The following is a 72089-nucleotide window of genomic DNA, read 5'->3' on the forward strand; positions in this document are numbered from 1 at the left end:
GCTGTACCGAAGGGGGAACAAAAGGACGTGAGTTTAAACATAGGGATAGAGAACCAGTCTTTCAAACATGTACCTTTGATAAAGTAGAGCAGGCTGAGAACATTGTAAAGTCGTTAGTCCACTGCTATGTGCATTCTCCTTGCAGTAAACAAACTGCAAAAAGTACCAGTTACAGTATAGGCTGAAAGAAAATTGCCTGACACACTCTAGGGCTCTCTGGAACACAGGTGACAAAGCTAATGGACCAAACCCCCCTAAACAATACAATACCGTTTTATCAATGTCATCAAACAGGAGGACTTTCAGTTTTTACACTGCTTTAGAAGAGAAACAAGAATAACAGATTTGATTTGTAACAGGAAGACTGAAAAAGAAAACAAAACAAAAACCAGTATCAAGAATGAAATGCCATAAGAGGGATTTCATGATTCCTAGATTATACTCATTTAGGAAAATAGGCATAACTCTTTGAAATATTCCTGTGTAACAGTGATCCACCACCATACTGATTCTTCATGACCATTAGAGTAGATTAGCAGATTAGGGTTAAATAAAAGTTTATACAAAAAGGTTTTTGACCTTTGAAATGTAAGCATAGTTGCACAGTGCAATGACAGTAACTAAGTCACGTCTCCCCATAATCGCAAAAGAAGGAAGAGGTTCCTTATAGAATGTACTAACTCATTAATTCAGTGTTATTGAGAACCTTGTAGGCCCTCTTCTGGGAGCAGGGACTAAAATAGTGAACAAAACATACAGAACCCTGTACAAATGGAGCTTGCATTCTGGTGGATGGAGCTGACATTTTGGTGTTGGTTAATTCTTTTTTTAAATTTTAGAGTTTTATGGTAATATTACAGGTAGTCAACATTTTGGAGAAAGGATTTTCACATTATGTAAAAAGAAAGTAAACAGTAATAAATCATCTTTGGAGAATAAGAGAGAGAGAGACACTGAAAAATATTTAAAGTGCAACTGAATATTATTTTAATTATGTAATTTAACACAATAGTTAAGTTAATTCTGAAAATATGGGAGTCTGGGCTATGGTTAGCACCTTGTATAGTAAGCCATATACATCTGGCACTTGCATTCTCTTTCCATACCTAAAACTACAAAAAGCACCAATTATACAGCATAAGTTGAAGAAAAATGACCTCTCTCTCCATAGATAGATCGATAGATAGATAGATAGAGATATATCTATCATATATATAGGAGAATATTATATATGAGGGTATTAACTTTAAGATCTGAAGACTGAGCCTTAGACATCCTGCAGAGTGAGAAAGCGGAACTCAAGATTTTCATACTAAGCCAGGACCTTACAAGAGGATTAAAGTAGATCTAAATCAGTAGCATCCCCTGGCTTCTAGTAAAGGCAAAAGCTAAAACAAATCCTCTGTGAAGGAAAGTATCTTCAGTTTAGGTCCTTAAGATTTCCTCAGATTAAGTTCTACAGAATGTGAGCTCTCAATTAAAAATAAACAAACCATATGAAACAAAGTACAGTGAGTGAAAGTGAGCAAAAACAACATATAAAAGGTAACTGGCCATCCAAGACTTCAGATATTAGAATTATTAGGCAACAGATGTAAAACAATTATGATTAATATTTTTAAGTAATGGAAGTGGAATAAAAAATGAGCAAAGAAAAAGGAACTGTCCAAAACACCAGGTATTACTTGGAGAACTAAATGCAATATCTAGATGAAAATTATAAATAAAAACAAATATAAATGAGCTACACTTTTGATTAGACACGGCTCAAGAGAAAATGAGTTAACATAAATATAGATCTGTGGTGATTGCCCAGAATGCAGCACAGAGAAACAAAATGCTGGAAAATATAAAAGGGAAATTAAGAGACTCGGAGGATAGAATAAGAAGGTCTAACTTGCATCTATTTAGACTCCCAGACAGAGAGAACAGAGGTCACAGAACACAGGCAATATTTGAAGTGATAATGTTGGAGAAACTCCCAGATTTGATGAAAGACATGAGCCCAGAAAAAGAGAAGGCCATGATTGAAACAGAATAAATAAACAAACAAGTCCATACCTAGAAGCAATGTAGTGAAAGTGTAGAATAGTGTGATGGTTAATTTTATGTGTCAACTTGACTGGGCTACGAGATGCCCGGATAATTGGTAAAACATTACTTTTGACGGTGTCTATGAGGATGTTTCCTGAAGAGACTAACATTTAAATTCATGAACTGAATGAAGCAGGTGGCCCTCCCCAGTGTGGACGGGCATTATCCAATCCATTGAGGACCTTAATAGATCAAAAGGGTGGAGGAAGGGTGACTTACTCTCTCTGTTTGAGCTGGGATATGATTTTCTCCGGCCTTTGGACACTGATGCTCCTGGTTCTTGGGCCTTCAAATTTGGACCAGGTTTACATCATAGCCACCCTCTCATCCTGGTTCTCAGGCCTTTGGACTCGGACTGAATTAGACCACTGACTTTCCTAGTTCTCCAGCTTGCAGATGGCAGATCATAGGACTTCTTGGCTTCCGTAATCACCTGAGCCAATTCCTATAATTGCATTAGTTCTGTTATCTGGAGAACTCTGACTAATACAAATATCAAAGAAAAATAGAAAATCTTAAAAGTCACCTTCAAAGTAATCATTTAAAAGAGAATGACCACTAGACAAAGCATACTTCTCAACAGCAAATGGAAGCCAGTGTCAGTGGAATTTACCTTTAAAGTGAATAGTGTACTCAACTAGATTATCTTTCAAGAAAACTGTCTTTCAAAAATGAAAGCAAAGTAAACATATTTCCAGACAAACAAAAACTGAGAAAGTTTTCACAAGCAGACTTTCAATAAAGGAACAGTTAACTTCTAAACTACACCTAACACTTATATAACACTCATTATGTGCAAATTCCTTTTATTTATTAACCAATTGATCCTCAAGATAATCCTGTGCAGTATCCACTATCATTATCCACATTTTACAGGGATATTAAGGGCCAAGGTCATGCAGCAAGTAAATACCAATTCCAGGGCTTGAACTCAGGCATAGTACAAGTCTAAATGAAGGTGTATTTCAGGACAAAAGAAAATACTACATTATTAAAATAATAAGTAATGGACAAAGAAATCAGTAAATATATTAGTAAATATAAACTAATATTGTCTACATAAAATGATAATACCAATAATGATGCTTTCCAATCTGTGGGGTTAAAAATCATATAAAAATTGATAAAAATTGCATGTACAAAACTTCCAAACTCATTACGAGGCCACCATCACCCTGATACCAAAACCAGACAAAAATATCACACAAAAGAGAAAATTACCGGCCAATATCACTGACGAACATAGATGTGAAAATCCTCAGCAAAATACTAGCAAACTGAATCCAACAATACGTTAAAGGGATCATACACCATGATCAGGTGGGATTTAGCTCAGGAATGCAAGGATTTTTCAATATCTGCAAATCAATCAATGTGAAAAACACAGCAACAAATTGAAGGATAAAAACCATATGATCGTCTCAATAGATGCAGAAGAAGATTTTTGTAAAGTTCAACATCCATTTATAATAAAAACTTCCAGAAAGCAGGCATAGAGGGAACGTATCTCAACATAATAAAGGCCATATATGACAAACCGACAGCTAACATCATACTTAACAGTCAAAAGCTGAAAGCATTTCCTCTAAGATCAGGAACAAGACAAGGATGTCCACTCTTGCCACTATTATTCAACATAGCTTTGGAAGTCCAAGCCACAGCAATCAGAGAAAAAAAAGAAATAAAAGGAGTCCAATTTGGAAAGGAAGAAGTAAAACTGTTTGCAGATGACATGATACTATACATAGAAAATCCTAAAGATGCCACCAGAAAATTATTAGAGCTCATCAACGAATTCGGTAAAGTTGCAGGATATAAAATTAATATACAGAAATCTGTTACATTTCTATATACTAATAACAAAATATCAGAAAGAGCAATTAAGGAAACAGTCCCATCTACCATCACATCAAAAAGCAACCTAAATGTCCATTGATAGACGAATAAAGAAAATGTGGTATATACATAAAATGCAACATTATTCAGCCTTAAAAAAGAAGAAAATCCTGCCATATGTGACAACATAGATGAAACTTGAGGACATCGTGTAAGTGAAATAATCTAGCCATAGAAGGACAAATAGTGCATGATTCCACTTCGATAAAGTATCTAAAATAGTCAAACTCATGGAAGCAGAGAGTAGAATGGCGGTTGCCAAGGCCCGAGGGGAAGGGGAAATAAGGGGATTGCTAATCAAGAGGTATACAGTTTCAGTTATGTAAGATGATTAAGTTCTAGAGATCTGTTGTACAACATTGTGCCTAAGTTACAATACTGTATTGTGCACTGAAAAATCTGTTAAGAGGGTAGACCTCATGTTAAGTGTTCTTAGCACAATAAATTTTTTTTTTTAACTGAGAAACCTTAGGGAGAAATTGATATATCCATCATCACAGTGGAAAATTTCAGCACACTTCTCTCAATTATTAACAAAACAAGCTGACAAAAAATTAGTAAAGCTATGGAAAACTTGGACACCAAAATTAACAAGCTTGGTCTTTTGGACTTATATAGTACAATGTGCCCACTATTTACCACATTTACAAATGTTGACCATGTTCTCAGCCATAGAACAAGTCTCAATAAATTTCCAAGAATTTGTGTCATATAATCAGGTTATCTGACCACAAACAATGCAATTAAGTTAGACATTCATAACAAAAAGATCAATTTTTAAAACCCTCCATTATTGTATTTGGTAAGTAAACAATGTTCTAAAAATTCATAGTGCAAAGAGTAAATAAAAATGTAAATTTATTTTAAAACACATAGAAAATGAAAGCAACATATCAGTGCCTATGGGATACACTGAACATGTACTTTAAAGGAACTGTATAGCTTTAAAGTATTTATTAGAAAAAAAAAAAAAGACTGGAAAATTAAGAAGTTAAATATCCACCGTAAAGAAGTTGAAAAATTCAAAGAAAGTAGATAGGAAGAGCTAATACAGGTAAGAGTAGAAATTAATGAAATTATATAGGTAGACATAAAAATAAAGCTACAACTGCTAATAAGGAAAATCTCTACAATCTATTATTAAATAAAAAAGCATGGTGAAGAATCACATAAACAATAAGATCAAGATAGTGTAGGAAGTAAGATTATACATTTATATGCATAAAATGTCTTTAAAGATAGGAGACAACAAATGATCATTGTTTCTGGAGATTGGAACTAGGTTTGCGGCAAGGAGGAAGACTTCATTTCCATTCAACACTGTATTGGAAATCCTAGATGGTATGGCAATAGGAGAAAGAAATAAAAGCAGAATGACTGGAAATGAAAAAAAACAAATTCACCCTTACTTGCCTATGATATGATTGTCTACATAGAAAATCCAAAAGAAGCTACAGACAAATTACTAGGCTAAATAAGAAGGTTTAGCCAAGTGACGGGATATGCAATCAATATATAAAATTCATTGCATTTCTATAAATACACAGAAAAAGTAAGTTTTTGAAAAAAGAGACATTTATAGTAGCAATAAAATGTATAAAATACCCAGGAAGAAATTTACCTAAACTAATCATTCTATGTAATTCCTTCAAGATCTCAACAAGATATACAGAGAAAATTGACTAGCTAATTCTAAAATTTATATTGGAAAGCAAAGCATGAAGTATAGCCAAGACATTCCTATAGAAGGATGAAATTAGAATTTCTGTGTATTGAAAGACTGTAAAGAAAGTAAAAAGCCAAGATACAAAATGGGAGAAGATAGTTGCAACACATGTAACCAATACCACATTATTATCCAGAATAAATTTCTTTCTCACGCTCATTATCTCTCTTCCACAAATCAATAAGAAAACAACAAACTATGTCCTATATATACAATAAAAATGACCAAAAGACATGGACAGGAGTTTCACAAAAGGGGGAATAAATACGTGTATAAACATATGAAATATGTTCAACTTCAATGGTAATCAATAAAAGTCATATTAATATCAAAATGTATTGAAAAAGAATAGATACATGTAAAATGTATAACTGAATCACTCTGCTGTACACCTGAAACGAATGCAACATTGTTAACCAACTATACTCCAATATAAAATAAAAACTTTTTAAAAAGTGTAACTACTAAATTAGAAAAAAATAAAAAATCTGACAACACCAAGTTTTGATGGTGATGTGAAGCAAACAGAAGTATTCTACACTGAATATAGGAGAGTGAAGAGTACAGGCATTTGGGGAAAATAATTTGGCATTATAAACACAAGTCAAATATGTCCATACCCTGTAACCCAGCATTTCCATTCTTAGGTATATTTATCCATGAAAAACTCTTATATCTTACCTGGAGACGTGCACAAGAATGTTTATAGCAACAAGCATCCTTCAAAAGAAAACAGTTAAATTCACTGGGGTGTGTTCATACAAAGATATACTCTTCAGAAGTAAAAATAAATACAACTATTAAAAAAGTCAAGCTGGATAAATTTTGTCTACATAATACTGAGGGAAATATGCAATCTACAGTACCATATTTCTATAAAAACTGAACACAGTATTTTTGGTGATAAATATGTGATTAAAATTTATTTAAGAAGAAAAAAAGCAAGGCATGATAATACAAATGTCAGGATGTCATTTACTCTGATGGGGGAGACGGTGTATGGGACAGGAAAGGAGTTACAAATAGACATTTTAAAAAGTAAATTGGCTCTTAAGTTGGGTAGTTATGTTCATGAGCATTTATTTTATTAATATTTCATCATTTACTTATGTCACATATATTCTCTTTCTGTTACCAGGAAGTGAGGCAGCTGTATGAGGTCTGAACAAGAGGGGATTCTCTGAATGCGGTCCAGGAGAGAGGTGCCCTGGGCAGCTGGCAGGGCTGTTTCACTCCATCAGTAGGTTCTTGTAATGGACGTGGCGGTTTTAGGCTCCCTTAGCTTCATGACAGCTGCTGGTAAGGTCACCAAACCTCCTTCCTAGGTTCTCATGCCTACCAACTCCCTTCTGATAGCAATTGAACTTCCTGTGCTCTGAAAGAGACTGTGCTGATCAGAAGAATCACAAGTGTGCACTCTCATCATTCGTTGTCATTGTAGCTTACATACATCAGTCTCTTGTGAGTTTGGTTACCATAAGACAGCATCTCTTAGGGATCTAGATCAATTAAGGACCTAAGGACAAGCTGGTGTTCCTCATCACGCAGAGCTAAGGGTCAGACTACAGCCCATGGAGCCCGCATCAAGGTGCTGCCACCCTGACTATTCAGTCTCATTCCGCATCATGGTTTTTTAACTTTCTCAGATGGAATCATGACATTTCCGTACAATGTGAATTTTGTTCATGACCCCAAAAAAGTTTTGTCTTACATGAGATAAAAGAAATGTGTTTCATTAGGTTCCTATATAAGACATGCTGTGTCTTATTTTCGGGGGAATGGATGGATACATATTTTAATTCATTTACTTTTATTGAGTACCTACCTAGCAAGCTCTATTCTAGGCTTTGAGGTTACAAGTTTCCTACTCGCATATGACAGCTTATGTTCTAGTGGAGTGTAACAGATAAAAAGGAATTGTCTCTGCACTAAAAATGTGCTTTTAGGGAAATTAGAAGACAAACATGGATAAATATTTTTAGAAGTATCATAAGCATGAGATGAACTTTAAACAGCCATAAAGGAAAAGAGTAACACAGTAACACAGTAAGGTTAGTAGCATTAGCATATATAATTACATGAATATCCAGGATGTATTTTTAGGTGTTGTATCCCATTTAAAGTGAAATCAGATTGTATGATATTACTCATACTTGTAAAATACACACAAATAATTATGTATAGGGTTAGAGTAACCAGTTTAGACAAATATGCTCCAAATATTAATGATCATTTCTGGGTAATCAGATTATGAATTACTTTAAATTTTATTATTCATACTTTACATTTTTTACAATAAGCATTTATTACTTTTATAATGAGAAAAAAAAATCTATGGCACTATTTCCAATTGAAAATAATAACAATAGCAACAACAATTCTCTGCTTGCTTGTGAAGATTTTACTACCCACCTACTTCCAGTAGTGGAGAGAATTTTCACTGATCTATGCAGCCTCTCATTCCCTGGATGACCAGTGACACATGTTCTCTAGATACTGGGCAGGTCTCAGGGCAGTAAGCAAGCATCTTCATGTTATTACTCCTCTTCATATGCTCACGGTCACTAGGTTGGCCAGTTTGCTTTCTCCTAGAAACAGAGAGAAGCTCTTCTGCCCACAAATTGCACTGTCCCTCTGGAGAGCACTGGGCAGAACTGTCTTGGCTGGGCTGGTCCACTGGAGCTGCTGTGTAGGATTGGAGTAACTATCTTCCTGTGGGTTCAGGGGCCTGGAGGGTGAAGAAGGGATCCCAGAGCCTAAGCAAGCTCAGAAGCCAAATGGGCCAGCAGGTCCCTCTTGAACCGGGGAATGTGAATGTTCCCTGGCAAAGTGGGTTTCACACCTGGCAGACACAGTGACTCCTTTTATGACAAATATTTTGTAGTATAACCTTAAGGAAAGTGAAATAGAATTTATAGATAATATGATTTACTATACACATACTTTAAAAAGAAAACGAACATCACACCCTAAACACAATATAAAAGGAACCAAAAGGCAAGTAATTTATATAATAAACATATATATCATTATGTATAAGCTTGGGTATAGTGGTAGCATAGTCAGATTACAAATAGAATCACTGTGAACGCACTAGTTATAAATAGAGACCAATAAAAATATGTTGGTTTCGGACTTAAAATGCCACAGTGACGCAACTTTCCAAAACGTATAACTCTCTATTTACATCGTGGCTGTATTCCTGGAAAATTCAATGTATATTAAAAATATGACAAAGGGAAAAAAAACAACAAAAAACTGTGGATGAATTTATATGTAAAATGTAGCCAAGGCTCTGGGCGCAGGATAATAAAGATTCTTCACCGACATGAATGCCCACCAAAACATTTGTAGATTGTATGGGACACAGGACAATTGTTCATTCGGTGAGACTGCCCTATGCACTGCAGCATGTCTAATGTCCCAACCCCTTATTCCACCCTCCCAATCATTGTGACAACAGAATACCCTTTCTCCTACAGATTTCCAAAGCCCCTGCGGGGCAATACGCATCTACCATCTTTGAGCTGGTCCAGCGCTGTTGGAGAGATGGGGCCAGACTGAGTTCTCACTTCACTCTAGCTCTGCGTTTATATGGATTGATCATGTTCATTTAAAAGGCTTAGTATACAGTTGACATTTTCTTTCAACATTTGAAATATACAAAACTTTCACTCCAAAATTCCATTCCTAGGACTTTGTCTTTTCATTCACTCAAGCAATTCTATATACAAACAATGGATAGAAGGATATATATCACCCTTAACAGCAAATGCCTTTGAGTGAAGAGTTGGGAGACTGGGGTATGAGGTGCGGACTTTGACTTTGTACTTTCTATCACATAATTTTTCATTTTAATGAGCATGTTTCACTTTTATGAAAACAGTAGTTTTTTAAATGCCATTTTTACTCAAAAATAATAATAAAGGCTGAGAATGAAATGATCAGCTTGAGTAGTGACCCAACCCATTGAGCACATTAGACCCAACACATTACTGTGATGTCACTAAAAGGTGTCATCTTGACATTGTGTTGTCTTTGAATCATTTTCTTAATAAAATAAAATGAAACGTCCAACTTTATCTCAGTGTGCTCTCACTTTCAGAGTTATTGTTAGACCAGTTCGTTTCTCTGAGGTCTCTTAGAGCAGAAATGAATTAGTTAAGAGCTGCTTACACAGAATACGCCAGGAATTCTCCAAAGTCACCCTTGGGGCTGCCTGTAAAAGCTGAGGACTATTACCACTTCAGCTTCATATTAGCCAAAGTGTCAGATCACAAATTTCACAGACCATCGCAAATTTCTCATTTTCAGTATTTAAGGGACTCTAAGAGATATTGATATTGTCGAGAAATCTTTCTTATTTTCTACTTTCCTCCTGTTTCTTTTTTCCTTCTGTTTATTTTTCCTTTCTTATCTCTCCCACCTACCCACCCAACAGGCTCCTTATTAACAAAAACGTCTATTAAAGAATGAAAGAACTGGAGAAAGGGGAAACAAAAGCCCTCCTCTAGAAGGTGACAGAGGAGTGGAGGCATGGACTTGACATTGGGATTCTCCTCATAACAGATCATGATAGAAAACTTCAGAACTGAAGCTTTTTAAAAAATGCCATTTACTGATGGTTCATTTTACCCTTTTATATTCTTTAATAATTTTGACAATATAAAATTGTCACATGATTTCTTTTTCTAGACTGTTGAGTTGATACATTGGATCATATCTGGCAAATTATTAACAGCTTTTAGGTTAACTTCTCATATGGGATTTCTACCCTTACCGTTGTTCTTCTGATGCCTGAAAACCAACCACACACTACATGGAGATGAAGTTACTCTTATTTTACTCAATCCCTGCTCTAGGGAGGATGTTAGTTATACTGCCTTAACACTCGGCAACCAGTTTTGAGGAAAGTTGTATTTTTAAAGGAGTAATAAATTGCACATTTTCCAGATTTTTATGCATAAGGAAAGTATATCCCCTTGAGTGGAAAAAGTGACCCCCAGTGGGCAACAATTTGCAGCATGCAGTAGCGATAAGCACAGGTGGATCAGTCAATTTACTAGCATAGAGACACACACCATCATGCCAGGGACTGAAATTCCTTTCAATGTACATAATTATCTATTACCTCTGTCCAGTATTCTTGCCTAAGAGTCTTCAACTTGGTTATTAACATATTACATCCTCTCCTCTGGGCCTTAGATACAAAATCAATGCCTTCGCAGCTCTAAGATTCATTATTTATTATTTTCTCTCGACATGAGCAGAATAATTAAAATATTCTATGTAATGTTATACAATTGAGAAATCAGTGAACCATTATATCAGATAAATTATTAATGGTAATAAATTCTTTCAGTGAATTTTTCTTAAAGCTTTTTCCAATGTGTTTCTACCTTTATTGTCTTATTAGCCATTTTCAATGACAGTGTAAAAGAATTTAGGCAAATTAGTGGTACTCCCATCTCACAGAAGAGAAAAGTGAGGTCTAGAAATGGTAAGTGATAGTCTGGGTCACTGGTGCCATACCTTTGGATTCAAATCTATATCCCCAAGATGTTCTGGTCTCAGATCTCACCTAAAATTAGAAGACAGTAGGATCCTTTCAATTCTTTAAACTAAATCTTTAAACTAAACTAAATCTTTAAAATTAGAAGACAATAGGATCCTTTCAATCTTTAAACTAAAATTGGAAGACAATAGGATCCTTTCAATTCTTCAATGCTGTTGAACCAATAAAGTCTGAGTTGTACCTGTTTGTTTAACGTGTTTTGGATTCAACAGACAAGACAACAAACCCACAGACTAATCATACACCCCATTGGCTTTTACCAGTTCTCATTTTTACTGGCAGCTGCATTTCAAGAAAAAGCTAGTGAACCGCAGGCAATGGCTAATGGGGACTTCTCTGGGTATTGGTACATCCAGACCACCGCGTAAAGCAGATAACTGGCGGCATCTGTTTAGAATGGGAGCAACAGCAAAGACGTCTCAGCTGAGCCCCAAGAAACCCTCAAAATGTGAGCACTTTGTTTACGAATCAGCTGCCCGCCCTCTGGTTTGAGAATTAAAGAGCCTCCAGCCATACTGTAGTCCTCTCCAGATAGTGAATACAGATGCAGCTACAATATAACAATAGTAGCGAGAGAAAGAAAAACAGCTATCATTTATTGAAAGCCTAAATTCCAGGCACCAGCCTGAGAGTTTTATGTTTATTATTTCTTTTAATCCTCATAACCCAAGATAGATAGTCGTTTCTTCTTCTAAGTTCCCACCTGAAGTTGAAAGAACCATGAAGAACACTGAGAAGAGAGTTTACTCAGAAGGCAGGTCAAGTGACTATTTAAGATGTACATATTTTTAGCACTATTTTTCTATTATTTGCCATATTTTGATAGGATAATACTGCTGCTTGCCCTATTTTTTTCAAAAGGAAATATTTAGACATATAATGTTTGCAGCCTTTTTAATCATAGAGTTTTGATGACTATTTTGCAAGAGTTTAATCAAGGGGGAACAAAAGCTTTATTAACCTGTGTTCTCACTCCCCTTGTTTGCACTATGTGCTTATTTATTGTCTGTTACATCATACTCTTCACATGGTTTGGAATGAAAGGATGGCCCATCTCCTCATTACCCATCCTCTGCTTGGTGATGAAAAACAAAACAAAACATATGAACAAAGGAAAAATGCCTTCCTGTCATTTCTCAGCCTTCCTTGCTGCTTCTCAGCTGGGACGTTCAAGAGTGGGGTTTAATGAAAGAAGGTGAGAAGGTGAAAAAAAAAAAGCCCTAACGAGCATGTGTTTAGTTATACGGAAAGATCACTGAGACACGGCAGTGATTTTCTTTGTGCCTAACATAATGCAGTGTCCCCCAAGGTCAAAGAAGCCCATCATCCTTCCTTCCCCACCCTTTCATTTCCTACACTGGAAACCATCTCCTCCACCTACAGCATATATCATAAAGTTTAATTTCTGATGGTGGAGTGAAAAAGAATGTCATTCCCCATCACCAGCTTGTAGCTCTTGAGAAACACACAGAAGTGGCGCGGGAGGGTCTTTTGGTTGCTTGCATCACTGGTTGAGCATCGCATGAGCACACATTTCAGATCTCAAGCTTGGGATGACAGATACCCAGCCCAGTCCGCAGGCTCGCTCACATTCCCCCTTTACATTGGGAATAAAGAATAAATTCCCATCTCACAATGCAGAGCCACTGAAAAACACACTGCTTTAATGCTTCGAAGGAGAGCCAATAATAACTGTCGAACTCTAAAGCAACGCGCCGAATGAGAATGAATCCTGTCATCATAACATCATTCTGAAAATGTCTTTAATCACCGAGCGTTCCAATCCTGTGGTGTGAGCATCACACTGAAATTACAAAAAAAAAAACCCTAAAAACAAAAACAAAAAAAACAACCACATGAAGCCCAAACTCAGACAGAACTCCCAAACTCTAAGAGAGAGTGGTGTTTTTGCTTCCACTTCCCAAACCAGGAAACCATTACTCATCAATCCCAACAGATCACTCCTTTAGGGAGTGGGCGAGAGGTACGACAAACCAAAACAAGCCAAAAAAGAAACTGTGGAGTACGGCTCCTTTCGGATCAGCATCTATCTCAGGGAAGCAGAACATGCTTCTCTAATGTTCTATGTCCAGTATAACTACCAATACTTTGGCAGAAATTAATTGAGATCTATTTTTCTTTGAAGTTGAAATATGCAGCCTGAACTGTGCTCTCATCCTCTACATTGCACTGAGTGAATAACCTAAATTACACAGAACGGCAGTAAATTGGCTCATCATAGCCCTGTTCTAATTTTAAAAGGATAAAAAACTAAAAAACCAGACAGCCTCACATGTAGCAATGCAGGGACTAGTGAAGCCCGCTAAGGGTCTCTCAGTGTCTTTCCCCAGAAGGTCATGGGTTCAAATTCAACCTAGGTCTGTGATGACCAAGGACCATTCAACGTCTTAGGTTAAATATATGTGTGCCTTCAACATAATGTTCCCAAAAGGATGCTGACAGCTTGCATCTGTCATGCTTGCTGACTCTCTCATGAGGACAGTAGCTGGCCAACCACATGTGGAAACTAAATCACTTCCTCCCATATAAACGTGATCCTTGCCAAATGTGAACTCCGAGGCACAAAGGAGCATCTTGCTTTCACGCTGTCTGCTGTCTGCCCACCTTCCAGCTCCAAGGGAAAAGTAGAGCCACTCTTTGACTGACAGTCTAACACCTTGATGAGCCCAGGACAGACTTTAAATTTTAAAGACTTACAAGCATGCCCACAAGAAAGGTATTTTCTAAGCAACATAATAACTCTCTCAGTTTCAACAAAGCATTCACTCATGGCGATAAAATGCCAGGTCACAAGTCAAATTTTGATTCCATTACTGAGCATTATCCTTGAGCTCTAAATGGAAAGTCAGTACAATTCACCAGCTGTCAGGCTCCAGCCTTCCCCTCACCCTGAACAACAACAGACTAACAGGCTAAACAGTTATAGCTGCTGGAGTCACTACTTGATTAGATTCTTAATGAGTGGCTCTGTCCACAGGTCACTTCAGCCAGTCACTCAACAAATAGACTTCAAGTCATTTTGGATCCCAGGTTTCTGCTTGGAATTTCATAGAATTCAGTGAAGAGATCCGCCATCAATCAAAAGAGATTGAGGATGACTTAGAGATAATTAAGGTAATTAGATTGCTCCTCTTTAGGAGAAAGCAGAAGTCCGTGTGGCTGAGTTGAGATATGAGATTTCCATAGAATTCCTTCCATAGGTTGTAAATGGTTTCCACCCTTAGATTTTTGATGTTCAGCACCAAGGAGTAGATTGGTAAGTGGGAGAATGCCCTATAAGGGGCACCCCCAGGATGTGTCAGTGTTGTGTATCCGAGGGATGCTAAAAACCTCGGCCACCCCAAGAGCATCGATTGCCAGGCTACAGGGAAAGATGGTAGCACCCATGTGAAATCCTGTTGCCTAAAAGCCCTCCAGGAGCCCAGCCCCCTAGCTTTTTCCTGTCACCTGAAAGATGACCTCATCATAGCCAGAAGAAGATCTGCCTAGATCCTCTCTTTTGAATACTAGTGATCATCTGAACCTATGCTACCAGGAAGCGGCAGACTTTGAAGTTATTTCTTGTCAAGTCACCAGGTCACCTGGGAAATTAGTCTGTAAGGTCACAAGGGGGGCAAAACTTGGCGAATATTTCCTCCTGCCAAGGGTGTGAGGTGAAGGTAAAATTAACAACCATGACCCCTAAAAAGAAAAAAAAAAAAGGAACAGATGCTGAAGTGCCTCCCACCCCCTTTTAAATCTCTAGATGGAGCTGTGTCCGCAATGCCAGTGGGTTGAAGACGGCTTCTTCTGGCAGGAGCAGAGTCTGCCTGAGGCATCAGGTTTAATCCCACATCTACCCAACCTCCATCGACTGATGGGTCCATCAGATCTTTATTTATAACTTATTCCATCTACCCACCTAGTAGAAATTGATCATTTCAGCTGTGAACTCTATCGCAAATGGCCATTTTTCTGATGGAGAAATGAAAAATACTTTTTCTAACCTAAAGCAGTCTAGGGGGATTTTCAGAGACTTCACTGGCGCTCTGTGCCTTTCCAGGATTTGGCCTGATTTTTCCAAAAGGCGCTCAACAGCCTTCTCTCCTCCAGGACTCTGGACCCACCATCCTTGGGCTTCCTCCGCACCAATTTTCCTCCCTTCCTTGAGAGGCTGGCTTTTCCGGATTCTCACCACGTAGTCCAAATACGGGGCCCAGATATGTTACGATTGCTGTTGGTCTCTGGGCTTGGGCAAAAGGAGAGTGAAGGTCGGTACCAGAGCGAGTGCGGGATGAAGACTGGGGCAGAATTTGCCAGATGCCCAGCGGGGTGTCATAAGATGAACCCCGAAGTGGCCACGGAGAGGAGAGCTTGGGAACTGAACCAAGGGTTTTCGGCGGGGCTCCTGAGGCAGGAGTGACATGGCTCCAGCCGTCAGGTGGAAACCATGAAGTCCTCCCGCGACCCAACGCCAGAGAGATAAAGATGTCTAAATAACCAGGGTCGCTGCCAGTGCAACACTGCCCGGGCCCCGGGAGGAGGGGGAGCGCCTTTTCTGCTGAAGCCACTGCTGGGGCTTGTTTGTAGGCTCGCAATTCACCATGATAAATGTAAAGACCAATTAAGGTTTGATCCGTGCACACAGGAGGCAGACGGCGGCTGATAGTGGAACCAATTAACGAGCATGTCCCCTAATTCCTGCCGCGGCCGCCGGGCGCACAGAGGATCCCCAGGCGCCTGCGGCGGCTGCCCCCGAGCCCCGCGCGCCCCCCGCCAGGCCCTGGAGGGGGGCGTCCTCCTCCAGCTAGAAGGTGCAAGGAGCGGCTGGGGAGGGGGCGCGCCGGGCAGGGAGGCGCAGAGCCAGCCGCCTACGGAGCCCAACTGTTTGCACCCGGGGCCGGGCGGGTGGGGCGCGCCCTAGTGGTCCGCGCCGGGCGGGGACGGCGGGGGCTGGTGGTGGCGCCCGGCGCGAAGCCAGGCGGTGCCCGAGGGCGGAGGACAGGTGGCCGCGTGGCCGCCGCCAGGTAGCAAACGGCTCGGGGGCTGCGCGGTGCGGTCCCCAGCCTTTGCCTGCCCCCGGGCCCGGTTCGTGGCCGCCCGCCGCGGGGGGCGGCCTGGAACGGGGCGTGGGGGGTGGAGACTGGAGGCCGCACGCCCGGCCGGGCCCGGTGCGCCGCCGCCTCGGCGCCCCCGCTTCCCAGGTCCCCCTTCCCTTCAGACTCAGCCCGCTGGCCCAGACGTGACCCCCGCGCAAGGTGCTGGCGCTGCGCGCTGCCGGGACGCGTGTGATTAATGGCCCGAGGTCGGAGACGGCGCAGGCACGAGCCCCTTCTTGGCTCGGCCAGGGTGTGAGGGTATCCGGCAGGAGAGCCAGGTCATGGCGGTGGGGGCTCTGGGGACCGCGGCGGCGGCGGCGGAGGAGGAGGAGGAGGAGGAAGAGAAGTAGGTGACGCGGCCCGGAGAGGCTCGTCCCCTCTGGCCCCGGGGCCGGCGCCGCGGCGGATCCCCAGCGCCAGCAAAGTTTGGAGCCACGGGCGCCGCGCGCCCATCCCTCCCCGCGCAGTTCCCTCGGCGGTGTCTGTGCCGCCGCTGCTGCCAGGGCAGGACAAAGGCTCATTAACACGTGATGGGACCGCGCTTCATAAATGGGACCGGAGCGAGAGGGAGCCAGAGACAGAGCGCGAGCGGAGGGAGAGGCAGGGACCGCGCGAACCGACCAGGCGACGGGCGCCCGGGCTGGCGGAAAACGGTGGGCCCGGCGGGGCGAGCGGGAGGACCCAGCGAAGAGCCCCGGGAAGGGGTGAGGCTCGCGGACGGAGGGGGCGCCAGTCCCGATCTCTGTCGCGGGCGGGCGCTCGAGGCAGGGGACGCCGGCGCGCGGGCTGCGCGGACCGACCGACTTACTGACCGACCGACGGAGGCACACCCCGCTCCACCCCACCCCACCCGGCCTCGCCCGCATCCCCGCGCCGGCGCCGCCTCCCTCTCGCGACTCCCTCGGCCACCCCTTCCTGCTCCACTTCTTTTCCGCCTCCGCCTCTGCTCGGCTCCCGCGGCGCCAGTGCCTTCCCCTGGCCCGGGCGGGGTGCCTCGGCTCCCGGCAGAGCTCTCCGTAGAGTCGGGGCGCGGGGGGGGGGGACGTTTCGTTCTAGCAGAGAAGCAGCCCCTGCGCTGGGCAAGAGGTGCCGAGGGAGCTTCTCCCGAGAGGACCGGGGGATGCGAAGGGTAAGACCTGGCAGAGTTGCGTTTGTAAATACTTCTTCCGCCTCCCGCCCCCTCGGGTGCTGACCAGTGTGGTCCCCAAGTGTCCTTCGTGGAGTTCTTATTCCGTGTGAGCGAATTGTGTATCGGTGTTTACTAAGCCGTAGAGCCCCAGCCTGTAAACTGTGGTCTGTGCTACTTCTGGAGGTTTCTACCATTTACTAGTTATTGAATGTGTGTGCACCTGGCTCTCTGTATGCACTGACGTCTGTTTGTGGAAAATGTGTAATTGTGCATGTTTGAAAAACGGGCGCTTGAGTTGGTACTTGATGCTTCTAAGCGATATCAGCAACTAAGTCTTCCCGGAGAAATACATCGATCTCTGCACCAAACCTGAAAACTGTCTAAAGTCAAATATTAAATGTCATATAAAGGAATGTATATCAAATAATAAACTTCTGCATATAAAAATATAGCTACAGGAACCACTCTTCTTTGAGGAAAAATGAACGAGCATTTAGCTGATATCTCAATTTGAAGTAATGGAACCATTTAATTCAGAACTAGCTGTTAGATGAAAAAAGTTGACGTTGTGTTTTTAAGAGACATTTCTTGCCAAGGCTCACAATCACAAACGGATCAGCTGAATGAAAATATGTTTGCTGTGACAGACGTGAGAAACCGTCATTTGGTTGTTTGAAAGTTTAGAAGCAACATGCATGTTTCTGATTTTAGTTTTTAATTAAACAGATAAGAAAAAATTTAGTCACCTATTAATCATTGTGTCTCCCATGTTTTTTTAATTTTCCTTCAGATAAGTGCTCTTCTTGCCTTTGTTGTTGCTTTCTTGATGTATTAGCATCCGCGGGCATTTAATCCAATAAGAAATTAGGACACATCTACTAGTTTTAAAGGTGTTGAAATACATCTCAGTGGGTCCCATAACTTCTTCTCATTTTTAATACCAAGTTAATATCTTTTGAACAATGGGGGAAATGGAATCTCTCCGGGGAAACTCAGCGTACACTGGGTATCCGTGGGTGACCACTGCCATCAATCTATTTTGCAGAATATTGAGAAGCTCAGAGCAACCAACCTTTAAGGTTCCCACAGGACTTTATCTGATTTAAGGTGTTGCTTTTCTAATCCCACCCTACTGACAGTTTGCAAGAGAAGATATACTGATTGATTTTTCTCTGTCCTTTTTTTCCTGGTACTCCTTGCCCCTCCCCCGCTCTCTAACTCAGTTAAAAGCAGTGTTCTCAAAATGAAAGGCTACGTATAGTTTCTTAAGTGAGACAGATTATTTTCTGATTATCCATACATGAACAGAATCCACACACCTCCAGATTTTTAAACGTTGCATACTGCAGGCGGTTTCTGTAGGTACAATAGCATTTACCACAGTTGGGCAAGACGCTTGGACATGGTTTTTAAAAACGAATCCGTTTTTAGGTTATCAAGAGAACTTACTGTAAATGAACTCTTTTTGTTCCAAAGATGTCTCCCACTCCAGGCAAGGAGCAATCTTGGCTGAGGTAGGTATCAAGTGTCTGATGGGGAAAGGTCTCATTGTGTTCCTTAGTCTCCCTGGGGGTAACATGATGCCACAGGGGGCAACTGCTCAGTTCTGACCTTTCAAAAATAAAATTACTATGCTTGCATACTCATTGTTAGGAAGGCAAATTATATTCATGACACCCCCTCCCTAACTTTTAATAGCATCAGTACCTGTGCATATAAAAAGAATGTTATGCCTAGTCCCTTAAACAAGCCCTAGGTGATATTATTTACTTTGGCGTGCGAAGTTTCACCTTCTAGTGAAAAATCTGATCTCACGTTGGAGTAGTGCTCGGCTTTGTTTGTTATCCACTGTTTTCTGTCTTTTTCTGTTACCCTTTTCCCAGTGGACCACGTGCCTCTCTGTCTCGCTTGTGAGATTGTTCTTCTCTAATAAGCCTAGCTGCAGGATCAGTGTGTTCTTTTTGGCATTTCAAAATGTTAAAATAGTGAAATTGTTAAATGTTACCAAGACGAAACTGCTGGGAATGAAATTCTCCAGAAGAACCACTACATTTGTGGCCTATCACAGTCTCTTCCAAAAGAAAACTCCTTGAATCGGTTTACCTATTTTCTCAAGAAAGAAGCAGTCCCAGTGATTGTGTTGATATGTATTTAGTATGCGGTGTCAGCTTATTACTAAGGCAAAGCCTGAAAAACTCACTCAAAACAATCGTGTGACATTCTTCTTTGCTTTGACTGAATTAATCTGAACCACCAGGATATTTAGACAAGCTCCTAGGTTGTCTTACATATTAGTATGTGGAATTAGAATTGGAATTCTCGGCTGTATTAGAATAAACTGTTATGAAATGGAACCTATAATAGCAGTTTATAGTTCACCAGGCTTACCAAATGTTTCTTCCCAGAAAACAGTTGGCCTAATAAGGAGAGGGATTATTTCCCATAATTAGCTCTCTAGGAATGCTGCAAAAAAGAGTAATAAATCAAATTTGGAAATACCTAACAACACATGATGAGTAAAACGAGATTTGGTTATAGGGTCTTGAATTTGGTTAGGAAGATGGAGCCTGTCTGTTAGTTTGCTGACTGTTATTCTTGGGGTAATGATGTTAGCTCAGTTGCATGAAGCACACAGATGAGAGCTTTCATTCCTCTTTCATTCTAAAGGGATGCCATTGTCTCCACCAGTGTAAGTCTGTCTCTTTTATTTTTGTATTCATCACTTTCTAATTGAAGTAACAAATGAGAGTGAAGACAGCCTTTGGGTTTAAATTATTTATAATTCTGCTTCTGACTCTGAAGTGACCTGGACCTAACATTGTTGTGAAAAATTATGCCAGGGCAGGTTTATATATTGCATATCTATATTTTGAGGGGCTGAAAGCTCTGCTGATTTTGCTTTTCTTGACTGAAAGTTGGTCGAGGAGTTAAAGAATAAGAGGAAATCAAAACCAATGGATGTATTTTGTGTTGGCAAAATTTTAACTTCCTATTTTCCCCCCTGAATCTCCAGCTCTTTCCTAATCCTGTTCTCATAATAATGTTAACCTTATATTATAACCACATGAATGCTGTTTTTGAGGGACCGGAGGTTCAACACTTTGTAACTGAATTGCTGTTTAATGTTTTGATAACCATTTAATTCGCTAATCTGTATATTCTTAGATTAGGTTAACTTTATAACATATTACAGATCAACTCAGATTTCTCCCAGATATTTTCTGGACTAAAAGAAATAATGTCATCCATAGTTTACAAAATGTCAAGTTATAGACTGCATAATTTAAGATAACCAGGATATGTAAATACACTTTTATAAATATGTCTGAAGAAACTTTTTCAAAGACATATATCAAGACCGAAATAAAAACTGAGACATGTTGCCTTGATATATTTGAACATATGATTCAGATTTTAAATAAATACTACAAATTTGGGGAAATGTCCAAATTCAAGGCAGCTATGCAGAGGACATGGAAGACTGAAGGCAAAAGGAAGTATCCACCTTGAATCAAAACAAGGCTGTTCTTATTCTCCAGGATAGTGGAAATCTGTTCCAGTGTCCTGTGTTCTAAAAATCTTGCAAAGATGCTAGGATGGGCAGAACCACATTCGGTTATAGTTTTCTCATAAACACCGACTGATGTGTTTAACACAGTTTTCACCAATCTTGCTGATTGGTTATTAATTTTGGAAGAAAGTTGGGAGAAGATATACAAGGTTATTACTGTGTCACAAGATGCATGTTAGTATAGGTATATTTGTTGGATATAACACATTATAATGCTATCACAACTAAGTTAAAACCACAGGAAATTTGTGAGGGGGAAAGGGGAAGGCTCTTTTAGTGGTTTTCCAGTGCTTTCCTTGGTACTCTTCAAATGGTTTGAGGTTAGATGAACTTCTATCTCAAACAGGTTTGCATGGATAATAGATATGTTTATGACATATCAGTAATCAGAGGTCAAAGCCATTACATAAAGTAATCAGTGTGATTACCTCTAGTTATTAACATAAAATATTTACTGAAAATCTTTCCTGGGTCATACTTCTTCACTGAACAGGGTGCCTTATGGAAAATAAAGTACATTTCATTATAACAGTTTTTCTAGGGCAGTTGTGATCACAAATATATTCTTGATCTAGTTTTTATGGCTATTTTCCATATATTTGAAGTACTTTCCATATAGATTATTGGTGAATAACTTTGGGATATCCTCTGAAAGTTTCATTTGGACAGGTTAATTTTATAACTTAGCGAGCATGGAATGCTGAGGTTCAGAGTTGTGTTTGTATGGGTTTTTGAGGAAAGAATTGTTTACACCCCAAACCTGAGCAAATAGGCCTGGCAGAGTCATAGCAGTTGTTTCAAAATACCGTGAATTCTGTTGTAGCCCCAACTGGAGAAATGTTCACACCTGCACTTTAGGAAGGCTTTCAAAAGTTTTGCTTTGTTTGTTTTCTTTTCTTTTCTTATTGAACATGCCAGTTGAGAATGGTCTGATGGGAATCAGTGTTTCTTTAGCCAGCTTTTTTTTTTTTTTTAACCCCCTGCGCTGTTATTGCATTATAGTCTGTATTTTTGAATAAGTTTATTAAAATAAATTTTGCAGTTTTGAATGCAACAAGGGATTTAAGTTCCCTTTTCTCCTAACACAGATGGCAAATCATTTTTCCCTAGGAGTATGATATTTTATTATCTGATGTCTTATTTTTCCACTCAAATTTGGATTCTTAATTGTTTAGAGTTTGGATTCGTTGAAGAGAGATTTGATACCTTTGGCATGATTTCTTACCACCATTATCAACTCTGAATAGCATTAAAATTTTTTTTTAACTTCAGAAGGTAAAGTGCAGCATAGTTTCCAAAATTTGACAGTGTGATATGTATTTCTTTATTCCCACTAGCAAATTCCATTGCTTTTTAAGGAAAAGCAGAAGCATTTTTCAAAGACATGCCAGGCAATCTGTTGTGGGAGTTGAATATACTGGCAAATGCTTTCACAAACTGTGTATGTCAGTAGTATATTTAAATATAATTAAAATAAAATATTATTAGGAAATAATGTTTTTCAAAGTTTATGTTGAAATGGGAGGGTTCCCCTCTTTCCTTTATCATTTCTTTATTCGTTCTTAGACCATATACTTAGAGAAGAAAATTGGAGTCAATATGAGTTCTGTAAATTGAGTTAAAAGGAGTTTTACATTTAAATTGGTGATAAATTCCAGTATGCTTTAAAAAAAATTCTACTTTCACATTGGACATTTGTACTAGGAAATTTTATAACATTGATTGCTGTTGGTCAGGTGGCTAAAAAAGATGTTTTTAATATAGCAAGTGAACCAATATCATAGATAGTATGCCTTTGTCACTCTTGTTTGCTTTTAACCCAGCTATATTTAAAAATAAATCAACTTGATTTATTCTTTGTAAGAGAGCTTATTTTAATACCACTGTGATCTGTGTATTTTGGTTTATTCCAGTGTTACTTCTTAAATGGACCATATTTTCAACTCATTTTAATGCATTGCTACCAGAATTTGTAAATGTTTTCTCTAGCTTTTGTACAAGTTGTGGTGAACAAGCGATATGCATGTGGAGAAAAAGGAAAAAAAAACTAAAAAGAAAAAAATTAAACAACTTAACTCATAACTAAAGTAAGCAAAAGATTGTCCAAAGAAATCTGTATCTTTGTCTATGTGGGAATTTGACTTTGGAAAATGTACAACTACTTTTGGAAATTAGATCTAAGTTCATACAAATTTTTAAAAAGGGAAACCTTTGAATGATTTTAGTCCTCGGCCAAGGAAACTAATTATGAGTAATCTATGATCCATGTTTATTGATGAAATAATTAGAGAGGGAACAGTCTGCCCAGAGTCATATATTTAAGTGCTTTGGGATACATTTCCATATATTTATAACTTGTAGGCATTTTTGAAAGATCCCTGCCAGCTATAAGCAGTGCAAATAGCATAATTTCCAGGGTAACTCTGTAAGATAATTTGCAGTAGATTTGCATTACTTGGGCCTACTGCAAAATTTCCATTTTAGTTTGTCATTTTCTGGGTTCACCTCCCGTGATACATTATTTTATGGTTTTGGCAAAAGAAGAACAAATAGAAACATTTCCAGCTTAAAAAGGAAATCAGCTGGAGTGTTACTTACTTTTACTTTTTTCCTGTTCTTTTATGCTCAGTAGTCACGGGTTCCTTCACAACGGTGCTGATAGACGTGGTTAGCAGTCCTATCAAACTTTACATAGACTTTGTAAATAGAATTAAGAGAAAATGGTATGCAGTTTTTAATTTATGTCTGCTTACTGGGTAAGTACATGTTATGTCTTGAAGCCACTTTTCTTTGCTGGACAAAAGAGCTAGCAAATAAGTTACCTGAAAAAGTGCAGAGAAGCTCTGGATTGTAGACTGAAAATCCTTGAGAGGTTCTTCACTCTTATGCTCATTTTCAGGCTAGACTACATTGTTCTACTCCAATCAACTAGAAAAAGGCTTGGTTTTAAAGATCTTCTGTGGGAGACTACTTTATCATGAACAGGCTTCCTTCACCATCCACTTCAATGATCGAAAAACCTATGCTCATAGAATATTCTTTCTTCCTATCTCACCTCAATTCTTCTTAAAGGCTACTTCTATTTTCCTCCCCCATCTAGTCTTTTTCACAGGTTTCCATCTTTAACAATGGTTCTAAGATTTTAGAGTGTCTTAGAATCTCCTGGAGGCCTTGTGAAAACACAGATGTGCCCCAACCCAGAAAAAGAGTTTCTGATTCTGTAGGTCCGAGGTCGGACCTGAGACTGCATTTCTCCCAAGTTCCCAGGTGGTGCTGATGCTTCTGGTGGGAGAGCATCCTTTGAGAACCACTGACCTATTAAATAACTGACTCTGTGTGCTCTTCCAAACCACATGTGACTTCTCAGACTGTTCTTTAAGGTGCACCCTGGGATGTCCAGCCTATGCTCAACTATCTTATTTCCTAGTTCTTTATCTTCACGTCACTTTCCCTGAATACTTTTAGTTTCTCAACTCTGTTCAAAATCACATAGTTGTAGCACACAAACCATGACTCAAGGTCAAACTCTTAAGTATAATAGAACTACCTCATGGTTTCAATGGCATAAAAACTCTGTACTTGCATCCAATTTGTTACTACATTTCCAAAGCATACTTTACATCATTACTGAAACCAAGTTCTTCTAGTTCTGTTTGTACATTATAATTTACATCTTCAAAGCATATTTTTCTGTTTATATCTTGTATAAACAGAAAAATTTATACAAGATACACACTGAAAAATTTTTTTAATTAAAGTAGGTGATTTTCAACTAAAGTAGGTGATATGTAAGTACCTGGTTTTTAAAATCATGTTTAAATGGAACCCTGAACTTACACAGAATAAAAATGTTTAAAATTATTCCAGTGAGAAAATGATAGGAAGGAAATTGAATTATTTAGAAAACGAGTGTATCCTTGATTTGTATGAGTATTTAAACAAATATTAACTTCTCTTGTGAAATATTCCATTTTAGCTTCTGTAATGATAGAAAATAATTTTCCATTCTTTTTCATCACAGAGTTACAACCTGTGTTGGTGATTTTATATTTGAAAATTGGAAAGCCAAATGTTTCATAAAATAGAAATGAGTTGAGTTTGTTATTAGAATTGATTTTGGGCTCCTGAGACATTCCATTCTTACTTTTAGCATCTCTTGGCATAAACATGTGATTTGTTTTCAGTATAACTACTTTCCTTTACTCATTCTTAATTACTTTCTTGAGGCACAATTCCAAATACTCACAATTAATTTTTATCAATATATTAGATTTTCTCAATGCCCTTTTGACTCAGAAAAGCAATTAGAAATTTCGTTTTTGTAGGCAATAGTAATAACACATTTTAACCCTCTTTAACATATTTTCTTATTTATGTTTAAATTAATTCAGTTGTAAAACGCATAAAATGTTGTTAGCAGGAAAAGTTGCTCAACCAAAGCAAGAGCCATGTCCACTGAACAGAGTAACAAATTGATTCCTGAGGGCTTATAAAAGCCACTCCATCTAGTGGTTGAATTTTCACATAACTTCTCTTGATAAGTTGTTTTGAAAACACACTTGCACACGGAGAAACCCATCTGGGAAAAATCAGTGCATAATAGCATGCATTTGAGGGAAGGAAAAAGTCCATTATAATCATAATTTCATACACTGTCTTTAAAGGTCTATCAACAGCATATAATTAGGATTCATTCACAGTTGTGCATCTCACAAAAATCTCCTTACATATCATTGTTATATGGCAAAACGTTGAGGTTCATAGTACATACTCAGGCTCAATAAGGATCAGAATAGAAAGTAAATACCTGATCTTTGCCCATAACTTCTACTTGCCATCAATATAATTTCCGTTTGCTACTGAGATCAGAGATCCTGGGATAAACAGTTGTTGATGCCTTTCATGTAACTTTTACATCTGGGTACAGTTCTTTCCAGTTGGATGTTTGTATGAGACCAAGACTCAGGTTTACTTCCCTAATGATCAACTGACTTTATGCCAAGGAAAACTATCCACAGTGAAAAGTCATTCCGCTAGGATAGCTCTGCTCTACTGCCGACATTCATTTAGTAAACAGGCATTGAGTACATACCCTGTGCCAGGCAGAGGACATTCAAGACCATATAATACAGGTCCCTACTCTCAAGGTGTTCATGATCTGAAGGGTTTAGACACAAGAAAGACTGCCAAGGGATGACTCAGCGTTGCCAATCATCTCTCCAGGGAGAAAACCTCAAAGCACGTATAGGAAGGGAATTTACCCAAGCCAGTACTATTTGATAATGAAGTATCATCTGCCTATTACTTGTATTCATATCCTACTCAACTCTGTCTTCTGAGGGAGGGGAAGGGCAGATGGATGGGCTATTGGATGGGTTGGTTGGAATGGAGAATCTTTTCCCTTGCTTCCTTGACCTGTATCCATTATCCAGGTGTGATACATGAATAGACAATGTCTACAGTGTTTAGCACAGAGCACATGCCCAACAAAAATATGTTACACGAAGCATGTAAGGAGCCAATAACTTTATATCCATCTGCCGCCTTGCTGTAGTAACACAGCTGTGTGCCCTTTGGGTGCCAAGAGTGAGTCACAAGCACTCCCTTGTTGGAGCCCAAATGACGATTACATAGTTTCTTCTGCCTTGATTCCAGGCAAGATCTTAAGAACTGACCAGAGAGAGGCATCCTCTCTCTGGGCCTTAAGAAAACCACCCTGCTCATGGTGGGAAGTAGAGTGATTTCCTTTGAGTTTGAATATCTCCGTATGGGCAATGGATGTTTCAAGCTTTTGTCGACTAACAACAGTCATGTCTCATTCAGACCTAAAGAAGGTGCCCTCTCTGTTCCTCGCTGGTGTCATGGAAACTATCATAACTGCCCATAATCTTTATAATTGGCTACTGAAGAAAAAAATATATACGTAGTTTTTAAAATTAGTGGCAAAGACAAGTTAGATTTTATTTATTACTTGCCAACAGCCATTGATTGCAAATAAGGTGCTAATCCAAGGCTAGGATTTATAGCTCATAGTTAATTCTCATACTTTGTCCCTAAAGCCCATGGGACAAGGATGATTTGCAAGTGCTATGGGCAACTTTTTTCTGTCAATAGAGCATTCCTTCAGATTTTAGTTGTTCATTGTGTAAAATTATTAAGTACTATTTATTACCTCCTTTCTCAAAATTGATTCTTCCCTTTCCTTAGAAGTGGAAAGAAGACAGTCTTATTAAATGGTTCCTGGACCTCGAAGTTGAGAGCAGGGACGTTGAGTTATACACACCTGGGTTGAAGTTCTAACTCCATTCTCTCTAGTGGGAAACGCTGGGCAAAGCTGTACCTCTCTAAGCCTCAGTTTTCTCATATGTAGAATGGGAATTGTAATAGCACCTAATTCATGTAAATATTAAAAATAATACATATCCTTAGCATGATGCATGGCGCATAAAGATGTTTCTGATTGAAAATATTTGGGAACTGGAATTTTCTCTGTCGTACATTTAATCACCCTAGTCACCCAATCACTGAGATTTGAGCCTGGGGAAAAAAGACTCTGTTTTTAGTTCGACTTCATGTGTCTGTTCATGGATTCAAAGAGAAGATACTTTTTGTTGAAAAATGAATGAAGAAACTGAAAAGTATGCTGCTCCGTTGGACAACAGGTAGCACGCTTTAAACCACTGTTGTCCTTGGCAATGAACTGTCAAGATTACCTGCCCCCTGGGTTCTGCATATTGCTTTCGGCCTTTATTGATCAAACCTCATGCAAGATAAAGACAATCTTACGGAGTATTTTGTATATGGGCCAGGGCTTCTATTGAATTGAAAACTTAGCAAATTCTATTTTAAGGGAAGGCTGCTTCAATTATGCTCCTTACAGCTTATATAGAAAATGTATCTCCCTTACCCCACTCCCCCCTGCGCCAAACAAGCAAAGGCACTTGGTAGGAGGAAACACCAAAACAGCAGAGCAAAATTAAATGATTAATGGAATTGGTTATAAAAGTCAACAAATCTAAGGAATCAGTTCATCTGTATCATTAATTTGCTTTTGTGACAGGCTTTCCTTCTAGCATTTTCACCTAATAGTGAGTGCTTAATTTGATGTAGTTTAAAGGCATCATTTCTTGAGCCGTGCAATTCTTTATGCTTTAAGAAGCCTATAAATGTTAAATAATTAGGCATACTTCAGGTTAAATTTGAACAGAAATATAGCCTTATAAGTGTCCTAATGTCTATCTGGTTCATAATAATTGATATTTTTAATGAAAAATGTAACGCTCATATTGTTAGTAAGAATAGACCAGAGAAAAGGGTACATTTAATAACTTCTGCTCTATGCTACAAAATATAAGAAAAGCTAAGCCTTTCAGAACCAACTGAGCATTACCAACATAATGGAATTTTCTTTTATATATGGGAAAGAGAGAGAACATTAACACAAGGAAAAAGAATTATGTATTTTTGCCTGAATTATCAGGATAACTAAGTCAATCTTTGACTTTGCTATGGAAGATGGTGCAATAAGTGACCAAACTACTTTAATAATTCCAAAACTCAACTGGTTAGGTAAGAGTTAGAACAGACTCAGTTGCCCATTCGACTGTAACAGAAGCATCATTCATCAAGTGTGAAGTTGGCCCGTGAGATCTGCCAGTGTATATTAAGGACGTGCCTTAGACATAATGCAGTTATAAGCGTCAACTAAAATTTTCCCTACTGACTTTAGAGAAATACATTAGCAAGTTATTTTTCTTGATCAAATTAAGAGAAACCAGACTTGTTCCCAGAAATGAATGGAAAATAACAAACAAATATATCCACTGGCACCTTCTTTCTCTTGAACCATTCGCAAGGCTCTTTTATAAGGTTAGCCAAGCAGAACAAGACAGAACCAACAAACTAAGGGAAACAACACGATTAAGAAAAGGCCTATGGCTCCTACATTTGATATCCTGGACACCTATCAATCTAGACATGATGAGCTTGGGATTATTTCCTTAAAGCATTTACAAACTTAGAATCTAGAAAAGGAGCCTGGTCGGCTGATACAGTCTGTAACTATATTGGGAGCACCAATGCTTCTGATGCTTCTAGAGGGTTTTCTGCCTTCCTGGACATGACATCCTGCAGGAAGCAAATACTCTCTAGTGCCTGTTCCCCCAGAGATGCTGCAAGGATTTTGACTCCAGAATCAACAGTGCCAAATATCTAAATTACTGAAGTGTCCCTCTGAAACAAAGAAGGTCGTCAGTGGGGCAATGACATCTAAAATAGCCTGCTATTAAATTATACTGGTATAGAAAAGATTTTATTTGAAGTCTTGTTTTGAGGACCTATTCCATGTTCATCCTAATCAGAACATGGATGTTTTATACCCTTAATGGTTATAGAAACAAATATACAGACTCTGAATAGACTTTTTAAAAAAACTCCATACTGCTGCCAAACCCATAACAATTTCTTGATGACACCATAGCCTGCTAGTTGATGTATAAGTTTGGAGGTGGTGGATGGAGAAAAGCAGGTGTGCATAGAGAGGTGGGCAAAAAGAACAGGTGATGTTATTCTAAAAATTGAAGTTTTTTAAAAATAATAGATTCAATCTATTAAAGTATTTTTATTATTGTTATAAAGGCATGATTTACAGCCTAAATCGTTAGACTATGTTGCTTATATTTTTAAAAGAAAAATTCTAGGAAAATCCCCTTAAATGTCATTCAATCATTCTTTTACTATAATGGTAACAAAACCCAACTGCTTCTTTAATAGGTGCATCTACACATCTTGCTGGAAATTTCCAATTATGGTTTTCCCAGTAGCAAACAAAAACAAAATTAATGGTAGCTGCATCCCCCAAAGCCTAAACTATATTACTAATGAACTCTCCAAGAAAACTCTCAATACAAAAAAAAAAAAAAATAGTAAGGTGGAAATTACTGTAATAATCCAAATGTAAAAATAAAGGAAAGAGTTACCAAAATGCAGAGCGCAGTTTTCTTGCCATGATCCCATTAACTGTTAAAATAGCCTGTGCACAGTGGCATTTTGACATTGCTAAGATCCTTGAACTGCACAAAATCCATGTATATTTTTAACTGCATTCTTTAATTAAAGTTGGCTTATATTGGGTAGAAATTACTCTATATTTCATTACCACACTGTGCCCTGACTCAGGTTTTAACAAGCTGGTTTTTTTTTTAATGAAAGTGCTTGGTCACATTAAAATGGGAAATTGTGATCACATATGTGGTGATCTTAATATAGAGTAAATCACAGGCACACATGTTTTGAATTATTGAAATAAGGTTTGTGATCCTTCGTCTTAACTGAAGAAGCTTTATACCTCTTCCAAATACTAAAATTTTCATCCTTGAGGACATGCCAGTAGGCAGATTTACCTAGATGGGCTGGGATAGGAAAGAGTGATTTAGTAGGAGGTAGTCTTAATTACTATTGGCAAAATGCCGTAAATCGTGTTTGTAAGAAGCTGGAAGACTAGAATATGCTGTAAGATGCAAAATGGCTTTATCCTAGTTACTGTTAATGCTTAAAAGCATGGATGAAGTCCAAAAGCAGAAACTCTGGTGTCTGAGCGACATGGGTTCAGCTACAAACTCTTCATATTCTGGACAATTTATTTAAAATCTAATGGTCTCCACTCCCTTATCTGCAACACGGAGATTATAAATAAGCACCTGATAGAGTTGTCATGACAATTTCATGACAGAATATATGCAGAGTCTCTTAAATGCCTGGAATGTAATAGACATTCAATAAAGTTTCCTCCTCCCTCACCCGTGTGTGTATCTTATATTTGCTTCATGCTTTAAGTGCCGAGACAAAAATAAAAACTGAATAAGTAGCCTATGATCTAATTAAGTCAATGAGTTATCTGGAAGTATAATTAATATATGGCAAAGAGCCATTATACTAAGTAATGATAGTAATAATTAATATTTATTGAAGACTTAAATTTTGTGCCAGGCACTACGTTAAGTACTTCACGTGCACTTTTTTTTTCATTTAATTTTCAAAACAATTCTATGATTGAGGCATCCTCCTCCTACTCCTTCTCCTTCCCATTTTACAGATGAAATAATGAGCTTTAGAAAGATTAACTACTTACCCAAATACAGGTCTGACACTAATCTTGGTTTGCTAACTCCTAATTCAGTGTTCTCTCCATTACTGGTGCTTGGACTGGCTGGAATCAGCGGGGAAAAGAAGGGAGATAGTAGCATCCCTGTCTTAGGTTAGGGAGATGATATATCATAAGGGTTGAAAGCAGCTCCAAACCCATCAATATCCAAACAATATCCAATATGGTAGCCACTAGCCACATGTGGCTATTAAGCCCTTGAAATGTGGCTAGTTCCACATATTGAAAGGATAATATTTTGGATGTATTGAGTTAAATAAAATATATTATTAAAATTAATATCACCTTTTACTTTTTTCTTTTTACCCTCGATAATGGAAATTTTAAAATTGCCTATGTGGCTTGCATCCCATTTTTTTAAAAACTATTTTGAAGCTATAAATCAAGCTCATAAACTATTAAATAAAGTATGTTCCAGCCTCTTACCTTGACAAATATGCCTTCACAAGGGCCTGCAAGGCCAGGTTCAAATTTAGAATTTTTGGCCTCCTTGGAGTTAGACAGCAAAACATGATGGTGCGGGGGAGCCAGCTTTGCCCGCCCCCTTCTGCTCCCACCCACACTGCACCACGAGGACACACGCATGCAGGCACACGCGTGTGATCGGCCCAGGCTGCCCATCTGCACACCGCTTCCCCCACAGACAGCTGCCTCCGGTGGCCTCCAGGAGGACAGACCCCAGGAGCAAGCCCACGGAGTTCCTGGAATTGGAGGAGGGTGACTCTGGGAGGGCATCTTCTTGACCCCATCAGGGGGGCCCCAGCTGGAGAGGCTCTATGACAACGAAACTATGATACCCTCTATAAGATACACTCTAATTTCAGGGATGTTAAAATGTGAAAAAAAATCTGCATTTTTTTAAATGTAATTTTTTGTTGAAAAATAATTGATTTACAATGCTGTGTTAGTTTCTGGTGTAAAGCAAAGTGATTCAGTTATATATATATAACCGATATATACATATATTTCATATTCTTTTCCATTATGGTTTATTACAGGTTACTGAATATAGTTCCCTGTGCTATACAGTAGGACCATGTTGTTTATCTATTTTATATGTAGTAGTTTGTATTTGCTAATCCCAAACTCCTAATTTATCCCTCCCCCACTCCCTTTCCTCTTTGGTAACCGTAAGTTTGTTTTCTATGTAAGTCTGTTTCTGTTTCGTAAATACATTCATTTGTGTCATATTTTAGATTTCACATATAAGTGATATCGTATGGTATTTGTCTTTCTGACATACTTCACTTAGTATGATCATCTCTAAGTCCATTCATATTGCTGTAAATGGCATTATTTCATTCTTTTTTATGGCTGAGTAATATTCCATTGTATATATATGCCACATCTTCTTTACCCATTCATGTGTTGATGGGCATTGAGGTTGCTTCCATGTCTTGGCTATTGCAAATAGTGCTACTATTAACACTGGGTGCATGTATCTTTTTTCTTTTTTTTATAAATTTTATTTATTTATTTATTTATTTATTTATTTATTTATTGGCTGCGTTGCGTCGTTGTTGATGTGTGCGGGCTTTCTCTAGTTGCAGCAAGCGGGGGCTACTCTTTGTTGCAGTGCGAGGGCCTCTCATTGTTGTGGCTTCTCTTGTTGGGGAGCACGGCCTGTAGGCGTGCAGGCTTCAGTAGTTGTGGCACATGGGCTTCAGTAGTTGTGGCTCACGGGCTCTAGAGCGCAGGCTCAGTAGTTTTGGCACATGGGCTTAGTTGCTCCACAGCATGTGGGATCTTCCTGGACCAGGGCTCGAACCAGTGTCCCCTGCATTGGCAGGCGGATTCTTAACCACTGCGCCACCAGGGAAGCCCCACATGTATCTTTTTGGATTATAGTTTTCTCTGGATGTATGCTCAGGAGTGGGATTGCTGGATCATATGGCAACTCTATTTTTAGTTTTCTTGAGGAACCTCCATACTGTTTTCCACAGTGGCTGCACCTACTTACATTCCCACCACCACCAACAAAAAAAATGTGCATCTTATATTGGATGTCCAGCAGCCTTCTGCATTCCATTTTTATTGGACAGCACTGCTCTAGAATCAGAATATCTGAGTTCATTCTGGCTCTGCCCTTACTAGCTGTGTGAATGGCAAATTACTTACCCTCTCTGTGCCTTTCATCTGTAAAATGGAGATAATAATAGCATCTAACTCACAGGGCTACTGTGAAAATAATTTGATATACATCAGAGGCTCAGAGGGCCAGCTGCACATAATAAGCTCTCCATATGTGCTTAAAAGGGGAAAAATCAGCAAGACTTAGTGGTCTGCCTGATTATAGAGGCCAAGGAGAAGGAATCCAGGGTAAGTGTGGGGTGTGAGCTTGGGTGACTGGAGAGATTATTCCCAATACTGTAAAAAATGTGAAACATGACATGGCTGCATTATTTGTAATAGTAAGAGATGATAAATAAGCTAAACCTGCGTCCGTAGGAGGCAGGTCACATTCATCTAACAGATACTCAAGGCAGCTGCTAAATGAGAAGGGAGGTTTTGTGTACTGATGTGGAACTGTCTTCACATATACTTCTAGGTGGAAAAGCAAGGTGCCGAACAGTACGTATATTAGTGTTTGTTAAAAAGAAAAGAAAGAGGGGATAAATGTATATATATTTGCTTGAATATGCATGGAATATCGCTGCAAGGAGTACCAAGAAACTTCTTGCCTCTTGGTACTGGAACATGAGTACCAAGAACATCAGTTCTTGGCTGGAACATCAGAATGGGAGAGGTTAGGTTGACTCTTTGCTGTATATCCTTTTGTACATTTTGAATTGTATGAATGGAATATATACATATAAACAATCAAAATGTCAAATAAATTAGTTTTTAATTAGGCAGTGTGAAGGGAGAATCAGTTACTTGAGAGAAGATGACTTATAGGATGGAGATCATGGACTGGCCCCCAGTAGCTGCTTGGAAATGTTGGGCTCAAACTTTGATCTTCAGGCCAAATGTCCATTGAACTTATTACCTTTCTCTCTTCTAATTTTAAGAAAAGGCAAATATATATTATTAAATCACGGCTTTCATGGATCAGTTAATAAAATTCAACTGCCACCATATTAGGTTCATGGGAAGATTTCTAAGGGAACCCAGCCTCCCCCATCCCCCCTACGCCTGCTATCATGTTATCAGGTCAGTGAGTCACATAAGAAAAAAAAGACGCCAGTCCTGTGCTTGGAAAGCACATTCTAGTTATGGAAATAAATATGTAAACTTATGCATAAATGCTATGATGAGGTCTATAATAGAGGGGAAAACCGGGGGACTAGTTCTCCCTGGTGGGAAGGGCAGGTCAAGGAGGTAAAGATAATTTATCTCAGAAAAACAACTTGGAAATGAGTATTTCAGACAGAGGGAGGGGTAGGAGGAAAGGAGGAAGGTGTGCAAGGGTGATTCAAGGAGCAGGGAGCCATCTCCCAGGCCAGGAAGCTGTGTGTTTCAGTATGGGTGGCAGTTGAGAAGCAAAAGTAAGATTTGAGGTTGTGCCAGGACCATTAACGGCTCTCACAGATTGTGGCTATCTTCTGTGTCCTTCCTGTTCCATGAACACTTTCATATGTAAGTGGAGTTGTTGAGCGAATGTAAGTTTGCGCAAAGAGCAAACTTGACTCAAGAGACATGGCCCAATGGTGGGCACATGTAGGACATTTTCTGGAAGAGCCGAGGATGTGAGAAAGGATATGACAGATGGCTGAACAGGGAACTTGAGGACACTTGAGAGTGAACAGGTGGAGCCAGGCTGAGCTGGGGACTCAGGAGAGATTGTAATAGAGGAACCAGGAAGCACAGGGCAACCACTGTGGCTGTTGAACTTCAGTCTTTTATTTCTGCATCCTCTATTTTTATATCCTCCACAACTAGTCAACCTCCCTGGGACACCTGGTTGGGCTTTATCAGACTCTCAGTGCACACTGGGTGTCCCTGTGTGGTCTGTGCACTAGTGCTCCTGCCTCTGGTTGAGCGATTCCCAGCCCTTGCGTGCCTTGCCCTTTGCCAGTGTGGGAGGGTGTGCAGAACCGGCTCAGAGAAGAAGCAGTAAGTTCCTGAGCGATGCCAGAAGTTAGTCATGGATGATTCGGGGCCCTTGATTAGGTGGTGCCTCCAAACTGTCATTGCAGGCTATACTGATCATGCGAAAGGGCTACAGGACCATGAAGGAGCTAAGGGAGCCCTCCTGACTTACCTGTCATGCTTGCTTTGTTCACCATCCGGTAAAATATTGCCGGTATTCTCCTTCACCTCTGTCTAGCCAAAGTTGCCTGTGTCATGTGGCTCATTCCATGAGTATTTAGGCTAGGTAATCATTGCACAGGCAGCTTTCATTTACAATGTCAGTTACCTCATTTAAATAGAGCATTTTTCTAGCGCGAATGGATCGGGCAGCTATTTAGGATAGATACCCTGATTCAAGCTACATGCTTATTTATTCCCATTATGATTGGGTGAATCCCTCCCCCACCTTGAATAGGAAAGGGATTTTTTTTCTCATTTGAAATACATATATTCAATCAACCAGCTTATGTAGGGCCCCCTTCTATACACTAGGCATTACATTAAATGCTATGAATAAACACTAAGATAAATAAAATTCCTTCCCTCAGTGAGCTTACTACCTAGTGGGGGGGAGGGAGGGGCAAAACAGATGCAAACACGGAGAAATATTAGAATATTTAGTAAACACCATGGACACCATGGTAGAACTCTATCTGGATATTCTAGGAGCCCCAAAGAGGGTATGGTGGGAGCAGGGGAGCTACATCAAACTGAGGGGAAGGAGTTGACCAGGTGGAGGAAGGGAAAGGGCGTTTGCTCAGAGGAGTGTGAAAAGCACCAAGTTGAAAAGCAATGGATTTGGTGTATTCATGGAACTGAATTATCTGGTATAGTGGCAAGTGCACGAATGGTGAGAGGAGGGATGGAGAGACAGGCAGGGGCTAGACCACCCTGGGAAGGAAGCCTTTTACTGGACTTCATCCTATGGGTCTGGGGATGGAGGTAGAGAACTTTCCTGCTCAGGGAGAACAGAATGTGGAGAGCTCTGGGCACAAGGGTGTGAGGGTCAATTCTGAAAGGCCCTCAGCTGGGCTGACACAGATGGCAGAGAGAAGAGCTGCGTGGGATGGTCTGCAGAGCATGGGCCTGAAAGGGAAACCTCGTGAACGAACTTGACCTTGGTCTTCAGGGCAAAGAGGTTGAAATAGGAGAGTCACGTAATCAGCCGCCTGTTTTATGAAGATCACGGCAGCAGCTATTTATTTGGCAAGTGATCAAAAGGGGATCAGTCCAGGGAAAGGCAGGAAAACTGGCCACGTGGCTGGTACTCGGGTTCTGGTGAGCAGTGATGGTGGCCTGGACTTAGAGGTGGCAGAATGTGGGAAGTTGGGCCACATTTAGCATGTTGTGCCTATTCCCAACTACTAGACAAACAGAACGAAAACCACATCATGACACTTCAGGTATTCATTAAAAAATTTTTTCTGTGTCTCCGTGTCCTGCCTCCACCTACATTAATTCTACATACTCTTGGCATAAACATCCTTTCCTTGGGGAAGCCGCCTTCAACCCCCAGACTGCTGCTCCCACAGCATCCTGTATGTCCCCGACTGTAGCTGTCACAATGCTTTCTCATACTTACAGGGTCAGCCTGTCTCCTCTGCTACACTGAACTCCATGTGGTCAGGGGCTCTTTCCAGATACCGTTCTGTTCTTAGTGCCTAGTACAGTGCCTGGCACATAGTGGGTGTGCCACAATTTGTTGAATGGATGAATAAATGAATTATTAATTCAGATAGGTGGGATCTCTGTATTTTAGCAGGAGGATTCAGAACATTTTAATTGGATCCAAGCTAATGCCTATCTTTCTCCCTCCCAATACAGTGTGATATGTTTAGGAACAACAAAAAGACAATTAGTGAGTAAAATATTGGCTTTTATGATTTTTAAAATGATTGTAGATATCACTCCATACTTCTAATATTTCTTCTTTATTTATTTATACTGAGATCATTGACATTGAACATTGTCTTAGTTTCAGGTATACGACATCATGATTTGCCTCTCCCACATGTCTTGATGCGGCCCTTTTATCGTCTGTTGTGAAGTGCCATTCAGCTGGTTTTCAAGTCTTTTTCAGAGGGAATTGTTCCATTTGTATCTGTAGATTAGGTGGGCCTCCGGGAGGAAGGGGTTCAGGATCTTTCTACACCGCCATCTTGGACTGCCCTCAGTATTTCTAATATATAAGCTAAAGAGCCCAATAGCCACATTTTAAACAAATATTTATAAATAGGAGCACCAATTCTCTGGCCATTTATTTTGAAACAGAGCCAAATTGCCTTGCTGAGAATTGAAGAGCCCTGAAAATCCGGCCGCTCCTCTCAGCCATCCTTATTTCCAGTGCCATCCACCTGGAAAGGCTTGGATGATCAGGTCTTTCTCCCATCCTCCAGTGTGTGCTGGTGTCACCTCACCGCTCACGGAAGTTGCTGTCTGGAAGCACTGTCCATTGTCACTACTTTCCAGTGTTAAAGATCTTGGTCTTCCTGGGAGCCTCAGTGCAAATTTACCCTTCGTAACATTTTTCTTGGCTGGCGTAGACATTCTAGAAGTTCACCTCAGCCATGGCTCAGTTCAAACATCTTCTCTGGGTGAGGGAACTTGCCTGATGGAGTCAGGGCTAGAGCCTGGATCTTCCCATTAAGGCCACTTGCTTCCTATAGTTCCCAGCAACGTCCTCCTCCGCCTTCATGCTCAACACACAGGCCGCACGACTCTGTCCTTGACTCCACACTCTCTTGTTCTTTGGTTGTCTTATATGCTCAGTCTTACCTGTGTGACAAGGCATGTGACAAGGCAGTAGAGTCTTTAAGAGCAGAGATTGTGTGACATGTGGTTGCTTTCCCCACCAGCATCAGGACTGTGTGTGTGTGTGTGTGTGTGTGTGTGTGTGTAATAGTAGAAGCCAGGTGGCAAACACTCCCTAACACAGCCACACCCAAGACGCATTGCTTTCACTTGACCACCAGACCCTGGAGGTCCACGCGGGCCTCACACAGCGACTCAAGTCCAGAGAGCTTAAATAATGAAAGAAATAGATGTGTCGGGTGTGTGCCCTACCTCACCAACTTTTGACAGCTTTTCTTGTTTTTTTTTTCTTTTTTTAATCTTAATTGTGTTTTTATTTTTATTATGGTATATTTTTCTGTACATTGATCAAATGCGTGGCTTTGTTTTATTTATTTATTTTTTCGCTGCTCTGTGTGGCTTGCAGAATCTTAGTTCCGTGACCAGGGATCTGAACCCATGCCCTCGATAGTGAAAGTGTGGGGTCCTAACCACTGGACCACCAGGGAATTCCCTGGGAAGCTTTTCTTTAACTGAAGGATCGACTCATTTTGTTGACAGAATCGGACAAGGATTTTACCTATGTTCAGAGACAGGAATGAAATAACACAAGGGGACATATTTGGGATGTTTACCATCGTTTTTTTCTGGAGGGGGGGCGGTTCGTGTGTTTTTATTCTGCCTGTTCTCTCCCCATTCAGCTTATCTGTTTTCCCTCCCATCAGGGTTTCCAGCTGCGGGGCTCTTTCTCAGTCATTGTGAGTGTGGCCTAATCGAAGACAGAGGGGATGAAGTCCATCCTCGATGGCCTTGCCGATACCACCTTCCGAACCATCACCACAGACCTCCTCTACGTGGGTGCCAATGACATTCAGTACGAAGACATCAAAGGCGACATGGCATCCAAATTAGGGTACTTCCCGCAGAAATTTCCTTTAACTTCCTTCAGGGGGAGTCCCTTCCAAGAAAAGATGACTGCGGGAGACCACCCCCAGTTAGTCCCAGCAGACCAGGTGAACCTCACCGAGTTTTACAACAAGTCTCTGTCCTCCTACAAGGAGAACGACGAGAACATTCAGTGCGGGGAGAACTTTATGGACATGGAGTGCTTCATGATTCTGAACCCCAGCCAGCAGCTGGCCATCGCCGTGCTGTCCCTCACGCTGGGCACCTTTACGGTCCTGGAGAACCTGCTGGTGCTGTGCGTCATCCTGCACTCCCGCAGCCTCCGCTGTCGGCCTTCTTACCACTTCATCGGCAGCCTGGCCGTGGCGGACCTCCTGGGGAGCGTCATCTTCGTCTACAGCTTCGTCGACTTCCACGTGTTCCACCGCAAAGACAGCCCCAACGTGTTTCTGTTCAAACTGGGTGGGGTCACAGCCTCGTTCACGGCCTCCGTCGGCAGCCTGTTCCTCACGGCCATCGACAGGTACATATCTATTCACAGGCCCCTGGCCTATAAGAGGATCGTCACCCGGCCCAAGGCCGTGGTGGCGTTTTGCCTGATGTGGACCATCGCAATTGTGATCGCCGTGCTGCCTCTGCTGGGCTGGAACTGCAAGAAACTGCAATCCGTGTGCTCAGACATTTTCCCTCTCATCGACGAGACCTACCTGATGTTCTGGATCGGGGTCACCAGCGTGCTGCTGCTGTTCATCGTGTACGCCTACATGTACATCCTCTGGAAGGCGCATAGCCACGCCGTCCGCATGATCCAGCGCGGTACCCAGAAGAGCATCATCATCCACACGTCCGAGGACGGCAAGGTGCAGGTGACCCGGCCGGACCAAGCCCGCATGGACATAAGGCTGGCCAAGACCCTGGTCCTGATCCTGGTGGTTTTGATCATCTGCTGGGGCCCTCTGCTCGCGATCATGGTGTACGATGTCTTTGGGAAGATGAACAAGCTCATTAAGACAGTGTTTGCGTTCTGCAGCATGCTCTGCCTGCTGAATTCCACCGTGAACCCCATCATCTACGCTCTGCGGAGCAAGGACCTGAGACATGCTTTCCGGAGCATGTTCCCCTCGTGCGAAGGCACTGCGCAGCCTCTCGATAACAGCATGGGGGACTCGGACTGCCTGCACAGACACGCCAACAATGCAGCCAGCGTCCACAGGGCCGCGGAGAGCTGCATCAAGAGCACGGTCAAGATCGCCAAGGTGACCATGTCTGTGTCCACGGACACGTCTGCCGAGGCTCTGTGAGCCAGACGCGTCCCTGGCAGCACAGGAAAAGAAAATTCTCTCTCTCTCTCTCTCTTTTTTTTAAAAGCTCAAAAACCCAGAAGAGTCTGTCGTCTCATCGGTTATATTTTTTTAAGTTGACCGCGCTCAGTGAAAAGGTGATTGTCACCGTGATCAGTTTTCAGTTCTCTGACGTTTCCATAGTGTAGGTCCTCAAACTCAGTTCTCCGGGGGTTTACGGTGAAGAAAGCCTGTTGTTTAAGGGACTGGAAGGTCCTTCAAAGTCTCAGTGAAATAGGAGAGAACCTTTGGCTACACAATTGGAAGCCCAAATACCCATAGAAAAAGGCCATCAAATGAGTAATGCCTTTGTAATCACAACTTTCATTATAATGTGAAATGTACTTGTCCGGAAGTAATCAGAGATGTCCATTTTTACAACAGTTATAGTACTAAAGTAGAGCTATTTTGTAAAATGTAGTGTGTCCTGTGAGATGTGTATCAGTGTTTACCATGTGTTATTTATATTTGTCTAGTCCAGCAAAACTGCAAGGTGGGCTTCTACAAGAACAATGGCACATAAACAGTGGATATATGCCAATGAGACCACTTTTTAAAACATTATTGCCCATGACGTAACTTTAGAAACCTTAATATTTTTTTCAAATATCTCTATTTAAATTTGACATTGAAATAACCATAAAGGTTTATTTTTGTGTTAATCCAACAAGAAGAATTTGAAGACTGTCCAAAGTCTTGAGCAGAATTCACTGACACTTAAAAATTTCTTAGTCCTGCATTTTCATACGAGGACTTGTATTATCTTCTGGACTATAGCTGTTCTGTTGGGTGATGGATTACAATCAGAACAGAAGAGAGACTGCATATTGACTTTGGCTGGCATCTCTGACTTTCGTTAGACTTTAGCTCTTACTGGACCTCTTAGGACAGCATGTGTCAATCTTAATGTATGTTGTTATCACTGTGCAATTGCTGTTTTCTTGAAGAGTATTGCATCCTTATATTCCAGGTTTAAGTAGATTTCATGCCTGGGTGGCCAAACAACAGTCTTCATTTTTTCTTAATTGAAAAGAAGTATTGTCTGGATCAGTAAAATTATACTGTGTGTGAGTGTGAATATAAATGTGTGTGTGTTTCTATCCTGTAACTGTTCTAGTAATGTCCTAAAGTGAGAAAACTGTGACCACGTGTAAGCTGTTCCCCTTGCTGCACTCTTGCACATGAATTCAGTTTCTAAAATTGAGTTCTTCCGGAGATCTAGTTGATAAAAATACTGACCAGAAGCCTTCAGAACCCTCCCCCTTTGAAATTGGGTCAAGTAGTACTAAACTGACCTTTAGGTATTTCATAAGACCAGCGTTTAGCAAGGAATCATCTATAATGAACCTTCAGGTCAAGGTCTGTGTTTACAGTGTTCATGTCGGGAAATGTTTGGTTTCTGAGCACCTAATATTGATCAAGTCCATGGAGATGTAAGTCATGGTAAGGGAAGTAGCTCTAAAATAAAACCCTCCAGTGGTAACATATTTTAGTTGTGTGTGTAGGCAGCGTGATCCCAGTTTGAGTAGCACTATACTTTGCTCACTGCAGTGGGACTACCAGATCCGGCTTATGTGGTAAGAAGGCCAATCAGACAGTGGCTGAGACAGAAAAGGGCAGTGAGAAGCTGACACGCTCGTGATTGAGGCCTGGATGTCATATGGCTGCTTCTGTGCTTTGTCAGATGCCCTTGGTGACAACCCAGCACCCAGCTTTGTCTGTATAGGTTTGAGCTCTTTAAGAAGAGGCCTCTCCTCTGTTCCTGATTAGCAAGAGGTGCTAAAGCATAAAGATGAGCATGGCTTGCTTTCCGCTTACGCCCCAGCTTCGCACTCCTTCATGGTGCCATGGGCGCTCTGAATTAGGCCCTTTCCCAGTAAGCACTGGTAATGCTTAAGAAGCCACCTGACTCTGACAAATTTTACTTACAAACTATCTTCTCCCTAAACAGATAAAGCGTGGCTTTTGCAGGACCAGGAGGCCTGCATAGCCTGATGTAAAGCAGAGAGCTAGCATTTATCTGGTGATTGCTAGCTGTGTGGTACCCAAGCAGCCTGATGGGGCAATGTCCTTTCTTGCAGTGTAAGGTTGAATGTGGCTTGTGGGCCAAGCTGAGATGCTTTTAATTGTCTGTACAGCTCGAATCTGCCCGCTGGTTCCTTTACTTTACCTCTCTGTGATATGCAGATGATATGTGGTAGAGGATTAATAAGATCTCTTTAGAAGGAGAAAAGATTATTTATGAAAAAACTCACCAGGGTCTAGTTTCCATTGAAGAATTGCCACTCTTTTGTTCTAAACTACCCTGAAGATTAATCCACACATCTCAGAGCTCACTAGGCAGTACCAACGCTCTTCTCACAGCTATGAAGACCTGGTGAAGATGAAATTCTTGTTATTGGTAGAAAAATTCCAGGATTCATTTTTGAAACTGTATTTGTGTGTATGCAATGTAGATTTTACAGTGTGTTGTGCTTATAAGATCTCAATCATATATAATAAATTAAGGGACAATGGGGCTGACAGCACTAAACTTGGTGCTTATTGATATTCTAAGAAATATCTGTGAAATATCATCATGTATGTGTTACACCTCCTTCATTTTAAAACATTTAAATGAGTTTGATTCACTCTGATATTTTAATATCATTTCCTAACCCAAGTGACTCAAATGTTCTCCCCAATGAATATACTCATTAGAATTATTATTCAGTAGTATCATTCATTAGTTAGTCCCTTAATGAGACCCATTGATTTAAATATAATTTAGATTGCAGTAAGCTTTATAAGGTCTACCTTCAGAGTTATCTACTTTCCTCTGAGGCTGACATATGTGTCCTGATCATGCATTTCACCATCATACGTGTCTTTAGATAGAGCCAAATGCCAACCTGCTCAATTTCTTCAGAGTAATGATGAACCTTTCAATCCCAGACTAACAGTTTTATTTAGAAAAGGAGAGCTGTCTCCAAGAACCCCTAATTTTCCACTACGTATGAAATAAATGTAACAGAAACACAGATCTGGAAGAAGCTACAGACATATGCCTACACTTGAGATGATTCCCAAGCCTCCCGTCACTCTGAGTCAGGCCTATGTGGCATTAAGTGGCATGGAATTTTGGCCGTCTAAACCCACATTGCAGGAGACAGGCCCAACCTCCAGATGAGAATTTGGGCCCTTGATGAGTGGCATTCTACTTACTGTCCTGTTGATTGATTTCTGCCATCCCATGTCTGTAAAAGAGACCACCAATATCATGAGCAAAATTAGATTTCTCACGTTCTAACTGTATATTTGTATGATATTTTAAAATCTCCTAAATGCTGGGCAATGGCTATTGACAATTGTCTTGCACTGGCCTTCTGATGAAATGTTAACAATGCCTATTGTAATATAGACAAAACATTTTATCTACTGGTTTGGGCTGAATGTATGTAAATAGGTTTTTAAAAGGTCAGATGTTTAAGCAGTGGCCTACAAATCAGTAATTTTCAGATAAGAGAGTTTCTTTACATTGCTGTGGCATCCTAAAAGCTATCTTCACGTAAACTTAGTGTACTAGGCCTGCTGAGGATCCAGAGTGCTCAAGAAAGGAAACCTTTCCTTGTAATAATATGAATTAAGATACCAGATGATCTGGATTCTTATTTCCAATGTTTCAAGTGGAAAACAAAGCTCTTTATTGTCTGTAAATCAAACATGATTACTTTTCCTCTTAGAAGAATATTGTATTGTTAGATGTTTGTTGAGCTGGTAACATCCTTGCAACCGCTGCAATATCTTTGTTAGTAATAAAACTTTGTACACGAGTACTAGTAAGATTGTTATTCAATGTAGCTTCAGTCATTAGATTACTATAGTGAAGTAGTACTAATGTAATATTTACAATGTATTAAGCCCACGCTATATTTTAGTTCAATGATGTAGTTAAATTGTTATTTATTCAAAGAGAAAACATCCCATCATGTCTATTGTCCGAAGTTACCTGGAATCAAATAAAAATTCTAGATTATCACAAAGAACATACAGTGTCTTTGAATTCTGCCTTATTTCACAGTCTGATGTTAAAACACTTGGGGTTTAAATTCTAAAAGATTGAATTGTTCCCCAAAAGCAATGAAGACTATTTGAGAAATGGGGATAGATTGGATTAATATATTAATTTTTAACATAGGAAATACATGCAAAAAGCCATCATTTACATAATAAAGGACAAAAGCCTGCCATACCTTTTACATCATTATTTAATTAAAGCGTTTAATATTTTGAAGTAAATTAAAGCAAATGTACTATTCGCAATGTATAAATTAAGTTGGAACATAGCAGACTTAGTAGAATATATAAATCTAAAGAATTTATAACATCATATATTTGGAACCATGTGAAAAAGATAATTACTTTTCACCTTAACTTATAAAAACATAAATTTTTATCTGAACAGTAAGAGAAAATATTTTGAAATTTTTATAATGAAGTACCAATAAAAAAGCATTACAATTAAGTTTACACAATATTACTGTCTAAAGTATGTTTGTAGTCAATTTTGAAAGAAGAGTTTAAATTTTTCAAATGATGAATTGGCAAATACTTGAAAATAGATTATCTTTATTTTTTTAAGAGCTATAATTAAAACTCTTCATTCTTCTTTTATTAAACATTCTAGTTAACTGCATGAGCTAAATGCTTCTAACAAAGAGCAAATGACATGTGTTCTTAATTCTTAAATTTTATACTGCGGTTTGAAGGGAATAAGATACTTATTTCAATATCTTCATAAGCATCTGGAAACTCAAAACTGATCCCAATCAGTAATACGTGTTGCCATCTATATTGAAATATACATTAAGAATGATGTAGAAACAGAAAACCAATTGAGGTATGCAAGAAGCGCCACAGTATGCCCCCAGATGGTTCCAACTGGAAAAATTTCACCATCCTCTTTAGAATACTCTATGGTAAGTGTCTCTCTTGGTTTGAAGGTGATAACATGTGAAATTCTTGGTACAGTCTTGGAATATAGAAGGTGAGCAATACACATTATCTTTGTTCTTCAACTCCTTGTCCCTGGAATGCTGGTAAGGGAAATTTGGAGTGTACATATCTGATTGGTTTAGAAGGTGATGAAATGTGCAGAATGGGTGGGTCTCTGAACATCTCAAAAATACAGGTTGGGCTTCTTGTGAACTGCTTCACAAGTTTCTGGGTAAGGCTGAGTAATGACTATAGAGGATTATAAGATATATAGTTCCCTGTGACATACCCAAAGGGAAAGAGATTGACAGGAAGGAATGACAAATGGGATGAGTAATTAAAGTATACAGTTGCAGTCTTGGATTAAGAGCCAAATGAAATTCTGCAACTCCCCAGTACTAACTGCAGCACCTTATTCATTGCTTTGAACATGGATGTGCAAATATTTGTAGAGCAATGGAATAATTTTTCTTTTAACTCTAAGAAATTAGATGACTAATGCAGCACTTCAGTTGTTTATTTTAATAATAACAATAACAGAATTGTTCACATCTTTGGGTAAGCCTGATCCATTTGAAAATGTTTAAATGTTTACTACCTAGCACACAATCTTTTTGGCTAACATCAGAATCATGACAGATGTCAAAGATACCCAGCTTTGACTGACAGAGGCAGCTATCGTGCTGGTGAGAACACTGGAGAAGAAATTATTAGACCCAGGATGTAGTTCTGGATCAGTCACTTTCTAGCTATTTGGCCTTGGACAAGCTACAACTCTGACTTGCTTTTCTCATCAGTAAAAATGCCAGTTCTGAAAATATCAGTAGCATCAGATGATGTAAAGTGTTTTGAAGAGCTTTGAAAACTATGAAGGGCTACACCAATGTAAGTATTGGAATTAACCCGTGTTCAAATAATTCATTTTATCTTATTCAGCCAATGTCTATACCAGTCCTTTAGCTCAGGGGTCCCCAACCCCCAGGCAGCGGACCGCTACCGGTCCGCGGCCTGTTAGGAACCGGGTCGCACAGCAAGAGGTGAGTGGCGGGCTGTCGAGCGAGCCAAGGTTCATCTGCTGCTCTCCATCGCTCCCAATCATCGCATTACCGCCTAAAGCATCACCCCCTGCCACCGTCCGTGGAAAAATTGTCTTGCACGAAACTGGTCCCTGGTGCCAAAAAGGTTGGGGACTGCTGCTTTAGTTAATAATCAGGACTAAAGAAGCTATATTCTGTTGTGCCTATGAGTGACAGGCATTGTACCAGCACTTTATATGGGCACCATATATATACATACGTATAGATACATATATACATATATATCAGTGTGTGTATAGATGTGTATGTGTATATATATATATATCTCCTCAGCAGCGCTATCATGTAGGTGTCATTACCTTCATATTATAGGTGAGATAAAAGCTCAGTCAGGTAAAGACCACATAGCTAAGCTTAGAACCCAGGCCTTCTTGATTCCAAAGCCCATATTAATTTTATTAAACCACAGTGCCTCCACTCATTCATCCATTATTTATTTAAAGCCATATATTCCACAAGTATGTATCAAAAACTTCCCCTGCACTAGGAAATGCAAAGATGGAAACTTACCTTTTCTTACCGGAATGCCTACTACAAATAACGCCCAAACTTCTTGTGTTTTACAGCACATTTCCACATATGTAGGTGTGGATCTTGCCCAAGTTTACATGGATAGTTAGTAGTGAGTTGAATCTCTGGAGCTCAAACCCGGGTCCTTGGGCTCCCAGCTCGGGATCTTTCCCCCCGACAACATTGCAGGGTTACATGGGATGGGATGAGGTGCACGGTTCTAACCAGGTACCTGCGTTTTCCCTCCTTCATTCTCCAGACAGCAGCAATTTGAAACCTTATCAAACCCATTCTGAATGTCAAAATAAATTAAATCTGTGTTCTTCATCACCTGCCTAGTATAATCATCACTCACCTTGGGTATCTGAAACAGTGGCTGAGAAGTTTGATTTATTTTATCCCCTGAGCAGGGTGCTACAAATATATTCCTGATCTCACTTAGAGTAGTTATTTTTCCACCTCTTTGGCCACTTCCTACCACAAAGTTTTCATTTTAATTCTCTTAATTAAAAAAATACATGCTTTATTTTTAAGTTATATCTAGAACAAGGCATCTAGGAAATAATACTCTACTAGTCAATGAAATATAATTTGTTAAAATTGTAAAATACAACATAGCAAGTATTCACTGAGAACCTATGTTGTACTTAGCACTAACAATAATGGTTAGCGTTATCTCACTGATTTGGAGATGCAGCATCTCATTTAAACCTCTCAACCAGCCTGTGAAGCCTCATTATCCCCATTTGACAGACAGTAACCCGCCCAAGGTCACACAGCCAGTAAGTGGTAGAGTTGAGATTTGCTCTTAGCCACTACATTACTGAGTTGATAGCCTTAAGCCAGTCTCCATTTAGCAAACTGTACTGTGCATTTATTTTGTTCAATTCAAGCAACATTTATTGAGTATCTACCATGGCAAGTCCTCAGATTACTTAAGATCTAATGAAAGAAGGTGAACACTTAAACAGATAATCTCAGTGCAATGCAACAAATGCTAAAATAGACAAGGCCATGGGAAACCAGAAAGGGCACAAGAAACTGACTTAGGAAGAATACCTGAGCTGAACATTGAAGACCAAGAGGGAGCTAGCCAGGAAAAAAAGAAAAGGGAAAAAATAGAGATAACAGATGTTATAGGGAGAAAAATAAGGGTAGGGTGGGAGAGACAGGTAAGAGATTTAAGAGAAGGTGATATGTCCAGAGAATGACACATAGACTGATGTGACTGATGGGATGTGATACCCATAGGAGAGTAATGAGGATGAGGGCCAGACCACCAAGGGCCACGGATGTTAAGGAGATTTCATCGTTCTTTGTGCACCTCACAGTGATTTACAGAGACCTGAGCAGATTCATAATCTTAGTCAAAAAAGATCAGAATTTAGGTAGCTTTTCCCCTAGTTCTGCTGGTTCAAAGAGATTTTTTACAACGCATTGCATATATATGTAAAAGTATGACTTCCTGCTTGGCCCAGTAGAGCACCCAGGGCTGGGGCGGGGCGGGGGGGTGGGGCTCTGTATCCTGTTTCCCCATTAGCCGGCCACATACTTTCCCTCCTGATGACATTACTGTCACTGCTAGAAAGAGCATTATTCACTAGGAACTGAGGGGCATCAATTAGCTTCCCAAACAGAGCTGTCATCAGTCACAAAGTGTTCCTGGTCGTTAGTCACCTGGGCTGGGGCAAACCCTCTGATCTCAGGATGACAGGGACGATATTGAACTCCAGCCCTTGGGGCCTCCAACCCTGTGCCCTATTGCCCTCTTTGTAAATAAGATTATTGCTGCTACTGTGTGGTTTGCCCAAAGAGATACAGAAATCCTTCGGGGAGCAAATAAATAAGGACTAAGGAGGAGAATCTTTTAAAACTGTCCAAAGCAACCCAACCCTACACCTGATGCAAATATAATTATTTCATTCATATCGAATAACACAGACTGTTTTTCAATTAGGAGTTTGAGTTTATAAAAGGAAGGAAAAAAACTGAAAACATCTTTGAGCTAGGCTGTGGGGAGGGGAATAAAGCTTTAAAATATCCTGCTATCAATCCTTTTCCAGCTTAATTGCATACTTCACAGTTTTTGTCAAGATTCACTATACCAGTGTTCACAAAATCTACTCAAAGAAATGTTGCATCTTTTTTTGGGGGTAGGGGGAACTTGGCCATACATTTTTTGATAGCTTTTTTTACTTGCACTTACGAAACTAACAGTGATTTTTCCGGTTTGTGCCTCATTCAAACCTCTGATTATTCTAGAAAGGGACAGAGACCTTTTAGCAGTTCAATTCAGCCTCTGATTGCTTGTCTTGTTAAATCCCTCTCTTTCTAACATGGGCGGCTATGAACAATTTGTCTTACTTCGTCATCCAATGCAAATATTTTCAAGTATTAATCCTTTCCCACCGGTTGAGGAATTAGAGATAGAAAGCCTTAGAAAATGCCCTCCATTTCCTAACAAAGGGAAAAACCTTATGTATTGCTGCATTATTCTCTGACATTAGATAAATCCAAATATCCCTTTGAATGACCCAGAATAGGACACACTTACTACAAAATGCCACTGTCTCCCAAGGACAGCCTCTAGGGAGAGATGAGCAAGATGAAGCATGTTGCTGGTACAGCAAATATGAATCAACAAAGATCTTGGTACAAGTTTTCCCTTCTCGAGGCCCCTCCGAGAAGATGGGGGCATGTTTGCTTCCCCTAGAGCCCCAGTCCCAAGCCTGCTGGGTTGAACTCCCCCGCTCTCACAGCCATTGCCATGTCTACGTGGAAAGAGGACAACTGAGTTCACATGTGAGAGAAGGACAGCTGGACAGTGTTTCTTTAGCAAAAATTCTGGTATGTCCCAAAGCATGAGTGTTCTTTGTTCTAATCACATTATGTCCAAGTGGAGGGAAACAGGAAAGGAAATATTGATTCTGAGAAACTGATTATGAAAGTAAATTCTTTAACAAGGTGGCCTCAGGAGATGCTTGCAATAGAACAGGAAGCTTCTTGAGACTTTATTTGCCTATTAACAGACCACTTTTGATAGTCTGAAGCTAGAAACAAGCAACACTACTGTTAAAATGCAGTGGCCACCAATGAAATCGGCTTCCATGGCTCTCCTTATGGAGACCCTGGCCTTCTTAAAGTTGAAGCACAACCAAAAGCACTTCCAGGGCTGCTTCTAAGGATGACTAAGCATGTAACCAATGTATGACCTCTCATCTTAGTTGCAAAGATGGGAATGAATACCAATGCCAGGGAACAGTCGTGAACCAAGGGACTTGGCAACAAGGCTTAATGCCATTATTCTCATTGCTATCATCTCTGACAGTAAATGGAACAAACCAGTCTAAAGAACAAGCTCTTTCCTTTGTGTCCAGGGCTAGAATATTCAGATGATAGGCGGTGGGCCAGGAGAAACGAAAACTCTGGGGAAAATCAGCTTTACTCTACCGTAAACCCTTACAAATCTTTTGGCTTATTTTTCATGGTGCTATATGTTTGTGTTGGAACTCTGAAGCCATTTGCACAAAGGACAGCAAAGACAGCAATTATCTGGAAAATGGGAGCTAAAAGCACTAGTTTTTTTCTGTAGCTAGGAGAGTAAAGATGAGGCCTAAAGAGCAGAAAAGAGTATGTAATTTATGAATGAAAATGAGATATAACTATCTTATAACTATCTTATATAACTATTTGGGCCTAATGAAAATTCCCTAGGTAAGTGATTAAAGTATTTGCAAAGATATTAGATTTAGAAACTTAAAAACAAATAGGTCTCTCTTATCCAAATACATGTAAACACAATAACCAATAGATTTAACATTACATAAAGCGGAAGCTTCTAAATCTGGCTGTATAAACTTGTCCATTTGCTTTTCTCCCATAGGCAGAGAATGAGTGTTCAAAAATTGTAGGAACCTAACCAGGTGTGGCCCATTAAAAACCTTATGTCCGATTTATGATAGGCACTTCTCACCTTTGAACGTGGAAACAGCCAAACAGCTTCTCATGTTCCCGCAAGAGGATGCGTTCATTCATCTACCAGGTAGTCAATGAAAAGCATCTTGGCAGATTTAGCTATACAGGTGTTTTAAGACAACTTGATAGATTCAAATTCAAATTCATAAAAAAGACAAATGGGGAGGGAATTATTTCCTCACAAAAATACTTTGCAACTGCAAAAGAGCTCATAGCAGGGTGTGCCTTGAGTTCTCAACTCCTCTGTTGGATTTTAAATGTAACTAAATGTTCATAAATCCCATTTTTAAAAAGTTTATGTTTTTTGAAGTATAGTTGATTTACAATGTTGTGTTAATTTCTGCTGTACAGAAGAGTGATTCAGTTATACATATATATATTCTTTTTCATATTCTTTTCCATTATGGTTTATCACAGAATATTGAATATAGTTCCCTGTTCTATACAGTAGGACCTTGTTGTTTGTCCATTCTATATATAATAGTTTGCATCTGCTAATCCCAAACTCCCAATCCATCCCTCCCCTACCCCTCCTCCTCCTTGGCAACCACAAGTCTGTTCTCTATGTCTCTCAGTCTGTTTCTGTTTCGTAGATAAGTTCATTTGTGTCATATTTTAGATTCCACATATAAGTGATATCATATGGTAACTGTCTTTCTCTTTCTGACTTACTTCACTTAATATAATAATCTCCAGGCCCATCCACGTTGCTGCAAATGACATTATTTCATTTTTTTTATGGCTGAGTAGTATTCCACTGTATATATGTACCACATCTTCTACATCCATTCATCTGTCGATGGACATTTAGGTTGTTTCCATGTCTTGGCTATTGTGAATAGTGCTGTTATGAACATAGGGGACTATGTATATTTTTAAATTATAGTTTTGTCCAGATATATGCCCAGTTCTGGGATTGCTGGATCATATGGCAACTCTAGTTTTAGTTTTTTGAGGAACCTCCATACTGTTTTCCATAGCGGCTGCACCAATTTACGTTCTCACCAACAGTGTAAGAGGGTTCCCTTTTCTCCACACCCTCTCCAGCATTTGTTATTTGTAGATATTTTAATGATGGCCATTCTGACCAGTGTGAGGTGGTACCTCATTGCAGTTTTGCATAAATCCAATTTTTAATAACTTTTCAGAAATAGCAATATTATTCAAAGGGAGATGTTCCTATAGTTTAAAACTTTTCACCCTTCCTACCCTCTAATCCTACACAAGTGTTTCTTGCATCCTTCTGTAACACAGAATAGTTTGCATGGATAGATATAATAAACTGAATATGTTCATTTCCTCAGGGCATAAGACCCCTCTGCAAACTTGAAATTGTGTTGGGAATGTAGGCAAACCTCAGCTCTTCACAATTATAGTGAATGAAATAAAGTGAATAATGAAATCCATAAATAATCCCTGGATGTCCAGATCCTTGGGAGTCAAATATGAAACATTCTGTAAAGATTTCTCCACTGGTGCTAGCAAGTGCGAGAGGAGGCTGATTAAAGTCTGATGCCTTCTCTCGCTGACCTCTGTCTGCTGACAGAGATAACACTCAGGCAAATGGTCAGAGAGAGGACAGCGTGAGGTCTGGGAGCAGAGACACTCAGCAGACCATATAATTAGCTCCAAAGTAACAGAGAGAAGACCATAAACAAGGCAGGAGCAAGCCAGAGGAGATTTTACTTCCATTTAACAGTGATTTTGTCTGTGTCCAGCAGGTGCTGAGGCTAAGTGCTCGGCCTTGGACCTCTCCCAAGGCTCTCCAGAAAGGCCATCACCATCAGGCAACCCCCTCTCTCCCTGGCTCCCCAAAGCTGCAAAGACTCAGTGAAACCACTGTGCTGTCCTGGAAAGGACGGCAGGCCCATGTTCAAGCCTGACTTAGTAGCTGAGTTTGAGCTTGGCTGTACTTCTTTCCTGCCCCATAGATGAGTCCCCGATAATTGTTTTCCTGGCTGCTTTGCAGAACCAATGGGCTACAACTGTGATTAAATGGGATCGTTTCTGTGGCTACATGTTAAGTCTGTAAAATGCTGTATTCGTGTAAGATTTTTTTCGGGAGGGTTTAGAAAATGAGACAGCATTGCAAGTCATGTCAAAGGGACTGGGTGTCTTCCCACAAGCTTCCAATAGGGTCCAATCCTTTTATTCTGTCCCACCTTCTCTACCTACTTCCAAGAGCTCCGACAGCCTGAAGGGGAGTGTGGTGTTTGTAGCCAGCACTGAAAAGAAAAGGGGCAAACCTCTGCTATGTAGCTGAACTGCTGGGAGAATTCTTTTTAAAATATGATTCTGTCTTCTATGATCAAATTCAATGCCACCTAGCCAGAGCCTCCCGGGTGACACAGTAGCAGTCAATCTCCGTGCACAGAATTCATATACAAAGTCAAGCTCCTTGCAATAGATATTATTTTCTCCCAAAGATCATATACATGCAAAAAATTGTAGACACTGAAAATAAATAAAATAGATGATTCCCACTGGACTTAGAGTTATACTTGAAACTTCTCCGTGTAATTGATAACACTATTTCAGTATCGATTTGAGATCCAATTTGGGGAATCAATTTTGGGAATACAGATTGAAAAACTTAGCTTGTCCATTTGACTTTCAAAAACAGGATTGTACCATGATTCCTAGCTGTCAACTATCCCATTGTGATGTTTTAGAGTAATTGCTTAGTGCTACATTGTTCTTGATATTTTAGCCAGGCTAAAGCCCTGTGCAAAGACCAAATTGTTTTACTCTGTTCCTTAATGATAGTTGACATGAATCGACAGAATCTGATTATTTGTTGATTTATATGTTATTCATTCAACAAACACTTGTGCAAATCTATTGCCTACATTGGGGAAACAACTCAAAGCCTCTTGGAGGTTACATGGTACTGTGATAATTTATAGTACGTAAGTGATCCCCTGTACTCACAGGTCTACAATTCCTTGGATTTTGAATATCTATTAGGTTTGAGCCAACATTCACTTCTCCCTCCAAAAATGACTCTCTTTACCAAGTCCCATGAGATATGAAGTCACTTGTAAAGATGTTAGGATAGAGAAGTCTAGGTGACGTGAGACTTCCTGCTAAGAAACGGTATTGATTCTCTGCATTTTACACCGTACGGGACTAGTTCGCAAGGCAGCAAAAGGTGGAGGAGGTTGACCCCCCCAGATGAGATGAGGGGAATGAGTGGCTGCTAGGAGAAGAGAAGCTGTGATTTCTCCAATTAGAAATGAATTCAGATTAACAAGATCCTTTATTAGACTGCAAATGTCCTCATGACATATTGAACTTATCATTTATACCTTAGTGTAAATGTTCTAAAATAATAGCTTCAATTATATGTATTTGTTAATAATCACTTTTACTTCACTTACCCTGGGCTAGGCTAAATGATAATAATAATTTACCATTCTAAATGATAATAGTAAATGATAGGCTATGATACTATACAATAAAGCCTATGTTTTCAATAATATATGTCTACCATGTAGATTCTGATCTACTGTCAATTTCCCCCTCGGATCAGACATGGGCACTTCTGGTAATTCTCCTGGGCATGTCTTGATCTCATTTGTAAGAAGGCCAGGAGGCTGCTTTCACCACCTCCATCTAATAATGCCTTTTAAGCTTCCAGAGTTGCATCAATGAAATAAGTGCTTATTCTGCACTGGGAATTTCAGTTTCTAAATAAACATTGTAGTAGGTCATTGTTTCTGAATAAGATGTTTGAAAGATGATTTTGATAGGCTGCAACGTGAGACGTTCTGTATCTTTTTAAAGTTAATAATAATGCTATTGTTTATATATATGACATTTTCTTCTTTTAGAAAAGTGTTTTCCAATAATTTATTAGTTTCACTCAATTGAATGCATTTGCCCTTTGAGCTCCATGGTTCTTACTGTAGGCATGTTCTTCTATTTCCCAGTAATAACTGGTGTTATGTCAGAATCTTTCTGTTTTAATTGATATAATTCTTTGACCTAAGGAAGCCAGAAGTCATATACAAACACACTGCTTTTTAAAAGCCCATCAAGCAATGGCCATTACCTGCCATTTACACATGTAGACACTGCAATTTACAAATGTTTACAGGAGAATCACTAGAGAATTCCCTCCCTTTAAAGTCATGTGCAAATACATGACAGATCTGGGAATTAAAGTGTTCTAGCCATATTAATGTCTTTTTAAAAAGATACAGAGATGGTGAGATGGGGAAAGTGAGTGGAGACTAGAGGGGAGAGAAATAGTCTAATGGAATTCTTCCAGATTAAACCAGTACATTGAAAATTCCCTCAATCTCACTGCATGCCTATCTGAACTTGCAGAATAATTGAGGTTAAGTGCAAATTTTAGAGAACAAAGACTCCTCCACCTGTGACAGGTTATTTTGCAAAAGGCTGGTACGTCCTTTTGTTCACAAATCCAGAGACTCAGAGGCAGTTAAATTTATGGAAGTTTAGCTGATTAAGAATAGAGGTTCTGGAATCAGAGTGCCTGGGTTCAAACCTTAGGCAAATACCAAGTAGGACCGTGGACCTATGGAATCCTCCATTTCCACTGACACTTTGTCATGTCATCAGGAGCACTTTTGATTTGGTTCTAAAACAAACCCCAGGCACACTACATTTGAATCTTAGGGATCCCATATTCATTCCAATATACTGGCCACACACACAAAAGGTTTTCCATCTGTCAATCACTTTCTTGTTCTTCATCTAAAGAAAAGGTCAATGTCTCCACTTGGGAATGTACTTTAAGACCACATATAAATGCTGCCAAACAGACAGCCCCACCCCTACCTGTTGGCTTTGAAATAACCCAGAGCCCAATCAGCCCCTCCACCTCTGCCCACCCATCAAAACGCCTGGAGTCCCCAGTGCAGAACACTAAGAGAGGCCTTCTTATATGATATTGAGCATTTTCTTCCATTCTAGGGATGTAGAAGTGTATAAAAGCAGTACACTCTTAGTGAAGGTATACATCTTCCTTTCTCCTTCTGCATCCTTCTCCCAACCCACTGCTGATGACCAAACTTTGCCTTCAGTAACCCTACCATTATAGGAGATGGATGTATTCTTAGCATCCAAATGCATTCCTCCTCATCCTTTATAGATAGGCATTATGCCTAGTTAAATCAGCACTATTAATGCTATTCTACAGGCACAGCATGTCTTGATCTGGTTACCCAATGACCATAGATAACAAGATGTTGACGTCCCTGGTGATCCAGTGGTTAAGACTCCGGGCTCCCAATGCAGGGGGCAGGGGTTCAATCCCTGGTTGGGGAACCAAGATCCCACGTGCCATGCGGCATGGCCAAAAGAAAAAAAAAAGCTAATGTGATAACAAGATGTCTATAGGAAAACTTCCTCCAAATGCTGAACACCTTACAAACCAACCTGAGGGATGAAAATTCCCTCTAGACTATAAAGATGCGCTGTTTATGTGTTTAGCCTCAAAGGTGCTGTGTTTATCTGGAACTGTTACTTAAATTTCCAGTGAGGTCAGCAGCCTGACTTGCCTTTGAGGTGGACGGTCCCAGTCATGGACAAAGAACAAGCCACCACTCTGTCTCTCAGCAGCTGTGACATAGAACTGTCCATTTGCTCCAGCCTGACCTGGACCTGGGGGAGCCCTGGGCCTTCCTTGGAATCAACTTTCATTACATATTTCTTCAACATATATTCAAGATAAAGGTTGATTATCACTTATGGGAGGAGGGTCAAACAGGAAGGCCACAGGTAGTATTGTCCTAATTTGTATTCCCAGTCACAAACTAAAAGCACTGCAATTAACTGAATCTACTTTCTTTGGAAAGTACTTTATGACCGACCACTTAAGTACTTCAAGTAGCTTACAAGAGGCCAGAGAGTGGGCACGACTTGCAGAATGAATTCTCTGCAGTCAGCCCTTGTGTATGGCTGGCCCTCACTCCTGGTCTTGGGTAGGGACCCTCTCCTTTGGATGATCATGGAACCCCCTGCCGGAGACAACAGGCCCATATTCTATTTCCCTGATGGTAGTAAAGAGGCGAAATCAAAGAGACTGTAATTAGCTATTGATTTCTTTCTTACCAAGATTCTATTTAAAAAACAGGGTCTTTTGAACTTAAATTTGTCCTCAGAACAACCCAAGAAAAACTGAAAGCACAAGAAGAGTACCCAGAATTTTCAATGGCTCCATTCCAGGTGCTGTTAGGCTGTTTCCAACTACAATAAAGAGCTCCTGCCGTGAAATTTAAAGAAATAAAAGCCTAGGGCAGTGATTCTCAAACTTTAGCTTGCATCAGAAACAGAGTACTTGTTCAAACACAGACTGCTGGGCTCTGTTCACAGTTTTCAGTTCAGCAAGTCTGGGATAGAATCTGAGAAATGGCATTTATAACACGTTCCCAGGTGATGCCTCACAACACAATGCATTTTCTCTGCCTCCTTTTCATATTTTAATATTCTCTGCCCCTTTTGATATTTGTCCTCCCTTTTAGAATGTAAGTTTCTCGAGGGAAGGAACTGAGTCTGTCTTGTTCATTACCATAAGCCTAGTTCCTTACACAGGGTCTCAAGTATTTGTTGACTGAATAAATACCATGATATTTATGACTTTGCTGTTTGCATCCATCTTTCTCAAAATCCTCCCTGTCTTAATAAGAATAGTAGTTATAATAACAAGGGCCAGTGTTCATTAAAACATACTAGAAACTGTGCCAGGTGTTGACACACATAATCTCATTTAATGATCACAACAATCTTCTGAAGATTTCGTATTGTTCTTCTCTATTTTACAGTTGAAGAAACCGAGCTATAGAGAGATTAAGTAACTTGAGACAGGTTATATTACTAGTAAATTTCAGACCCAAGATTTAACCACGAAGTCTGACTCCCGGTTCCTAACTGTAGTACGATTGTACTTTCCTTCTACCTCTCTGTAAAAATCACTATTGCTATTCACGACCTATCCTTGTCTACTTCTCTACCTTTTCCTTCACCTCACACCCAGTGGCCCAGACTTACTGTGTTGTTTTACCATGCACCTTCTACTTTTAATGGCTTTCCCTCTTTATGGGTCTGGAAAATACCCACCCGTATTTCAGGGCTCAATTCAAGGATCTACAAAGCCTTTTCTGACTGCCCTCCACCCAATCCCAATAGATAGACTTGATCACTCCCTCCTTTAAGCCTCCTTGTAGCCTATTCATCTGTAATATTTTATTGCTTTTTTTGCACTATTGTGGTCTGTCTTAGAATATGAGTGCCTCAAGGTCAAGGACTGCATCTTAACTGGTTTTGGTATCTTCAGAACTTAATATAGACCTTCATAGTGGGCATTAATAAATATTACATAAAAGTTCCTTATTCTCATAATATTTATCATTATTGTGTAAAATAAAAACATCTATTTCTGATACATAACCTCTCATCATACTAATATGTATCCTTTTTAGCATTTAAACATTTTAATCTCTATTGTTTTCATTTCCAGAAGTTCTATGTAATTCTTTCAAAAACTACATAGTCTCAAATTTATTATGTTCAAACTTGGGTAGCTAGTTTTCATTTGTTTTCATGCCTTCCTTGACTCTCCTTCATGGTGATTCATTTCCTCGTGCCGGTTTGCAATTTTTTAATTTGTGAGCTCATCTTCTGCAGGGCCTATTTTTCTCCAGAGGTCCTGATCGCTCTGAATGTGGGAGAAAAGAATAAAGCATTTCTGTGTCCTTTCAGACGTGTTGTCACCGGGGATTTCAAGTCATTCAGTAGTCCAGAATCAGCTTCTGATGCTAATGTCATGGTTTAAGTTGTCTGCACCAGCCTAGTAGAATGAATGCAGACCACATCTACGTTTTGCACAACTCACATGTGGCTTTACATTTCTCATAAGCAGCTCTTCCCCTTTTACCCCCAAAGCCTTGGACAAATAATAAGCTTGATTTCTGTTTTTCTGAGCTGGTAGGAAAGGTTTTTCTAGATCTCTTTCAACAAACAGGGCAGCTTTTAAGACTCCAGGCTCTATGCGTGGAGTTCCTTTTCAGCACACCCCCCTGGACCTCACACAGATTCAAAGCCATGTCTTGGGTCCCCAACCTCTGGAATCTAGAGACGTATCTGACCTGAAACCCACTTGGACAAGTGGTTTCAGCTGCTACTTACTGCTCCGGTTTTGGTTTCTCTCTTAATTTCTGCCACAGCATTTCCATTTCATTTTTTGAGCTTGGCTCTGTACTGAATAATTGGTGGAAGAATATTTTTCCAGCACTTGAACTTGCATTCTTGCCTTCTTGATCTTCCGTTTTATTGAAAGTCCCGGTTTAGATTTTTAGAACATGTTCATATGCTCTCTCATGTGATCCACGAATAACTCTTAAGAAAGACTAGCCAGGTGGTAGGCCCTCTTACACTAGGCAACTCTGTAGATTGAAATAGTGTAAGAGACTTACCTAAGTGCTCATGAGGAATAAGGCGCCTTGCCAGTTTGAAAAACTCAAGGCTTCTAGTTTTAGCCTGCTGCTGTTCAAACTGAGACCCAACAATTCAATCAATACCCAGTGAGGGCAAAGGTGGCCTTTTGGTAGGTGGTCCTAAAAATCCACCAACTTGCTAGACCTTGGTTTATTCCCCCGGATCTCACCTTGCTCCACACCTCTCTCCCGCATCTTTGTCCTTTCTCCTGAGTATTTTGATGAATATCTACCATTCTCAAATACACTAAGTGATCTTTGCCACCCAGCTATCTTCTGAGCTGTCTCTCAAACCTCATGAATTTACCCAAAGCCTTCTATGACCACAAGAATCACTCTCCCTTACTCAATCACAGTGGGGAGGTTCACTTTCACCCTATATTTTTCTGCATCAACTTCATCCTTTTGCACTCACACATCATTGCTCCATCCAGTGAAGAAGGAAATTAGGAAGATAGGTCAAATTTAATGTGCAAAAGAACGATTTTAAGACCTGTGGGTCTACTGAAGAATTACATGCCCATCATAGAAATCATACACCTTTTCCGTCTTTGTTGACAGTATTATTATACTCTAGGCTTTCAGGGGGTGAAAACAGTCTTCAGATGCAGCATGCTCTGAGGTGCCTGGGTCCCATGAAAAAATAGCAAAGCCCACATATGGAAGACAGTCAGGTTGTCCATTTGGAATTGGCCCCTTCCAACACAAATAGCTCAGGGGCCAGAGGTACCCTAAAAAAGCAGGAGTGAAGATCAGTACCTTAAATCAGAGAATTCACTTTGGCTCACCTACCTTCCTCTCCTTCATATCTTTTCTGTAACTGAATTCTCTTGGTTCCTTAAATGTTTGGTTTTGCATCTTGTTTTTTTGTTGTTGTTGTTTGTTTTGTTTTGTATTGTTTCATTTAGACTTGTTTAGATTAGTGAGTTGCTTCCAGCTGTTTTCCTTGGTCCTGACTACCATCCCTTTGGGAACACATTCTGGAAATTTCTCATCATCTTGAAAACCTCAAGTGACAATAAGAAACATTCTATTAGCTGGACCGTAAAGGGCCTCAACCCCATGTTCCACACAAGAAGGGAGATCAAACCCTTTTGATCTTTGAACACCAATGAAATACTGATAGAACAGGTAGTGCAAATGTATACGTAAATCCTATACCAAACACTTTATTACATATTCTGAATAAACTAAGAGCAAATGTCAGATCTGCACACTAGACTGAGAGAAATTCTGCCCCCTCAAAAACCTCCTAAAGCCAATAAAAAGTACCACTAGCTTCAAATTTCATTACAAGCACAGGAACAAGAAAATATTTACGAACAGAAATCAGAAGGATAGGCACTCCTGAGTATTAGCTTCAAAGCATCTTGTTGATTAGTCAGCCTTCACTGTCTCCTTACATTAGGTCAGTGTATGCAAGGGAAATCTATGTAGAAGCACTTGTTTTCCTGACATTAGTCATTGCTAGTAAAAGATGTTTTTGCCAAAATTTAATGTTTAAGGTTCTCCTCTTGTTGAAGATGACAGTTGTCACAGCGTGATTGCCAGCAACAAGGGAGAGTTCATGCAAATAGTTTCACAGGACCATGGCTGAGATGTTTTTCATTAGTGTCACAGTGTGTTGGGTTAAATACATCCTCCTAGCATGTTATATCTTTACTGCCCCTTCATGGGCTGCTGTGCCAAAAAGAACGCAAGTGTCACCCAGGTGGAATCTGAAGAAATGTTAGGATAGGAAGCTTTTTTTTTTTTTTACCCTTTTATCATCATTATTATCTTTACCAGTGCAGAGCACTCAAAAAGCTTAGATGAAGCAACTGACAATTCAACTGTTGACAATACACAGTGTTCGGGGTCAAAGGTGACCTAGATGTCCCTGTTGTCATCATCTCCCCGATGATCCCACGTACGTATTTCCTTCAGATGGAAGGTGTTAAGGAAACCAGTTTGGGACATAAGGTTGTTTTTCTTCTCCTTTGGCTCCTATCCAGAGTGATTTCCTTCTGATCATTGGACTCCTTTTGGGGCTCTCTGGCTGTGGTCAGTGAATGCAAGTACCACAGAACCTGATACTTGAGTGGAGAGGGAGCTGGACGTCGCAGAATATGACAGTCTCATCTAGCAGAAGGTTATTAGGTGCATCTACTGGGGGCCGTGAAGGATATGGCTGCTCCTGAAATCAAATGCTTTCTCCAGGATTTAAAATTGCTTTGTTCTGAGGTGCTGCAGGGCTTCTGTGGCATTGGGCTTTGTTTGAAAATTCAAAGAATTGTCCAATGGCAAGCTTGGCTGAGCTAAAAAAAATAATCAATTAAAACCCCAAGTGCTTGAGACACTCTGAAAGCAAGTCACTAATGTCCCTGGTTTGCATCTGGAAAAAAAAAAAAAAAAAGAAGAGAGATTGAATGTTACTTTAGTATCAAGGACAGCTGTCACCTAATGGGGTGAATTCTTTCCCACAAAGAAGCTAGAAGCAATGGAAAATGCTACGGTCTAGCATTGTGTTAGCAGGTTAAACTGAATAATATGGTCGAAATATTTTATTGTGTAATTGGTTTGATTTTATTGCTTTTTATGGGCTGCAGAGATGTGGTGAGAAAGAAGCTGCCTTTCATCAGGTACTGTAGTCCCATCACTTTTGTTAGTATTTCCACCCCTTGGACCCACTGATTTCCCAGAGAGATTTTTCCCAAGTGTCACATGTTCTGTTCTTACTTATGCATTGGAGAGATCATCCTCATCTTGCTGTCTCATTTACCACTGCACCAGCTTTACCAATATCTGGAAATAACATTACCCACCCAGCACAGTCATATTTCTGGGCTCTGCTCTGGATGTGAATGGTCAGAAATATTCTTCCTGGTAAATTTCCTCAGGAAATTAACATGGAATATGTCACCTTTGTCCAGAGGTGGAAGAGAGGGATACCTTTGAATCAAGCCCTGCTGCTGCTGTAAGAGGTGAGGACACTGTGACACCCTGGAAGGATGGCAGCCCTTGCTTGGAGCAGGAAATGTGGCCCCGGGGGCTCCAGAAAGCAGGGCCTCACAACACGCTCTGCGCAGGGCAGCTCTGTTTCCTCCCAAGGCACGGAGAAAAGTCAACAACAATAATAATTGCTGACATTTATTGAGTGCTTAGGCATTGCAAGTGCTTTATGTATATTAACCCATCTAATCCTCACAACATCCTGTCTCTAGATGAAGCAACCAAGGCATAGAGAAGTTTAGACACGTGTCTAAGGCTACGGAGCTGGCAACAGCAGAACGAGAATTGGTTCCAAGCAGTATGCTTCATGTTCCCGACTCTTCAAATCTGATCGAATCTGCATTGAATGTCATCATCCCCGATGCAGAACACACAGCTGCTTAAAAGAAAGAGGGTCATAAATTGAGCTGGTATTTTGAAAACACACACCAAGTCCTAGATCCTGTGACAAACAGCAGTGCCTTAAAAAAAAATAAAAAAAGGATAAAGACCCTGATCCCTAAGAGCAGTTGTCTGACAGAGCAAGTCAGGTGCAATAAAAAAGTATTGTCATGATTGGTGGTGGTGGTGATGTGTGTGTGTGTGTGTGTGTGTGTGTGTGTGTGTTTAAAAGAGTGGTCCAGTTCCTGTCAGATTTGTTTTCCAGTAGAGTCCCAGCCTTTCCTCCACAATGGGCCCTGAAGTAACAGATGACAGTTGACATTTCAATCAGTTTGATACTCACGGGAGACCTCCCCTGCCTTCTCTCCCTTCATTTGCATACTTGTTTGCATATATCTTCATAAGGGACGAACATGTGCCTCTTCCTTAGACCCAGTTATTGTTTTGATTCCTGTTGATTCTCTTACCATCCTTTAACCCCTTTCTTTCAAAGCGCTTGTGTCCCTCTTGTCACCTCAGCCCACCTCTTGCTGGTTGTTGCTCCTAGACAGCATTCCGGTCACTATCAGGAAAAACTTTTTCTGAATATTTGAGCTCAGACCTCAGGTCCTGAGGTGCCTAGGTACCAGGTTCAGTGTCTCTGCCATTGAAGTACTGAGTTGCATCAGCCCCAGTCACCTGATGAGGATGAGTCACCTGAAGGTGAAAGAGGATGAGACGAAGTTCAGGTGAGGAGTCCTAGGAAGAGAAAAACTGAGGTCTCAGACGGGGGAGAAGGATGTGTCGGAGTCATGGTCACCAAATGATCTAGGACACTCAGAGGAGATTCTCTCAGTGGAGGTGATCGGGGTGATGGAATGTTCCTACTGGTGAGAGAAGTCCCAATGTGTTCTCTTCCTTGATAACAATACACCCCAAAGGGCCAGTCTGACCTCTTTGACTTCACAAGGGGTCCCAGGACCTGTAAAAAGAAGGAGGAAGCCAATACTACTGAGGAAGCAGGACTGACTTCATAACTGTGGTGCCTGGTACAAAATGAAAATGCAGGTCCCTTGTTACAAAGTTATTAAGAATTTCAAGATGGTGATGACAAAGCCTGAAATCCAGCAAGGGGCCCTTCTAGGTACAGGACGCTGCACAACTTCACAAGTCACACGCCCATGAAGATGGCCCCACTGGGGGATTCCTATGAAAGAAGACAGGGTCTCTTTCTGCTGGAGAGCTGTTTATTTCACAATTAATAATTGAGGTTTTGCCAGTGGGCCCAATAAAGGTGAAGACGTGATGACGATAGAAATGCTGTTGGAGAACTTGAGGAAAAATATAATTTTTACAAGCAACTGCCAGACACACACAAAAAGTCTGTGATAAAGTCATATGAGCAGTTAATAATCTCCCCAGCTGCAGAAAGCTATCATCTCTGTCTGCGTGTGTATTTGGAGGTAACTCCAAATTGAAAGATCTTACCCTTGAGGCCAAAAAAGAAAGGCATAATTTTGAGAGACTAGATGAAAAAGAAGGAGTTGCTCGAGAGGTGAAAATGAGACAGTGTGCATGTATCTGTAACATGTGCACGTGGGTTTTGTGGGAGAGGAAGGAAGAGAACAGAGGAATGTGAAAAATGCAGATGTGTAAGCAAATGGAAAATTAGTATAGGGTAAGGGATCAAAACAAACATTTCATTACAGATCATATTCTTAGGAAGAAAAATGGCTGACCAGTTGAGTGCATGGGCGGGGGGTGGGCTAGAAGAGCTCTGATTAATCAGCTTGGAAACCCTTAAATTAGTAACTAATGAAAAACAAATTAGCTTTTTTCTCTCCTCATTAGTTTGTATTATATGAAGGAAATTACATTGACAGTAAACAGCAAAGAACCGAACATTTTGTTAAAACAGGAGATACAGCTGCATCCTTAAATAAATACACAGCAGTCCCTCTCCAATTAGTTACTGTTTATAAAGTGCAATGAGATTCCTGGATGAAGAGTGCTATGAAATTATATACTATTACAGCACTGATTATTAATAAAATGACCACAAATGAAAAGGGTATACATCCTCCACAGGAATGCATGTAAGAGAAAACTACCATGTAAAGAAAAAAAAAAAATGATACAGATGATTGTTTCCTGCTTCAAAGGGTCTGAAAATCTCCTCTGGGAGAAGGACAAATGCATAGGCTAGTTCTGCAGGATATATCTCTCTGGAGTGTGGTCTGGGGTCAGTGAGGGCCAAAAGGGGTCAGAGAGAACAGGTTAACAGCTATTCTTCACGTTGGAATTTTTCTACCTCTTGCCCAGCCTGTGAATGAAACTGACAGGAATTCTAATAAGTGCTTGGAAAGACCCTGTGTCTTCCTGGAATGGGCTCTAAGAGTGGATCTCCAAAAATCCAGCAAAAAGAGAAGCAAGAGGAGTGGGGTGCAGAAAACAGACCCAGGCAGATGCAAGGGGCCCCAGGAGTAAGTGGACACAAAGGCATTTTTGCCTTTGGAGAAAGGTATGGTTTGGGGATTGGTGTGTGTGTGTGTGTGTGTGTGTGTGTGTGTGTGTAGTGGGATCTTGGCAGGAACTTGCCTTCCTTGGAAACTTGGCATAAGGAGGACATGAGAGGAGATTTGGCCTATTTGTTTCATTAAAAAAAATAGAAATAAAGAAATAAAAAGCATAAAGTTGAATGTATGGTGGGGATGGGCAACTTGGAGTGTTTGTAGAGCAAAGAGTTTAGCAGTTGTCAGCAACGGAGACAAGGAATCAATAATCAGGAAAACAGGTGAAATGATTTTATACCGATGAAATGGTTTTATACCGATAGCTTCAGGGTCGCAAGGCAACTTAAAGTTATTGGCTCACATGGTTGCCCCCCTGACCCTTTCGCTTTGCATTTGGGTAAATGGCTCCCCTTTGGCTGGCCTGAGCCCATGCTGTTTTTGCACTGGGAAGCATGGTCGCAGTGATCAAGAACTGTTTCTTTGTGGATTAACACTGGCAGGGCTCTAAACTCGGCAGTCGGACACTGATGGGGCTTTAATCCACACCAGGCGGCTGAGTGAGCAGGCAGTGGTTTTCAGGGCTTGGAACCTCACAATGGGCTGGCCTTTGGGTGTCCTCTGGGTATCAAGAGACAGAAACATTGCGGCACCATAGATGGACCTAGAGATGATCATACTAAGTGAACTAAGTCAGGCAGAGAAAGACAGATACCATATGATATCACTTATATATGTGGAATCTAAAATAGGACACAAAGGAACTTATTTAGGAAACACAAACATATTCACAGACATAGAAAACAAACTTATGGTTAGCAAAGGGGAAAGGGGGTGGGGGAGGGATAAATTAGGAGTTTGGGATTAGCAGATACAAACTACTATATATAAAATAGATAAACAATAAGGTCCTACTGTAGAGCACAGGGAACTATATTCAATATCCTGTAATAAACCATATGGGAAAGAATATGAAAAAGAATATATATATGTGTGTGTGTGTGTGTATATATATATATATATATATATATATATATATAGTAGACCCCTGAAACTAACACATGGTAAAACAACTATACTTCAATTAAAAATAAATAAATAACAGTAATTAAACAGAAATGTATTCCTGGTGCAATCTGATGCTCAGACTGACAATGTAAAGAAGGAGGCTATAAAAATGTGGTTGGAAGGGACAATTAGCAAGGTACAAAGGGTGCTGAAAAGGCAACTAATGGTGGGGATGGGCAGTACAACTGGCTTACCTTTTAGGTGCTGTCTACACTGAGATTCCATAAGGCACAATTTCCTGGGGAATAGTGAGAAAAAATATCAGTGTGAGAAAAAGCAAAGAAAAATCCAAAATTTAGGGCTTCCCTGGTGGTGCAGTGGTTAAGAATCCGCCTGCCAATGCAGGGGACATGGGTTCAAGCCCTGGTCCGGGAAGATCCCACATGACGCGGAGCGACTAAGCCAGTGTGCCACAACTACTGAGCCCGCCTGCTACAACTACTGAAGCCCGCGTGCCTAGAGCCCGTGCTCCACAGCAAGAGAAGCCACCGCAATGAGAAGCCCGTGCACCGCAACGAAAAGTAGCCCCCGTTCGCCGCAACTAGAGAAAGCCCGTGCCCAGCAACGAAGACCCAATGCAGCCAAAAATAAACAAATTAATTAATTAATTAATTTTTTTTAAAAAAGAAGAAAAATCCAAAATTTAAAATAGCTAATACTTAATTTACACATTCTCTAAACCAGGTACTGGGCTAAGAACTTTATATTATTTTTCTTCTAGAATTCTTACTACAATCCCATGGGAGTGGCTCTCCAATAAGAGAGATAGGTAAAAACCTTCTCTCCTTTTTACAGATTATAAAACTTGTGCTAAAAGAAAGTCACTCACTCACCCCAGGATGTAAAGCCGGACCAAAAAAACCTGAATCTGTCCAACTCTGTGGTCTTCACTCCCACCACAATGTTGCACTGTCTCCTCCAAGTAGGACTGGAAAAGGAATTGAAGAGTCATGTAAGTTAAAAGGTCCAGAGTGAAAAGGATTTGGAAGTGAATGTTCTCAGTCCCTGAGAGTTTCAGAAAAGATTGCAGATAGGAGATAGAGTAAGATGATATTCATTAGTAAGAAAGGATCCCATAATTGTTCAAAACAAACTCACAAGGAAAATATTTTCCAACTCAATTTCTGTTCCCCCACTTAGTGGCAATAACCAGCTTTGTTGATTACACCATTACTGAGTGTTAAAGAGTATAACTGAGTAGAGTTGTTGCCTCACATCTTGCGTGGGTGGCCATTGATGGAAATGGATACAGTCCTCCCCATGGGATCATAGAGCGCCATCTTTAGAAAACCAAATACAACGCAGAGTCTGCTTTCCTGGCAGCATGAAACATGCATGAAGGATGTTCATCACTTTTTATTCTTTGCCCTTTTATGCTTTGAAATGGAGCAGAAGAGTATGCTAAAAACTTGACAAAGTGCCTAAAGCAGAGAGGCCTTAAGCAGTGTTAGTTTCCCTACTCTGTCTTCCCTCAGTCATCAAGGAGTGTCCAATATTTTTGATAGCACTCCCATCAGTTAAAAAAGAGAGAGAGAATGAAAACTACGAGAATGAAAAACTATGAAAACTACATGCCACTATAGTGGATACTGTGGTGCTCCCCTTGGCTCTCCTCCCCAGGGCTGATGCACAAACTCCCCACTGCTGGTTATCACAGCTGCATCCTTGCCTGAATTGCCCTCAACTGAAGGGAACTGCCTCATTTGAGGTAATCCTTCCTCCCAGGAGGGTGGCCCATGGCTAATGATTGGCCAATGTGGAAGTGGGAAGGCCCAGCCCCTTTCCTGAATTCAGGAAAACTCTGAAGGACCTTGCCAGCTCCAGAGCTCACAGTAGTATCTGCTGAGACCTCAGGTGCAAATACATTGCAGGTTACCTTTTCCCTCTACTGGATCTGAAACTAAGCAGGACCCTGTGCGGCCTTTCTGGATACAAAAGCCCTTCCGTGCCCCTCGTTTCTAGTTTATAGAAAAAAGCTTTAGTCTCCTGGGCCTTCCCTGAGTTCCAAAGAGCAGGCACAGGCAGTTACTAATTAGGGAAGTGTGGGACTGCAAAAACAGAAAAAGCAGTTAAACAAGAAAAGTAAGACAAGAGTGCAGCCATAAAACAGAGTCCTACATGGAAGCAACCTAAGTGTCCATCGACAGATGAATGGATAAAGAAGATGTGGCACATATATACAATGGAATATTAGACCCATGTCCCATAAAAAGAAACAAAATTGAATTACTTATAGTGAGGTGGATGGACCTAGAGACTGTCATACAGAGTGAAGTAAGTCAGAAAGAGAAAAATAAATACCATATGCTAACACATATATATGGAATTAAAAAAAAATGGTTCTGAAGAACCTAGGGGCAGGACAGGAATAAAGATGCAGATGTGGAGAATGGACTTGAGGACATGGGGAGGGGGAAGGGTAAGCTGGGATGAAGTGATAGAGTGTCATGGGCTTATATATACTACCAACTGTAAAATAGCTAGCTAGTGGGAAGCAGCCGCATAGCACAGGGAGATCAGCTCTGTGCTTTGTGACCACCGAGAGGGGTGGGATAGGGAGGGTGGGAGGGAGGGAGTTGTAAGAGGGAGGAGACATGGGGATATATGTATATGTATAGCTGATTCACTTTGTTATACAGCAGAAACTAACACACCATTGTAAAGCAATTATACTCCAATAAAGATGTTAAAAAAAATAAAAAACAGAGTCTTAGTTCCTCCTCAAGGGATATATTTGAGTTGGGTATATTTGAGTTGTTCTTTAGGAACTAAGACCCCACCAACCCACCTACCCACCCAGGTGGAGAATGGTGACTACATGCTGAACACAAGCAGTAGACCTCAGACTGCTTGGAACCAGAAGGTTGAGGATTGAGATTCCCCAAACACTACCCTGTTACCTCACCACCAATCAATCAGAAGAAAGTCATGCTCTCTGCAGCCCTCACCCCCAAATATTGCCTTTAAAAATGCTCTCCTTGAGGTGGGAGATAGATGGGCCCCAGGCTGAGCAGCTGGAGTTCGTCCCCTTGGACAGATGCTCCAAAATAGCAGGCGGGAGGAGAAGCTGAGCCCTGCCCAGAGAAGAGAGAAAAGACCACGTGTTCCTCATTCTTGAAGTCAAGGTGACCTTCTCGACTACACATGCACAGAAAGGTTCCTTGAAAGTCAAAAAGGGAGGGGGCCTCACCTCATAGTAAGTGAATCCATCACCAGAATCCATCTTGGCTGAGAGACGTGCACGCACACAGGGGAGGACCCTGAGATACAGCAAATACAGACTCAGAACCAGGCAAAGCAAGATGCTTGGCCAAAGGAAACCCGGAAAAAGTGTCCCATAAAAGTGATTCAAATTACCACGAGGGTGCGACCCTCTCTCTGAGCCCGCCCGTGTGTCTATCCACATGTACTCTTTTTCTCCTAATAAACACTTTATTTGTTTCACTACTTTCCATCTCTATGTGGAAATTCATTTCTACACAGCTGACAGGCCAGGGCCTTGCCACTGGCCACTGGTCCATGGTGGCCTAGTGGCTAGGATTCGGCACTCTCACTGCTGCAGCCTGACTTCGATCTCTGGCCGGGAACCAAAATCCTGCTTCAAGCCACTGCAGGCCAAGGCTACCCTAGATCACCCTGAAAACACTTCTCTGACAACGATTGGAGAGTTCAGGTCTTTTGAGTTTGAGCTGCCCACACACCTTGCTGGGTCCCCTGCAGTAAACACTGACTTTCCTTCACCACAACCTGATTTTAGTAATTTGGCTTTGCTGTGCAGCGGGCGACAAGACCCAAGTTCAGTTCGGTGACAGATCCTGCCTCCTTTCTTTCTAGCAGGTGTATCACCCATGACCGCTCCCAATTAACCTCTGAATGCAACTTTCTACCTCAGAGTCTGTTTCGAGTGAATCCAACCTAAGAGAACCCTCAGGTATATTTAATAATGAATACTGTATTCAAATGTTGAATATATGGATACTGTTAAATATTATTTCACTGCAAAACATTCACAAAATAGAAATGTAAAATAAATGTAAGTTGAAGTTCTAATATTTTCTTTCCAAACCTCAATGAACTGTCTTGTGCAACCTCTCCCCCTACCCTTACACATGTTACTGAACCAAGCTTGGGTTCACCCCACCCCACCCCCAGACCCAATGTGCAGCAAAGCCAATCTACTGACACCAGGTTGTGAAGAAAAGTATGGCATTTATTGCAGGCATCAAGTAAGGAGTACAGGCAGGCTCAAAAGACCTGAACTCCTCCATGGCTTTCAGGGAAAGGTTTTTAAAGACAGTGTGAGGGAGAGGGCTGTGAGGTGTGTGATCAGCTCATGCTCAATTCCCTGATTGGTTGATGGTGATGTAACAGGGTGATATCACAGAGATCAACATTATCAATCCTCAGGCTCCAGCCAGTCTGGGGGTTATGTGTTCCTGGTCGTCATGAAGTTAGCTTCCTCCACCTGGTGGGGGCTTTAGTACCTGCAAAACAACTTAGGAATGTGCACTGGACTTATCTTTACCTTTGAAACAGAACCGGGGGTCCTTGTGACTGATTTATTGTTTAAGTTATGGCTACTCTCCTGCTTGACTGTCCTGTCTTTGTTTCTGCATTCTTTACTTCCCCAAACATTGACTGCTAGGGCCTGTTCTTTGATCTACATGGAAGGCCCAGGAGGTCACAGTGTATTTACATAGCCTTTTTTCCCAGTCAACAATAAGCAGGAACACAGAGGGGTCTGTCACTGGGAAGACCCCAACATGGACCTGCTTGGTTTTGTACACCACACACACACACACACACACACACAGAAGAGACTATTCTTATTCAATAAATAAGTTTTATCTTAAGTGTCATGGAGAATGTAAATATGATCTTACAGTGTAATTGGAAAGAAAAAAAAATGTACAAATAACCAATGTAGGGGACCACGGAGGGAGGGATCTAGGAACACATGTAATAACACATAAGAGGTAGAGACACCAAGTACCCTAGGATGCCCATGGGGCTGAGGCCACTCCAGCTGGGGGAATTATGGAAGGATTCCTGAAGGAAGTAGGGTGAAAGTATTTCTAAAGGAAAGAATGAGGATGAAGGGTAGGCATGAAGGTAGGAAAGAAGATGGCTGAGGAGGGTACAAGGGAGATTTGGAAAGTGAAGTGCAGTGAAACTTCAGATGTGTAGGTTTACGTGGGGAAGAAGTGGAAGACAAGGCTGGCCAGGTGGTGGAGGCTGCCTCGCTCTAGCAGGGACTCTCCTAACGCAGGACTGTGGGGTGTGGGCTCTGTTGTGCTGGCAGTGAGGAGCCAGAAAAGAGTTTTGAGGAGAAAAGCGGAAGTCTTTCAGGAAGATGAGCCTGGTACAATGTGCCAGAAAGTGGACAGAAATTGTGCCCCGAGTGCAGAGAATGTAGCACTAGAACGAAAATAGATTAGAGATGGTTCAGTGAAAAAATAGGCGACATGATTGAGAATAGAAAGTAAAATATCCACAGAAAAGATGTCATAGAGGAAAATCTACATCATCTGAAGAATAAGGAAAAGCACTAGGGGACTGGGTTCTATGTTGTAGTAATTTATAGGATTATGATGCTATCACCCAATATGAAGACATCAGGAAGGAATAACGCTGGATAAAAAAGATGATGTTTTTTATTCTGGCATTTTGACTTCAGGGAGATCATGTGACTTCTAGGTGGGAATATTTAATAGGTATACACATAGGGCTGCGGTCTAGAGGAAGGATAGGATAGAACTAAGCATAGACATTTCAAAGCC

The 72089-nt window shown here is 40.5% G+C and overlaps 1 protein-coding gene across 2 annotated transcripts; it reads left to right on the forward strand.

The window, feature by feature from the left end:
- Positions 1-16513: 16513 nt before the first annotated feature.
- CNR1 (cannabinoid receptor 1) lies at positions 16514-52994 on the forward strand. 2 transcript variants are annotated; one of them, XM_082474321.1, is made up of 2 exons: positions 16514-17519; positions 38842-52994. In XM_082474321.1, exon 2 carries the CDS (start codon positions 38905-38907, stop codon positions 40321-40323), a length of 1419 nt encoding a protein of 472 aa, XP_082330447.1. In that variant the 5' UTR covers positions 16514-17519; positions 38842-38904; the 3' UTR covers positions 40324-52994. The 2 variants fall into 2 exon arrangements, with proteins under 2 accessions (XP_082330447.1, XP_082330448.1); XM_082474322.1 differs by having other exon boundaries at positions 16514-17043.
- Positions 52995-72089: the final 19095 nt, after the last annotated feature.

The sequence above is a fragment of the Balaenoptera physalus genome, assembly GCF_965194825.1.
Source record: "Balaenoptera physalus genome assembly, chromosome: 9".
In the NCBI taxonomy this organism is placed as follows: domain Eukaryota; kingdom Metazoa; phylum Chordata; class Mammalia; order Artiodactyla; family Balaenopteridae; genus Balaenoptera; species Balaenoptera physalus.

Excerpts from the sequence above, each read along its gene's own strand:
- CNR1 (XM_082474321.1), top strand. The coding sequence starts at position 38,905 with ATGAAGTCCATCCTCGATGGCCTTGCCGATACCACCTTCCGAACCATC.